The sequence below is a fragment of the Microtus oregoni genome, unplaced genomic scaffold (genome assembly GCF_018167655.1).
Source record: "Microtus oregoni isolate MIOR12 unplaced genomic scaffold, Mior012 000032F_ref0000030, whole genome shotgun sequence".
NCBI lineage: Eukaryota > Metazoa > Chordata > Mammalia > Rodentia > Cricetidae > Microtus > Microtus oregoni.
Genome location: NW_024543091.1, coordinates 28,769,962 through 28,841,226, shown reverse-complemented (window position 1 = coordinate 28,841,226; position 71,265 = coordinate 28,769,962). Strand labels below are relative to the sequence as shown.

Below are 71,265 nucleotides of genomic sequence, written 5' to 3'. Positions count from 1 at the left end.
AGCTCATCTGGGTTCAGATCCTAACCTCACCATCTATTCTGTGGTCCAGGTGACCCTGGACTTTGGGTTGTTTGACTTCCCTGAGCCTTGGTTGTTTTAAATAAAATCAGCCATGCACACACCCTGGATCAGAGCCTGGCTTCCCATTGAATCCTCAGGAAATGTGAGCAGCTCTCTTGGCCTGTAGGTTTTGATTGGCAGCCTCATACCTGTGAAGGTATGACGCCCTCTCATCCAGATACTCCTCCTCCTGCTTTCTCCACCGATACATTTCACCACTACACAGACTATCCTCCAGCCCCATTTAACTGCTCAACACCCCATAAGAGGAAATGTACCTGCCCGTTTGGTTCACAGGCCTAGGGCTGATTTTCCACTGGCAAGTCTTGTCTCCAGAGCACTGTGGCTGACGTCTAGGCACACTGGGACATGCCTGACTCCTTCCTTGGCAAGACAGACAGGTCAGTGGAAAGAGGACACTGTCTCTGATGTTGAGGAACGGAACTGGTGGGAGTCACTGAAGCTAAGCAAGCACAGCCCTTTTTCCATGCTCGTCCCTGGACCTGTGACATCCCACATTCACCCCCCAGAAATAATCTGCACATTCAGCCACTCACAGCCTGTCCCATGAGATGACAGGGGGTGAGTGCCAATCAGCATCTGTCGGCTAAGTGATACCCTGCCTTCCGACCCTGAGCAGGGGACATGCTCAACCATCTGCAGAGGTTTGAAACTGGGAGGGACGGGAAAGGCAGGATGACAGACACATAGGCAGAGTCCAGATTCCCCAAATTTAATTCTAGACTCGTGTCTAATATATCATCTCCCTCTGGCCCTGGGACTGAGTCCCTAGGCCTGTCCCTGCCTAATATCCTCTTTTCTTGAATCTGTCTTAGCTAAGGTAGTGCCCAAGGCTGAGGTGACTGTGCAGGCAGGAGCGAGAGCTAGAAGAGTTTGAATAAGACAAACACAGATTAGTCAAGGTCTGTCAGACCCAATTACATCTCCATGGAGCCCACTGAGAAATTATTCAGTTCCCAGGTCCCTCCGACTGAAGCATGCCAGCCGCTACTTCTCTTGGCTTCTGGCCACAGAGGGAAACAAGAGTGCCCCTCCCAGTCATTGAGTCAGTCTAGGATCAGAGGTGGTACTTACAGTTCTTTGGGCACTGTAAAGGAGCACGGATAAAAGGGCTGTTACATTTTCCTCTTAACCTAGGATGGAGGAGCAAAAGGGGGCAAAGAGTAGGCTGGGGTCATTCATGCTCCTTGGCCCCAAATCTGACTTTTTCCAGCAAATGGAAGGTTGGCAGAAGCAGAGTAATGGTCTGGGAAAACATCAGAACTGTTGTGTAGTGTACGTGCGTGTGCGTGTGTGTGTGCAGTGGAGAAGATTCCTGGAGAGGATACAGTGAAGGAGCCTCCTTGCATACACACTCCTGAGCTAACCCTCCTCATCCTTCTATCTTGAGAACTCCTATCTATCCTAGCGAAGAGTGAGGCCAGATAATTCCAAACACCAAGTCTATTTAACTTGGGGCCTCATTACAGAATTATTTTTTCCATCAGAAAATTTGCTGAGGCAAAATGGTGTTTGGTGTTAGCAAATATTGAGCCAATCGGCTTCCTCAGGGTTCCCACTGGAGGGAGGGTGCTGGGGAACTATGGGCCTTGCTCTGCTGTACTGCCCATCTGAGAAGACCCTATACCTCTCTGCTTTGGCCTAAGCTAAGTCCTCTGCCTGGAATGTTCTAGAATGTTCTTCTGCCCCTTGTCAACCTGGCAAAGACCTACACCTTCCATTTTTGATCTTATCACTCCTGGGCACTGGACTTTATATGCAGCAATGATCCTGTTCCTTCCATATGAAGTAGGTGTCTCCCACACAGAGGTTTGCTCAATCCTCCAGCCCCAGGATCTACACCCCCAAAGTTTTCTTGTTGTTGCCTGTTTAATTCATGTGCTTTCACCGCCTACTATGTGCCAGACCACTTATGAGGAGTCCTTTTCACTGATTAAGCTGGCTTGCAGGATCAATTCCAAATTAAACCTTTGGTTTCTGAGACAGTGCTTCCTGTAATCCCTTGCTGTCCTCAAACTTATTTAGTTAAAATTGACCTTGAACTTCCTGTCCCCCAGCTTTCACTTCCTGAGTGATAGGATTACAAGCAATGCCACAACTCCCAGTTTGTGTAGTGCTGGGTACCCAATGCAGGGCCTCGTGCATGCCAGGGAGGCATTCTACAGAATGAGCTGCATTCTCGAGAGGCCTTCTGAACTTTTAGAGACTGTAACTCACACTGCCCAGGAAGTGAGGTGGACAATGGACTCTTGTCTGACACCAGAGCCCAAGGTGAAGCTCGGTTATGCTGTCTGAGTCTAGAATCTAGACACTCAGGAGGCCTGAGTCCCTACATTGTGTTCTGGCCCAATGCCTCTGTTCTCCATCCATGAAACTGGAAGGCAGGCAGAGCTGAAATTAAAAGTCTACAAACAGCAGAGAAGTTGAGCCCCTGCGCACTCCCCAGCAGACCTCCCACTGTGATTTTAGGGCCCTGGCTGAGTCTGGCAGGTAGGAACCCACCAGGCATGCCTATTTGTTCCTGGCTGAGTCTGGCAGGTAGGAACCCACCAGGCATGCCTATTTGTTCCTGGCTGAGTCTGGCAGGTAGGAACCCACCAGGCCTATTTGTTCCCGGCAGTTTGAAGCAAGAGGCTACTCCTGAAACGGAGATCTCAGACACTAGGATTCAGGGCCCTCCTGGACAGGCAGCTCTGCGTGTGCTGTGCCATACCCAAACTGGGGGTCTGATGTCCCTCGTCAATGAGAGCCAGCGGAGGTGGGTAGGAGCAATTGCTGGGTCCCAGGCCTGATGCAGAGGGGCTTCACCATATCTGAAGGTTTGTCACCCCAAGAGTCACCGACACTGGAGCAGAACCCATCAGCTTCCTCCTTGACCTCCAGGGAAACTCAAGCCAAGGGTCTCCTGCTGGGCAGGAGGATCATAAGGTAAGCCACGCCCTGGATGCTGACTGCCTGAGTGCCCAGCTGTACCCACACCACACACACACACACCCGGACATTCCCAGAGAGGCTTACCTACACTATCCAGACTCAGAACAAAACAGCCCTGTAGGAATGAATCAATAGCCTTGAGCCACCTCAGCTTGGATGCTGTCTCCCCACTGCCTTCCCTCCCCTGGATTCCTAGCTCCTCTTCTTGATGCCGCTCCCTTTCTCTCCCTCCCTCGCTTACTCTTCTCTCTCTTTTTCTCTCTCTCCCACACAGCTGCCTCTTAAGAATGCCAGATGATGGTGCCTCACTGCTCTGTAGTCCCAAAGCCCCAGAAGGCCATAGGGTTGCGGTTTTTCTGTTTTCTTTTCTCCATTAGTGAAAATTCTTACTGGAAGTGGACAGCCCTATTCAGGGTCCCCCCAACCTCCTTCTACAAAGACTGCGCCCTTCTCTCCTCCTTTCACCTCCACTGAAGGTTTAAATGCATACACATGCATCAGGCATACATGCACGAATGTCTACATCACCTCTCCCTACCTGATTAGAACAGATGGCTTAGGGATGTGTTCAGGAGGTGGGAAGGTGGGCGGCCCTTTAGCAGAAAAGGTGGGTAGCTCAGCAAAGGAAGTATGGTAAGCTGGAGATGAATGGAAAGGGAAGATGGAAGTGTCTTACACTGTCAGTGTGTAAGGGTACCCTTGTGTACCAGTGCAGGCTGAGCTGATGACATCACAAGAGGTGCATGCATTTAAATCTAGAGGTCACCACACATCCATCTCTGGTTAAATTTGGGAAGCACCCATGATCTGGGTGATAGCCTTGAAGCTTGGGGGTAGCACCATTCCCTAAAGACATAAATGCCACAGAAGACGAGGCATTATCTGGACGAGAATCAACAAAATTGTATAAAGGCCAGGGAAGTAAGGATTTTAGGTGTCCCAAGCTAAAGAATATGTTGCAATGACTCAATTCTGCAATTGCTTCATCAATCTTCCAGAGATGATATGAGATGGGTGAGTGTGCCTATATACCATAAAACTTTATTTGGGGGCACTGAAATTTGAATGCCATAAAATTATCTTATGTCATGAAATATTATTTTTCTTTTGACTTTTCCTTCAATCATTTAAAAATATAAAAACCATTCTTCATTCACAGGCTGTATAAAAATGGGCAGTGGGGGCCTCTGCTTTCTGGTCCCTGAGCCAGTGGGGATCCGAGGCAGAACTGGGCCTCCGCATGATATATAAGCTGTCAGCATAACCCTAGTCCTCTGCTTCAAGTCCCGCAAGGCGCGTTTTCTCTCTAGGGAGAGAAGCCAGAGTTAGGCGCACACCACATCCAGGGCCCTCAGAAGTTCTAGTTCTTGCGAAACACTAGCCCAGCATTTTGATGGTAATTCACTTCCCATGTAGCCTGCCTACTGGGAGAGATGCTGTTCTGCCAAGACAAACATCCGCTGCACTTGAGTAGCATCTTATTATAAATTAATAAATTGGCATCGGGCGCGTATATAAATATCAGTCCCCGTGAGCTCGGTACATGCGTCTGCCACAGGAAGATGAATCTGCTTAGCACCCAGCTCACACTGCAGCTTCCCAAGCCTCCAAGTCTAGCAGGCAGGCTCTCTGCACTTTCTCTAGGCCGAGGCTGTCTTTAAAGGACTCCAGGCTGCCTGCTGACTGCTGGGGGTGAATCTCTCTCTGCCTCCACTGCCCAACTTGCTGTTTTGTAGGGGTGGACTTGGTGCTTGGGTGTGAACAGAAGTATCGGGTGGATAGGTGGATAAACAAAGGGGTAGATCCAACTAAGGGAGATGGGTGGGTGGCAGGGATGGGTGACTATAATCAGTATGTCTGTGCACACGGGGAAGAGTAGCTTTGGTGGACACAGCAGGTGACAAGATAGGCACGTATGTCCTGAGGAGGAAAGAGATAAGAGCTAGCTTGTGTTAAGTGCCCAGTACATGGCAGCTTTAAGGCATGGTGCCAGCTCTGACTCAGTTTCCCCCCTTTCTTCATGCTCTCATGAGCTTGACCCTTACAGGCCTGACTCAGGCCCTCCCTGACTCAGTTATTAATTAAAAGACAACCCTCCTTGTCTTGGCCTTTCAGGAGCAGCTGGGCATGCCCACCCAAGTGTGGAAGCCTCCAGTCTTTATTTATGATGGGTGCTGAGTGTTCTGCCCCGAATCCCACTTGCAGGGCCAGAACTCTGCACAGGAGAGAGTTCCCTGTGGCTTAGGCTTCCAGAATGGAGTCCCAGCCTACTGCTAACCTTCACCCCTCCCTTCGGCTTTCCTAACAGTGCTTCTGACCTAGTACGAGTCGGGATGACTGCTCCTGCAGCCCTCCCTGATTGCCACCAACGGGGACCACATAACTACGTGATGGTATGGCTATGCATGTGTGGGTCATCTTTTCATACAGAGATGTGGAAGGTGGAGTGTGTGTGTGTGTGTGCGTGTGTGGTGTTGGGGGCTGAGGCCTCCCCACCTCCCTTCCGTCTCCCCTTGGAGCTGAGCCAAACTGAGCCTCTATAGGTGCTGAGCAGCGACTAGCGGGGCTGATTGCTCCATCTTAAATGAGGAACTCGCTTAATTTTCCCAGCACAGCTTCCACGGGCGGATGCGCTGAGGGAACGCGGCAGGCCCGTTGGAGGAGGCGAACGGCTGGAAAATAAACACCCAGCCCAGCTATTATTACTTTTTGTTGTTGTTCATTTATCCCCTGCTTGGCTTCTGATAGGCTCCAGGATGGCTAAATAAAGCCAGGAATTGACTCTCCTCTCTTCAGCACGCCATCTTCAGCGAGGGAGAGCTCGGTCTGCGGCATAAATTAGCGGAAGCCGGAGTGTAAAAATATGATTCTGCGAACAAACAAAAGCCTCCAGTCATGAGACCCACGGTGGCTGAGCCGTTCCCACTGCCGTCAGCTCTGTTTCCAAGCAATTAAAAGGCAGAGTGGGGGAGAGAGATCAGCAGGCCTCTGGTGGGCAGGAGGGAGGTGGGTAGCAGCCTGTACATCCCCCTTCAGCCCCTCTAAGGTAGTGCTGGTGTCTGCTCCCAAGGTGCTGGAGCACCTCCAGGCTCGCCTCTGCTATTTTGCCTCACGTTCTTCATCTTTAGCAGAAGCATAATAGCAGGGTGCTGTGGTTCATGCCTGTCACCCCAACATCGAGAGAAGCAGAGGTAAGAGGACTACTTCATTATTGGGGCCAGCCTGGCCTACATAGTGAGTACCAGACTAGCTTGAACAGTACAGAGAGACCCTGTTTCAAAAAAACAAAAACAGAACAAAACACAATAACTCCTGGTAATTTCTTTATGAATCTATCAAAAAGTTTAAAGGGGGAAGGGAGAGATAAGTTAAGGGCAATTACTCAGACTTTTAACAAGGCAGAGCTGGCTAGAAAGTGTGTCCTAATTGAGACTCCCAAGCCTTCATGTCTAAATCTCTATACACACCCATCCTGCAGGTGCCAAAACTGAGTCTTGAGACCTGAAGAGATAGTTCAGCAGTTAAGAACAATTGCTGCTCCTACAGAGGACCCAGGTGTGGTTCCCAACACTCACATGGCAGCTCACAACTATCTATTACTCCAATTCCAGAGGATCAGATCTCTCTTCTGACCTACAAAAGCACCAGGCACACACACGGCACACATATGCATGCAGGTAAACATATATATACATTAAAAATAAATAAAGAGAGTCTCAAGGCAGCTAGCCCTATCCCAAGGTCACGGCAATAATTAAGCGCATGCACAGACTAAGAAAGAAGCACAGCCACCCTTATATTCGGAGAGCTACTCAGTGAATGGGACCAGATGACTGAGATTCACTGAGCCTTGGGCTGAGCAGGTAGGTGGGCCAGTGTACTGCTGACCTGGGCCTGGTTTGGCCAACTCATCTCTGTAACAGAGGCTCCCAGCCCAGCACCTGACATCACAGTTTGGGTTAACCTGGCTCTCATCAGCTCTTTGGACTTTTAAACAAAGGATTTAGGGCCCAAGATGAATGCCCCTTGCTAGACACTGGGGACTCTGGCGATAGATGGCAAGACATGATCTCTGACTCCAAAGTCTGGCGCTGGCAACCTTCAGGATTTAGGTTTGGCTAACAGTATTTCTTTAGCCTGGAATCCCAAATGAGAGAGAACAGAGCTGGCCCTGACCATGCATCAGCCTGGCGGACCATGCCCATTCTATGCTGCCAGTCCAGCTGGCTCTGAGGAGCCTCCTATCTGTGCCAGCAGACTGCAACAGAAGAAACAGGCTCCAGGTCCTCCTGCAGTGCACCAAGCCAGACGCTGTGTTAGTAACACAGCGCCTGTTGGGAAAGGCTATGGAGAAGAAAGCATGGGAGGGGACAGGATTCTGGTGTTAAATCAAATGGTCTAGTTTTATATTCAAATGCCCTTCTTGTGACAGTCAGGGGCACCAAGATTCAAAAAGGTTAATCAACTTGTCCAGGGTCACACAATGAGGAAGAGAGGAGTAAAAATTTAAGCCAAGTTATTTTCATGGGGGTGAAAGTGACTGCCATATCCACCAGGCTACCATTGCTCCACGTTATAGTTCAAGAGACCAACATCCATTCAGGCAGGAGTCCCACGGGGAGGCCAAGTGAGGGAGGGACCACCTTTACCATGGCAGTTAGGAAGACTTTGTATTGGAGGCAGCAATCCTGGGGCCTGCTAAGGGCAATGAGATTGACCCTGCCTCCTGCTTCCTCTCCACAGCCTGGAGGGAACATGCCATGTTCTCTTAGCCAATCCCTGCCTTCTGGCTGACATCTTGGAAACCATAGAAAAATCACAAGGCCCTTCCTGTGTCAGTCTATGCCAGGCCCATAGCCAGCCTGAAGCTGGGGCCATTCCCACCTACCTAGGAGTCTCTGGCCCTAAGTTCTGGGTATCAGCGTTTTGGCCCAGATGAAAGACTCCATGGGTCAGGGGAAGAGTCTGACTGAAGAAAATGGAAAAAGAGAGAATCGATTTTGTTTTCCAGTTACACAGTTGTAAACATAAACTGAAAGATGGATCTCTTCCTTTATGGGAGACGATCAAATACACAATGCAAGTTTATGGAGGGAATTTGTCTGCTAGAGCAGGATGTTTCCCTGCAACAGAGAGTCTGTAACCCCTTCATTCTACAGAGAAGTGATCGAGTGGGAAAGGAAGGGAGGGCGAGAGACCCCAGGTTTCACTCATTGCAGGCTAGGAGACCAGGAGGAGGCATACCACTCCTCCATGTTTTTTATCCACCCTGGAGATCTAGGGCTGTCTGAGACTAGCCCAGAGCCCCGTATCCAACTTTGGACTGCCAAGATCTGGGCCAGGTGGTCACCACATCCTAAGTGTTTTGGTGCAGTTTCTCTGGGCATCTATGTGCCAACTTCTGCGCGAGAGCCAAGGACACAGATGGATGGCACCTGATTGGCGGTCTTGAGGCGCCAGTCAGTCAGCAGAGAAGGAAGATGTCTGAGCATGTGATGTTGCCCATGAGCCAAATGATGAGAGTGTAGGGGTGTCTTCTCTTCCCTCTGCTGTGTCTTCTGTCCCCACTGGGCTCCAGGGGACCCTGCCAGGATGCTTGCCCACCGGTCGCTAGAGCAGGGCCTCCCATGGCATCAACATGCCCCAAATTGAATTGTAGGAACTATATGCTATGCCTGTTATGGTACAGTCCACCTGTTATCCCAGCACACGGGAGGCTGAGGCAGGAGCTCCAGGACAGCCTGGAGGCCATATCTCACTTGAGGAAGACAGGGAGAAAGGTTACTGGGCTCCCCCTCCTAAGAACTTCCTCTGTGTCCTCCCTAGACTGGCTGAAGAAAACAACAGCAAGGCTTTGTGTACTGATGGTCTTGGGGTAGGGCTCAGCCCGCTGCTACAGACGTGACCCTGGATCGTGACCCTGGATGAGTCAATCTCTCAGAACCTGTTTTCTTCGCTCACGTGGAGGAGCTGTGGAAATTAAATGAGGTCGTGTCTGGAAGGAGATCCAAGAAGAGAAATGGGAACCACTATTTTGTATGATTTTTTTTTCTTCTCTCTCTCTCAACAGACTGATGATTCCTTGAAGGCGAGGCCCTTCTTTATTTTTTCCTGTCTCCCCCACAACTCCAGCATGTAGCTGGGGACAGAGGAAGCTCTCCCTGGATGATATCTTGGGAATTGGCCTGGTCTTGGATCAAAAGAGCTTTGAGTGGCCTGGGGATGGGTGATTTCTCTGAGGGTACCGTGGACTACAGTGAGCTGACCTGGTACCGTGCCTCCTGGCAGGAGGACAAGCTTCCAAAGCTCAGAGGGCATTTAGGCCAGAACCTGGAAGATGGAGACCATTATCTATGAAGCTATGCCCACCTTCCTGAAAAATGCAGGGAAGGCAGCCTTAGGGGCTTCCACTAGCCCAGGGCTCTGTTTAAATAATGGGAAAAATTTCGGTTTCCTCTCTGAGCCCAACTGCATCTGGCATCTGGCAGCTCAAAGTGGAGTGACTCACGAGATCCTTAGATTCAAGGAAGTGGGGAAGAAGGAGAAGCCTTCCAGAGGAAAGAGGGGGAGCAAGCAAGCGGGGGTGCAGTCACTTGCTCAGACAAAAGAATCACCGAGTGGGGAGGTGGAGTGGCCTATGTCCAAGGGCCAAGTCAATGAGTTACCCAGGCATCGGCCTCAGTGACAGGACTAAGTTAACTAGAGAGACTTGGACTCCAGCAGCCCTGCAGTAGCTGAAGTGAGCCCCTTAACAGTGTCTGCCCAGTCCACTTAAGGCTGCTCTCCTGGACGGGATTAGAATTCAGACCTCTGGGGTTACCATAGAGCTGCCTGGTGATAGTTAGGGAGTCTTCCAGAGAGGAGGCAAGGAGGGGAGCAGTTTCCATGTCCCTGGAGTGATGGCAGCATCTAGGGAAGGGAGGGGTGTTCAGCTGTGGTGTGTTCCTCAGAGCCCTCTAAGCCCAGAATGGTGGCTGTGCCTGGTAGCCTACAAAATTCTGCTTAGTGCCCCAACTCTGGCCTCTGTTCACTCACAAAATCCTTCACTCTCCCAGTCCTTCAACAGAGGTTTAGCCATGATGTGCTCCCCTGCTCCCCAGGAAAACCCATCCTCCCCAAGTCCTCCTGCTTCTCTAGTCCCTGACCCTGGCCAGGCCCCTGTCCTGACTGCTCAGCAGTCACAGCCTTTGCCTCACTCTGGTCCCAGCTCCTCCTCCACCCGCACTGCAACGCCAGCAGACTTTCAAGCTGTTCTGCACAGGTCTCTATTGTCGCTAGCTGTCAAGTCTCAGGTACTAGCGCCTATGGTGAACCAGCTGTCTTAACCAAAAGTTTGCAAATGCTTGTCTGGAGGAGGCAGACAAACGGAGGGCTACAGCGGGCCTTGCTCTCGGCAATTTGTGTGGTGCCTCACACCTGCCAGTGACGAGGCTAGGTCTTACCACCTCTGAACAGGCTAATTATCCATCCCTAGGCCCTTCTGGATTCAAATAGCTCCTAGTCCTGGCCACATCATTATGCTACCCAGGCTAGCACTGGGCTAGAGGAAGGGGAAACTGAGGCCCAGATCAAGTCTTAGACCATGTGGGATAAGGGGTTATCTATGCAACTGGGAGTAGAACTCATGTCTACTGCCTGCAGCAAGTAGCTGGCATGTGGAGCGTTAGGCAGAGCACAGCACGTGTAGTTGGGGAGACCAGGGCTGGGAGCCCTGTGGACAAGAACAGCGGCCTCTCCTATGGTCAGATAGCCAGCCTGGCTGCAGAACCTCAGGGCATGGCAGATCCTCATTCTCCCAAACAGATGCTGTGTCGGGGGCAGGAGATCATACCTAGAGTAACCAGGTTGGCTTATTGGGCCCCTCCTAGACTTAGCACCAGAAGTCCCACGACCCAGGAAAGGCTTCAATCCCTGGAAGACTGGGCAGTTGCTCATCCTTCTTCCAACCATACATACCATCACCTCAAGGCTTCGCCAGGAGTCTGAGCTTCCCAGGTAGGGCTGAGGTTATGTGGGAACTGCTCTGATCACCTAGAAGGGTTCCCAGGAAGCTCCACTGCTGTAATGCGACACTGATGGATGGAGCTACTGCTGCCATCCTGCCCAGGGAACAGGCTGGAACCCAGGCCTCTGCCCCGCCCTCCACAGAGGCAGAGGTGAGGCTCTAGGGGCTTCTAGGGTCACCAACCAGGCTGCCTTCTGGCCCTCCCCTACTGGCTCAGCACCTCTAACTGGGTCACCCCCACCTTACCCCTACCCCAGGCCTCCATCAGAGATAGGGTTTCAGCTGCAATTAAGAATTTCAAGCGGCAATTAAAAATTAATTGGAAACTGTGGGTTGTTTATGTCTCCCTGACCTCTGTCACTGTGGGGGACAGGCGAGGGAAGGAGGACAGGTGACAAGAGGAAGAGGAGGAGTTTCAGAGCGGTTAGCCATGGGAGGAGGGGCCCTTGGCAGCATCAGAGCAACTTCTCCTTGAGGCAGGAGGAGACAGTACCAATCCTCAGTCTTCCGGAGCCTCAATCTCAATCCCTGACAACTCTAACAGCCACAGAGCCTGGGGATCTGGGGAGGGGGTTAGGGAGGGTGGCAGAAGGCACACAGCCAGGGATACTCCTGGCAGAGTGAGGCCTGAAGGCTGAGTTCAAGGCCACCTGCTCTTCAGAGAGGCAGGGCAGCAAATGGCCAACGTCCACAGCCTAACAGACACACACCCATAAAGAAGCTTGTGTGTAGACCACTGGCATCCTGGCCCCGAGTGTGATCCTGAGCTCTCTGGCCTCAGATCCTGCTGGGTGTGACACACACCCATAAAGAGGCGTGTGTGCAGACCACTGGTGACCCTGAGCTCTCTGGCCTCAGATCCTGCAGGGTAGATGAGGCTCCTCTGCTGTTCTTAAGGGGAAAGACTTTGAATTCATACTCTATCTCCTATTAGGGTTTGGTGTGCTATGATCCCTTTGTCGTCATATGAGGCTGGACTCCTGTTCCGCCCCCTCTAGGAAACAGTCTCATCACCAACCCAGCCTCCAGGTGCCCTTCTGGTCCATACCTTCTCTCAAGGGTAGCTGCACAAAGTGGGCACCTCTGGACTATGACTCTTCCCTCCTCCAGGGAGTCCTCTCCATCCTGCTGTCCATCTTCTCTCTTCTCATCTGGACTCTGCCCAGCCCTTCCTAAAGCCCAGAGAGGTGTCATCCATATTGATGACAAGCCAGTCTGTGGGAATCCAGTGTCCCCCAGGACTTGGCAAGGACACAGTCTACTATCTTTTCTATTATGCAATGCAGAATTTTAATTTAACAGTAATAAAAGCAAAAGGGCTGTCAATAAAATAGACACCTCCTGTCAGGTCATGAGTTTGCTCCCAGAGGCCCCAAAGCAGTAAGCAACAGTGACCCAGGCCATGGGCTACAGACTAAGGCAATGGTGTTATCTTTTACTCAGAGATGGCCAGCCTTCTCCACACTAAATCAGATGAAATATAGTGTGCATATGTAGTGTATACATAGGGGATCCAGACCCCATACATTGGTTCCCAAACAATCTTTTACATCCTCAAAAGGTCAAAGCACTTTCTAAGATTTGAGTTCATTGGCCAGTGACAAAACCCAGCTGCAGTGACTTAATAATAATATATATATATATATATATATATATATATATATATATTAAAAAAAGACAGATAGAAAGAAATCCAGCTGGGCAGTGGTGGCGCATGCCTTTAATCCCAGCACTTGGGAGACAGAGGCAGGCAGATCTCTGAGTTCTAGGCTAGCCTGGTTTGCAGAGTTCCAAGACAGCTAAAACTAAACAGAGAAACTCTCTTGTTTCCAAAATAAAAACCAACAAAATGTATCTAGGGATAAATAGTTCACAGTAATATAACAGCTCCACTTATCAGGAATCCAGGCTCCTTCTAGAGAGATATCTAGAATGATAGTACCCCCATTTCTAGTAGACAACATTCAACCTCAAGACCCCAAGATGTTAAGTTCCGACCATCCTAGTCATATCAGGATGAGATGCAAGAATAAAGTAATGAAATATGTATATATTTCACTTAAAAGACCCCCGCCCCGTCCTCCCTACAACATCTGTTTAAAAATCCACCCTGCAATGTCTTTGGTGACCTCTAGCTGGAAGGGATCCTGGGAAATGTAGTCTTTTAACTGACCGTTTTGCAATCTGGAAAACTAAGGGGGAAAGGGAGACATGGATACAGAGGATGTGGTGTGAATTCTGTCAACATGCCCAGTAAACCCTAAGACCCTGAGTTTGGGTGCATGAACCAAGATGCTCTCTTCCAGGAAGGAGAGGAGGGTCTCTTGCTCTCTGTGGACAGGAGGAGTGGCCCCGATGTGGAACCTTCTCCTTCCCAGATGAGGTCATCGCCCATCAGCAGTTTCATTGTGCATCTAAATTGCAGGTCTTCAAATAACACATCTAGAGTCAGTAGGCACCGTGACCACCCCATCCCCCAACTCTTTTCTAATAAAACACCTTTGCCTGCCTCTGGCTCCTGCTAGGAGAGGCAAAGGATGCTTGCCTAGAGCCTGCAATCCACCCCGCTGTTTCAATTAGGAGGGATGCATCTTCGGAGGATGTCCACGGTGAAGCTGGTAATTAGGGAGCAAATTAACTGTCTGCTCCTTCCACGTGGTCTTGGGTATCATGGACGGTGCTGCCTGATCAGCTACCAGGCCCTCCTGCCTCTCTCTTCGCCAGCCCCATTTGGATCCTTCATTCTGCAGACTTGCTTTGAGGTCAGGAAAGGCTGAGAACAGGAAGGCAAGCTCCCTCCCAAGAAGTCATCATAAGGCCAGGTGGCAGGGACCGGCCATTAAACTGGTAAGATGGAAGAGAAAGAAGATGAGGGAAAAGGGGGTGAAAACAGAGAGGAGGAAAAGGACGAAAAGAGGTAGAAAAGAAGAGGAGGAAGAAGAAGAAAGAGGAAGAAAGGGAGGGAGGAGAAAGAGGAATAGGGGGATATGGAGAAGGGGATGGAGGAGGGTCCTAGGCTCTGGAGTGGGACAGTAGATACAGCAAAGGCCTAGCCTGTGGGGTGTCCTAGCAAGATGGCCAGTGAATGGTAACAGGAACCAGTTGTTCTCAATCCGTGGGTAGCGAGCGACTCCTTTGGGGTCAAATGACCTTTCACAGGGGTCTCGGATATCCTGCATATCAGATATTTACATTACAATTTGTAACAGCAGCAAAATTACAATTATGAAGTATCAACAAAAATAATTTTATGGTTGGGGGTTACCAACTGTATTAAAGGGTCACAGCGTTTATAAGGTTGAGAACCATGGAGTTAAAACCAAGTATTAAACTACAGGAGTGGAATGATGTGGGTATAAGAAATGCCATCCTTGGGCCAGTGGGCAAATTCGCTTACTGGTGTGATAGAGCCATGGTGGAGAGAGCCTGAGAGTTACTTAGGCTCAGGGGCTAGATGAGCAGAAAGGACAGCGAGGGCAAAGGCTTGGTGGCAGGAGTGCTCAGCTGTCGCCGAGAAGCAGCAAGGAGGTTGGTGTAGCTCGAAGGAGGAATGAGGGAAGTGGAGAATAACAGTCTGGGGTCAAGCTGGTAAGGCAGGGCAGGTCATGGGGCCCTAAGAAGCCACGTTGTCAAGGTCCCTATGTCAAGCTGAGGACTGGCTAGCTGAGACAGTATGGAGGGGTGAGCTCGATAGGAGCAGCTCACGGGGGAAGAACATTATAATCACAGGAGGATGAGGTTGTTTTGGCCAAAACAGGTGCATGTGGTTACAGAAAAACAACTAAACATCTCAGAACTGGGTAGGGGAACTGAATGGCCTCACAAACAGGACTGAGTCTCAGGGTAGCTGAATCAAGTGTTCAACTGGTATTGTCAGGATCTCTGTGCCTTCTTCTGTGGCCTACTTACCTGGGTCCACAGCAGCCCTCAGCACACACTCCTGCCCATTCTTGCAGTCATAAGGTAAGATAAGATCTACTCCATCCAGACCTATTGGGCTGACAGGAGAGATGAAGACAGAAGTAGCTTCCAAAGAGGATGGAGGGGGGGAGGGGGGAGAGAGAGAGAGAGAGAGAGAGAGAGAGAGAGAGCTGATCCCAGAAAGTAAAACACGGCAGGCATGCTTTAGGAGGCATGGACAGAAGGGAGGCAGGTTAGTGCATAGCCATTGACTGCTTGGACTGGGGTGGGAGACAGTGAGATGACTCAGCAGGTGAAGGCCCTTACTATTGGACCTGAAAACCTGAGTTCAATACTCAGAAACCACTGATTTCTGAAAACTGTCCTCTGAGCATCACACACGCACTTCTCACATACACTCCACACATACATGTCACACATGCGAGTCACACATACATGTCACAATGCACGTCACGATGCACTTTGCACATAAACATCACACATGCAAATCACACATGCACTTCACACATACATGTCACATATCCATGTCATGCGTGCAAGTCACATATGCACTTCATACATAGACTTCACAAATGCACGTCACACATGCACATCACACATGTACTTCACACGTGTATACTCCCTTCCCACACACTAATAAATAAAGGTTAAAAAGAGAAGATTTTTAAAAAAGATTTTCAAGAACTTGTTCCTGGGGGAGATGGAGGAGAAAAGAGCCATCGGCGAGAACTTCCTGCAAGGAGAGAAACTGACTCAGAGACAGAGGCCCCTGGAAGGAGCAGCTCTGATCATTGTGCTGGGTGCTGCAAGGCCTGATGGGTTACCTGGGCAGGAGGAAGTAATTCAGGTCCCACCCCATGCCCTTGGAGTATGTGCTTCCAGCTGCGTCCCTGGCCACCTTTCTATTTGTGGAGCCGTCATCACGCCCCGTATTAGATGCCGCTGCTGTTCCAAATGGATTATTGCAAATGATTTAATCACCTACATTAGCACACCCTGGCTCCCACGTGTCCTTTCATCCACCGCGCCACTGCCCCCAGCTTCTCCTCTCCCATCCACCCTGGCAGAATTTCTACAATTTATCAAAGCTGCTTACTAGTCCATGGAGAAGGAGGGACCTCTCGGGGTGGGGACAACACTAGAACTTCTGTTTGTATTTTATTCTTTTGCTATAAAGGTTTTATAGACATGGTTTCATGCATACAGTTTACGAACTCATATCAACATGCTGATGTGCTTACATTTGAAATTGTATTAAATCACTATTTTATTAATGAAAGTGAGAAATCAGAAATCCTGGAGATAAGAATAGTTAACAAAACTGGGCGGTGGTGGTGCACGCCTTTAATCCCAGCACTTGGGAGGCAGAGGCAGGCGGATCTCTGTGAGTTCGAGACCAGCCTGGTCTACAAAAGCTAGTTCCAGGACAGGCTCCAAAACCACAGAGAAACCCTGTCTCGAAAAATAAAAACAAAAACAAAACAAAAAAAAAGAATAGTTAACAAATATGTGGTCATGTAGACACACACACATACACACACATACACACACATACACACAGCAACCCATTTTGCTGAGAAACAAACTGAGGCACAGACAGGTTAAGGAACTTGCCTGCAGCCACTCAGATGGAATGGGCCTTCCATGATCTGGCTAGGAATCCAAGACACTTCTCTGCTAATTGGGTCTGCTGCAATCACCCAGCTCATCCTTGGTCTCTGACAGGATAACCTCTATGCCACTCAATATTAACGGCCTTGCCCCCCATCCCCAGCCTCTCCCTGACACCCACAGCCCTCCCTTGATGATCGGACCCTCCCCATCCTTATCATGACCACTGCGATGTCAGGTATTTGTTTTCAGTTCTCCCCGCAAAGGTAGAGAACAGGTGCTCATCTTGTTGGACGGGGCAGGGAGGCCAGGTTGGTGCTTGGAATTCCACGCTCTTGAAAAGCATGTAAATTAGGAAGAGCAGCTGGCTGGAGGATACCAAAGTCAATTACAGAATCCCAAAGCCGAGGGATTGGAAGGACCTCTGGGAAAGCCTGACACCTGCCTCTGTGGAGTCAGGGCCACGGAGCTGCAAAAGACACTTAAATCTGGGTATTCGCGTCTACTCCTAGCCCTCCTGCCTCCAGCTAAAGTCTCTCAGGACCTGCCAGCACGCAGAGGAAGTGGCCCTCTGGCCATTACTGCAGTGAGCAAGGGCAGCCTTGAGGCTGCGTGGCAAGTGGTCAGGCCCAGGGTCTTCGGCATCTCCTGGACTCCTGCTAGGTATGCACTGGAGCTGGGGTTGAACCCCAACTTTTCACCTTCACATGCCCTTCCAACCTTCAGGCGCTGCTGTGGTTTACACGTGCATCTACAGAAGCCCTTGTCAGAAGCTTAATCCCCAAGCAGCAATGCTAAGAATGAGGCCTAATGAGAATGGTGGGGAGGTGGAAAATCCCGTGTTCACGTAGAAATCAGGCTCTGTCCCCGCAGCAGGACTTCCAAGAGGATGGGTTCCTTTTAGTACTCTTTTTTTTCTTTCTCCATTTTCGTGTGTGTGTGTGTGTGTGTGTGATGTGTATGTTTGTATGTGTGTGTGTGTATGTTTAATATGTGTGAGTACGCATGTGTGCAAGTGCATGCTAATGTTGACCATGAATCTTCCATAACTCTCCCTTTTTATTCACGGAGGCAGAGTCTCTCTACCTAGAGCTCACTGACATGGCTAGTTTTACTACCAGCTTGTCCTGGGCTTTCTCCACCTCCACCTTCCAAAGCTGACATAACCAGCAGGCAGACCCCCATACCACATGACAATTATGTGTATTTCAGGAGAACCCAGTCCTCACTTGCATGGCCAGGGCTTTAACTGCTGAGCCATCTCTCCAGCTCCTACTGGGTTCCTTTTAAAAGGATAAAATGGGGGCTAGAGTGATGGCTAAGTGGTTAAGAGCAGTGGATGCCATTACGAGGACCTAGGTTCTACTCTCAGCACTCAAACGGTGGCTTAAAATAGTCTGTAGCTCTAATAACGGGATCAGTCTCTTCTTTCAGCCTTTCAGGGTACCTGGAATGCATGTACGCAGACATGCATGCAAGTAAAACACCCATACACATAAAATAAAAGAGCAAAATAGATCTTTCTGTCCTCTCCCTCCCTCTCACTTACTGAAATGGGCTATTAACGTAGCTGGAAAAGTCTTGGAGATATCAGACCCTCGCTTTTGGATATCACAGCCTTCCAAACTGTTCAAAATTAGTCTCAGAGCAGCACAAAGTGGACCAAGGAAATACATCATCTTCACTTACAGGGAAGCAACTCAAGGTGTGGACTAAGGCTCAGGACACTGCTTATGGTGAAGGCTGGCAAGTGTGAGCCAGGGTCAATACCCAGTGTGGGTTGCTCCACAGCCCGTGCCCTTGGTCAGTGGTTCTCAACCTTCCCGACATTGCAGCCCTTTAATACAGCTCCTCATGTTGTAGTAACTTCCAACCATAGAGTTATTTTGTTGCTACTTCATAGCTGTAATTTTGCCAATCTTCTGAACACAATGTAAGAGTCTGATACTCATAGGTTGAGAACCACTGTTCTTGAGGACTACTTCCCCATGCGCCAGCAGGCCGTGCTCAAAGCCCTGTAATCTGGCTTTAAGGAAAGTCAGCTCCCTGAAAATGTCAGCTGCTGGTGGCAGCTGTGAGCTGAACTAGGATGATGACAACATACTGACCCCTTACTCTGGGCACACACGGAGCCCTGACAATGGTCTCACAGCAAGCCCTGAACCTGATCACTCACTAAGCCCTGATACTAGTCATACGCTGAGTCCTGATCCTAGTTATATACTGAGCCCTGGTCTCTTACTGAGCCCTAGTTGCCCACTGAACCTGATCCTAACCACATATCAAGCAAATATGGTTACCCACTGAGACCTGACCCTGGTCAGTCAGCTGCTGAACCCTGACCCTGGTTACACACTGAGCCCTGACTCTAGCCACACACGGAGCCCTGATCTTGACCACATCCTAAGCCTTGGCATTGGTCACAGAGTGAGTCCCAACAGACTCCCATACAGAGTCTGAGTCCTGATGAAGTCTACATTCAAAACCAAGGCATTTCAATCCCACCATTTGTTGACCAAATAGTTGTCATTAGCCTTCTGAGACAGGCTTAGACCATGACTTCTCCAGTAAAGACTTGGAAAGTTTAGATTACTGTGAGATGCTGAGCAGGGGCCATTCAGAGTTTGGATGGAGGCCCAGAATCCATAGGTGCCTCTTCAAGCAGCCAAGCTGTTATTGAGAATACAGGCCCTGGGAACCAAGATGGCATAGCCAGGTTTAGGCTTCTAGCGAGGCTTTTGGCACAGCACAGGAATAGGCAGGGAAAACTGTGTCTACCTGCCATTCTGCCGCCCACCAACTGGACACCCCATTGCACTGGCAGAAAGGCAGTGCTGACCCCACGGTTTCTTTCCTGGGAGTAAAAAACAGAGGTGGGGAGGGGAGGACTATTATACTGAATGCAAGACTCAACCCCTTTCCCTGGAGACTTAGTCACCATTATAGTTGTTTGTTTTCTTCAGCCATGGCCTCCTTTGTCATCCCAAGGTGGGACCAGCTCTTGGTGGCAGAGGTGACATCATGGTTCTCGAGAGGGCAAGAGGCCTAGTCGGGGGTCCCAACATACTTCTCCAGGAAGAATCTCTTGTTCCTCTGGTCCTCTGAGAGCCCTATCTGGTGAATAGGACTCTGGACTTCTCCTTGAACTGGGTTACATTCTGTCTATTCAGTCAGGCAAATGGATGCAGGGAAGTGATGGGACCCATGAACCAGCCACACATTTACTCCTGGGTGGCTGGCTAACAGCATGGATGGGGCTTACATCAGTGTATCAGGGCTACCTAAAAGGCTTTTCCATCATCCCTAGTGGCCTGGCCTCAGCTGTCCTCTCCATATTCACTGCAGAAGTCAGGCTCAACTCTCTGGACTATGTTCAGCTGTTAAATCACTGCGTGTCCTTGGGAACGGCGTGTCCATTTCTGTACAGGTCTCTCATGGGAAACTGGAGTAGCTATAGTGTCCACCTCGACGATTTGCTTCAAGGTTTCCAAAGACTATCGTGCACATGAGGAGGTCCAGCTGAAGACCTGCCACAATGCCTGACACGTAATAGACTCTGCAGAGACCTGGCTCTTCATCCTAACTACCACCTTCCCTAGGCCCAACTGGCAAGAGTTGGGTGGAGAGGCCAGTTCGGTGGATAAAGCACTGACTTGAGTTCTAATTCCTGTATCCATATAAATGCTGGGCCGGAACGTTAGCCTACCTATTTAAGCCCAGTTCTCTACTGGGTGTTGGGAAGCAGACAGAGGCTCCCCAGAGCAAGATGGAAAGCTAGACTAACCAAATCCTAACTAAGAAGCTCTGGGTACAAATGAGAGAGACCTTGCCTCAATACATGAGGTAGAGAATAACCAAGATACCTAACACCAACCTCTAACTTCAACACACCCACACCTGAACATACATTCACTCACATGCAAACATGCGTGCACACATACATACACACCACATATACACGCAAAAATGAAATCTTAAATATGAAAGAGTTGGGTAGAGACATCCTCGCCTGGCCCAGAGGTCCTTAAAGCCCAACCCCTCATCCCAAATGAGTCTGGGACACCTCCCCACCCCAGCTCCTCCCCTGCAAACTCCTTCCAGCACTTTCTCGACTCTGCCTTCACTCTCATAGTTTCTGGTTTAATGTGCACAATACAATTAAGGCAAAATGAGTTTCCCATCAAACGCCAATGACTTTCTTCTCCTCATCCTACCCCAGCACCACCAGCCAGGCTGTGAGCCCTCCTTCTCCTGGGCTATGAAGATGAATTTCAGAACATGACTTCCTGCAAAAGTCTCCTCCCCTAGAGCCCCTCTCATAACCCAGAGACCCCTCAGAAGCCAGGAATGGGGTGGAAATTTCAGGAAAGGGCTGAGAGAGTATGCATTCTAGCAACTGGCCAAGGTGGAGTGGGAAATGCATTCAGAAGCCCTCCGAGGAGCGTTAGGTTTCGGGCAGGAAGAGAAGAAAAGGAGGAGAAGGGAGGCGCTGACCCAAACTGTCCTACAGGTTAGAAGTTTATTAATGCTGCAGGTGGCAGTGGGGACAGGGTCTGAAGAATCTCAGTCCTATCAGCCAAGCAGCAGGACTCCTTTTAAAGGTTGCTGGGGGAATGGAAGGTCTCAAGGAAGCAGGCTCGGTTAACACCTCTGTGTTATGTGACAGAGGTAGGGGAGAGCAGGGTGTTTGTGACTGAGGCTACAGTGAGGAGAGTCACTCTTTCTCTAGGGAGAGGCATGATGCCTGGCTAATGCGTGACTCACAGTGAAGTGACAATAGTCAGGCTGCCACCAGGATGCTGGATGTGCCGCTGCTTAGAGCCCGATTTGCTACAGGGCTGGAGCTCTCTGACAGGAAGGACACACGCTCTGCTCTGTCCCATCCCACCCCACCCCCAAAGGCAGGAGGCTGCAATGATGCCTGCAGTCCTGTTCTCTACTCCTCCCCTAGAAGGGAGGGGAGGGCAGTCAAATGCAATGCTGGTGCCCTGCACAGCCAGGGTGCAATTACTTTTGAGTCAGTGCTTCCCTGGCCTTAGACAAGGCCCTGAGGCCTGACGTGACCTGTCTTAAGGTGTGCTTGAGGAGACACTGCCAGCACAGATGGGGCAGTGAAGTCAGGTACGGAGCTTTGTGCTGCTGAGAGCTCACAATGACACGTATACTTCAGTGTCTCCCCACTTTGTTGAAGTGGAGATCACAGCCTTCTCCATTGGGACTGTCCTCCTCAGTCAGCGGCTCATCCTTCAAACATTTCCTGAAGCAGGCTGAGTGCTAGGCCCTATGCCGGCCATTGGCCTTGTGAATCAGGCAGGGACTGCTCCTCAAGCACTGTCCAGCCTAGGGAAGAAGGCAGAGCCACAACTGAGGGATAGAGTATAGATTTGGACAAGAAGAGAGAATGGAGTTTGGGAGGTTGGGGACAGCTTTATGTAGCAGAGATACAAGCAATATAAGCCTGGGAGAGTGGGTAGGAGTTCACTGAACTAAAACAGGGGTTGTTCAGGTCGGGTGAAAGGTCAGGCATTAATAAAATAGGTCTTCAGTAGGGCATTTTCATAAGCCCAGAAATGTCCAACTCCTGGTCACAGGGTGATGTAAACTGGTGCCCCAGAGTTTAAAGGCCTATGTGGCACAGCTGTAGTCCTGAGTACACACATCTGTATTTGGAGCCCGGCATCACAGTGGCATGGCCTGGGCAATTTGCTGTCCTTTCTGGCTCGTGTTTCTGCAGACTGAACGATGAGAGTTGCAGGAAATAACTATGGTGCTCGGTGCACACTTTCAAACACCAGGGCTGGGGAGGGCTATGTGAATAGCAGCTATCACTGTCCAATGAATTGTTGTTTCCATTCAAAAGGAACTGTTCAGTTCATCGACCCCGAACAATGCAGGTCACCCAGGCAGGGAACGCACAGAACTACAGGGGCGCTGGGGGTAGAACTGGAGCTGGGCAAGAGGAGGTTGAGCTGAAAATGACCCTGGAGGTCTCAGCCTTGGCAAAGAGAGAATCGGGACATGCTGGGCTGGGTTCCTACGTTGGCAATTTCCCCTTCAAATTCAAAACCTCCCAAACTCCGACTCCGTTCATTAGCATGAGAATAGCGCGCCGGCTGGGAGCTGAGGGTCCAAAGGTATTTGTATTCGGTAGCGCTCCCTCCGTTCTGGCTCAAAGTCACCGCTTCTCCTAGCTGGAAGGCTGGGCAGGGATCCAACAGATGCTGCAGGCAGCAGAGAAGAGGGGAGCCCGATCCAAGTGACCGCTCCGTGCCGAGGGGACCACACTCAGAAATGCTGCTAGAATACCTTCCTCAACCCAGCCCACTGTGAGCTATGGTTATGGGCGGGAGGCTTTCTCCAATAAGTTCTTAGATTCCTCCCCAGCCCCCTACAACCCTTGGTTTCTTTGACGTTTCCAATCCTGAACGGTAGAAGACAGGAGTCTGAGGCTTGTGGGCTTCTCGCAAAGGAACCTGGAATTTTCAAAGGTGGAAAAACGCTGCCCAATAGGATTAATAATAATAACCATCATTATAGCTAGCAGTTGGGAGTGCTGCCCCTTGCCAGGCATTATGGTAGGCATTTTACATACATTATCTTTCTCTCTGTCTCTCCTTTTTAAATTCACGCCACAATCTTGAGACACTGTTTCAAGCCTCACTTTATAGATCAAGAAACTATGACTTGGAAGATAAGAGTTAACTTGTCTAGAAATAAGAAAAATAAACAATTCCCTCCTGGCAGTATGGGCTGCAGGGTTAAGTGTCTCATCACCTGATTACCCCCCCCCCCTCCCACAGCTGCCCCTTTGGAAAGGAGCAGCATGCTGAAAATGAATGGATAGTTTGGGGAAGTGTGAAGAGGGCCGGGTGTGTGAAGAGAACCACCATCAGGCCCTTCTCCACCGTCCTTCTCCAGGGTGCTCAGGCTTACCCATCCCCTTGGGAATCTGGCGTATAGCCGTGGAACCCAGTACGCCAGCATTTCTAAGGGAAAGGTAGAAAAGTCAGGGAGCAGAAAGACACCCTGTGTCACCCTCAAGGAAGAACGCAGAATCCAGGATGGGCCCCACAAGAATGTTCTTCATCTGTCTTCACAAACTTTCCCCCAGCCTCTTCATTGTCAAGCGGACACCTTCTTCTGTCCCCCCAGCTCCCCTCTTCCTCTTCATCCTTACCAATAAGAATCTAAGAACACCCCAGTGCCTAACCACTCTGTGAAGTTCCCAAGTCTAGTGATAACATACTGGAAACTTTGGGGAGCCTCAGTGGGTCTACCAGGGAAATTGGTCCTCTCTCAGGATTCCTAGTCTTATTAATATAAGAACTTAGGAGCAGACTCAGAGCGAAGCTCCAGGGCAATTCCATAAGAGCCTAAAAGAACGCACTGAGTTGAGCAAGCTGGGACTCTGCAACCGCTTGTCCAAGGCAGAGATGCCCTCTGAGTGAGAGTGGCAAGCCTCACCACAACCCCTGCAGCATCTCCTCCACAATCTCTGTTCTTAACTTCCCATTCCATCCGTATTTTCAGGTCTCATACAATCCAGAAGGCCTGCTGTCTGCATCTGTCTCTTCGCTTCCCATCTGTCCCAGGACTCCAAGCTGCTGCAGAAGACTGTGACCATCCCTCTACCTTGGGTGAAATTACTCTATGCCAACTCAGTCTCAGACGTGGCAGCATCACACAAGGGCCACAGCTGCCTGGGAGTCCAGAGTCTTGCTCACCCTAAATCCCCAGAGGCTGGATGTAGGGGTGGGAAGGCCAAGTGCTTAGGGCCACAGGGAGAACTGCCTTGCCAAGCTTTCCATTGGCTCCTCATTATCCTCGCCCTCTGCCTGAGAAAGTAATTAAATCTGTCTCCCATCAAAAGCCGGGACTGGCGTTACCCCAAGGCCTGGCTGGCTAGGCAGGGAGATAATGAGCACTCTCGCCAGGCCTGGAGAGGGGGCGGGGCCTATTTGGCTCCACCCTCTGGGAGCTAACGTTCAGTTTCCCTGGGCTGAAGGGAGATTCCGAGCCTTCCAGGGTGTGCAGGTGGTGCAGAATAGGGCCCTGGGGTCCTGGCCCTAGGGCTCAGGGCGTCAGGATCCACAACAGGGAAGCTCAAAGAAAGAGTATGGGCCACGAGCTCCTCTTTCAATTAACAGAACACAGGACTGAAATCAGGCTTGCTTTGGGAGCTGGAAAGAAGGTTCCCTTTCTTCTTTCCTTTATTTCGACAAAAGGATGTGAAGATGAAGATGAGAGTTAAGAAGCCGGTGCAGCTCTCTGCGACATGCCCCACTTACAAAATGAACACAGGAAGGCTTCGTGCAAAGGGAACTGTAAAGGACCGGAGAGTGGCAGGAAGTCGCAGAAGAGGAGAGGCAAGGGTATGGTGGGAAAACAGGGAAGGTGAGGCTGGGGAAGTGGAAGGAGGGCAGCAGGGAGACCTGCAGTGGGTCCCGGAGGTAGTGCGAGCTATTGAAAGCTTAGGAGCCCTGTTGTAGGGCTAGAGAGATGACGGCTCAGTGGCTAAGAAAGCTCGCTGTTGCTACAGAGGACCTGTGTTAGTAGCACCCACACTGGGCGGTTCACAACCTCCTGAAACTCCAGCTCCAGATCCAGCGCCCTCTTCAGGCCTCTGCAGGTACCTGCAAGAATAGTAGACTAGGATAGAGAAAAAAAGGGGGGGGGGGCTGATATGCAGCCTGGCCTGAACCTTCAAGCCTGTATTCCTGGCTCTGTTTGATTCAAACAAGGAAGGTGATTCCTAGAGCCAAGCAAGGGGAACTCTGCCCAGAGTCATTTGGCTATGGCACTTGACCTCAATAGGCTGCCCTGACTCAGGGATTCAGGAGGACCTCTGTGAGCCTCCACTTTCTTCCCCTGTGAGATGGCAAAGGTGATGATAGTGATGGTGAAGGGTCCTCCACAGACTGGTGAGCATCAAGAGTCATAGCTGTGCCAGAAGAGACCTGCTCTGGTCGCCACAGGTCTCCCCCAACCGCAGGATGCCTGGATGCTCTCCTGTCTTTTGATGGGAACTCTCACAACCCTGGCATGAGCTCACTTTAGTAGGCAGGTTTTGGGCCAACCTCCAACTTTCAAGTCGCCTGTGAGAGCCCTACTCAATTACCCTTAATCTTCTTGATGAGGTGGAGTCCAGCCAGCCATTGCAAGCCCCAAAACAAGTCCCCAAGCCCTGGTCACAGATTACTTTTCCCTAGCCCTCCGTGTGGCCATCCGTCTAGATGGCTAGGTAGTGGCATGGACAGCCCAGGAAGATGTGTCCTTCCTACCCCACTGCCTCCTGGGGTGATGGTGGTGATCAAATCCAAAGTGTGGGAGAGATATTCTGAATCTCAGAGACCTGGCTTGAAATTCCACCATTAGCATTTGGAGAGTGGCCTGAAAGGCCCTTCTTAATCTGCATGTGTCTTCTAGGTGCCCCTGCGAGTCAAGAACTACTTTCTGGAAGAGGGGGTTCCTTAGATCCAAGGGAGCCAGCAGATCTCTGGATGGAGCAGATCTGCACAGCAGGATTGTGAGGCGGAGGGCACAGAGTGCTGCCAACTAAGCAGGCCAGGCCGTCATCCCAAAGTCAGTGGAGGGTGCTCCTCCCAGCTGCAGCCAGGGTTGAAGCTCTCACTATAGGAACACCAAGAAGAGGTTCCCTATGAGAAGTCACACACATGGGCACACAGGATGGCACACACCAAAGCAAACAGGGAACCCTTCCTGGGTAGCCGCAATGTCACAGAAATAGACAGACCAGGCCAGGCCTTGCTTGAGTGTACACTCTCTCTTTCTTCATATTTTCTGATGTCGCACGGTCACATATGTCCTCCATGTCCTGGTAAGAGGACCAAGTAGGATTAAGCCCTAAGACTGGAAGGCAGATGTGTAATCCTGGCCTTGGGGTGATCTCTTACCACCTACAATAACTAGTACTGTAAAGTCAGTGGACAGGAAGGCTGTCTTTTGTAACATGAGGGCCTGCTTGTTGGGGTCCCACACCAGTCTTTTGTGTTGCAGGGAGATAGGTGTGGGCATGGCGGAAGGGAAGCTGTATTTGTGTGTGTATGTGTGTGTGTGTGTGTATGTGTGTGTGTGTGTGTAATCTGAGCACTTTGGTTTCAAGCAGTTACTGCCACAAGGTGTCACTAAAGGCCCAGAGAGGTTGACTGACTTGCCCAAGGTCACACTGACTTTCTAAAGTTCCATTCTTGAGCATTTCCCCCTGGACATAGAAAGGATCTGCTATGCTTCTGAAATTGGATGGGAGAGTCACAGGCAAGTTCAGAAGAACCTTAACAGCCTTGCTCAGTGACAGGATGGGAAGATAATCACTGGGACCCAAGCCTGGAAGTGGAAGGATGTGTCCAATGACATCAGTGAAGAGAAAGAGGAGGGCTTAGAGGGGACAAGAGGGACAGGCCCAGTTCTCAGACACTGTGAGGCTAACACAGTTCAGTTCAGCCCATGTGCCTAAGGCCTTCCCGAGTGGCTGCCCACAAACATCTACACACCTCCCTCCAGCCCCTAGATACTGGCCTCACAAAGTGGCCTGACCCCCAGTGGCCCTAGTTACAGTCCTTTTCCACCAAGGTATGAGCAGCACTTGACACAGCCAGGCCTCTCAGCTGTGTCTACCCAAGGGTCTCTCTGCTCTGGTCTCACTGTCCTCTGCCCGTATCCAGGGCCCAGTTCATTAATATCTGTTTCATGCCAGATGGAGAGAGGCCTTGGCAGCATGGTAGCCCAGGATTGCCCACCCTGAAGTCAGAGTTATCCTGTTTACTCATGCACGGTGGGGGACTTTTCTAACACAGACTGAACTCAGGGACCATGTGGTCCCCTCCTCCTCTTCAGAAGTGCCTAACTCTGTGGACCCTTCAAGACCCAACCCAGAAAGTCACTTCTACCTTTCACCCCATGGCCAGATGGGTTAGATACTTTCCTTTTGTGCACCATTGGCTGACCAGTTACAGCACTGCTGATGACCAAAGACACAGTGCCACCTGTGTGTCTACCTCTGCCACAAGATGAGCCTCTACCGTATACACTGGAGGGTCAGCATGCTGTCATTGGTCCCCACGCCTTTCTCTGGGGTGTGTGAGGGGTTTCCTAGACTTCCCAGTTCGAGGTAGGGTGGCGGGCCTACCTTGACTACCTTGACTCATGGGTCTTCAGAAACAGTCCCCAAAAGCTGATCTCAGGGTTGAGTTCTATAGCCACATGTCTAGCATGAGGCAGCTTCATGGAGCAGGGGTGAGGATGCGAGCCCCGAGGTTCTCATCTTTACAGTCTGTCTCCTCCCTGTACCTGGCTTGGCCAGTGGCCCATGGCTAGATGGAGTTGATGAAGGTTCCAAGGAGCCAAGGCTTAGCAGCTGCAGAAGTGATCATGGAATTCATGGAGATCTCCTCCAAGACTCAGATATGGGAGCTGTAGACTAAGGGAGAGGCAAGACTAGAGGACGTCCCTCTAGTTGTACCCGGTCAGAGGGCTACTGACCAGAGATTAACCTTCATTGCCAACTTGTCTGGATGTGAAATCACTTAGGAGACACCCCTCTGAGTGTGTGAGTGAAGGCATTTCCAAAGAGGTTTAAGTGACTGGGAAGACCCACCCTGAATGCGGGTGGCACCAACCCGTGGATGGGGGTCCCAGACTGAATAGAGAACATCAATATCCATCCTTTTGCTGCTGCTGCCTACAGATGCCCTGTGGCCTGCTGCCTCATGTGCCTGTGACCCAAACAGAGCCCCTTTTGCAACACTCCTGCCACTATGAAACAAGACAAGTTCTTCCTTCCTTAAGTTGATTCTGCCAGAGTTGCTGAGCCCAGGAATGTGATTTGGCTTGTCTTACCTACTTTCTGGCTCTCAGAGGTTATATGAGCATGCCCCACCCCCTTATCACAGCATATGGATAGCGATCTGCAGATTTCATTCAGATCTTCTAGGGGCTTTAGAAAGTTTAGGCCTTAAATTCATTAGCATTTTAGTCAGTCCAGGTTGATATAGCAAAAATGCCATGGATCAAGTTTCCTAAACAAAGACCTTAAGTATCTCCCAGTTTGGGGGCAGGGGCAGGAGTTCCTGGTTCATGTAATAGATGCCTTCATTTGTGGTCACATGACAAAAGTGTCAGGAGAAGGCTCTAGGGTTTCTTTTTCTAACACTCAGTGTGTGTGTGTTTGGGCATTTGAACACATACGTGACACAGCACATGAAATCCAAAGACAAAGGGCAGGAGATGGTTCTCATTTTCCACCATGAGGGACCCAGGAGGAATCGGGTCCTCAGGCTCTGTGATAAGTACCTTTACCCACTGAGCCATCTTGTCATCTCTGGGATTTGAAGTAGGCACTGATCACATTCATTGAGGCCCATGTGTAGAGCTCCCAAAACCCAATCACCTTCCAAACGCCCCACCTTCTGACACCATCACAATAGGGTTTAGCAATTCTTAAATTTTTATTTTTAATCATATGTATATGTATGTCTGCCTATGGGTTTATGCATGTGAGTGTGTGTTCCTCCAGAGGTGAAATTATAAGCAGTGGTGAACCACCTGATGGATAGAACTTAGGTCCTCTGGAAGAACAGGTCAGCCCTTAATCACTAAGTTACCTCTCCAGCCCCAGGATGAGGATTTTAAAATGTGAATTTTGTAGGGGACACAGACTTCTAGTCTACAACAAATGAGGCTCCAGCTTGCATCCTGGTCCTTTTCAGCTCCAAGGGAGAGAAGTGGTCCTAGGCACCCATGGTGTTCCAGGCACAGAGCAGCTGACCTATCAACACACAGAGTAAGTACGAATGGTGCCCCCAGTGTCTCTACCCAATGACCCTGCTGGGTAGGAATTCTTCTCACCTTCATGAGAGAAGGAACTTACCAAACAGAAAGAAGAAATAGAAAACAGGACCCCAAAACATGTGAACAGATTGATTTGGGGATTTTTTCATTATTATTATTATTATTATTGGTATTATTAGTGGTGGTGTTGGCTTGGTTTTGTTTTGCATTGCTTTGCTTTGAGAAAGGGTTTCTTTGTGTAGTCTTGGCTGTCCTGGAACTCACACTGCAGAACAGACTGGCCCCAAACTTAGAGCATTCCCTGCTTCTGCCTCCAGGGCACTGGGATTAAAGATGTGTGCCACCACACCCAACTTCAGATTGAATTAATAAAAAGTCTGCTATTAGGAAATTCTCCAGACTTAGAGGCTTTATCTGACCAATTTTAATTTACAGAAAAAGGAAAGAAAGAAGAAGAAAAAGAAAAGGAAGAAAGACATTTTTTCTAGGAAAGGGGGGAAACTCTAAGTCACCTTGTGAGGCCCGTGAAACATTAATCTCCACTTCTCACATCTACACAGTGGGGAAAATAATAGGGTGGCATTGGAGCCTTGAGTATATGGCATTTAACATGACTCCTGTGTGTTCCACAGGTGACGTTGTTTTTACACAGCCAAGCCAGGATTCGGGCTGAAGCCTCTGGCTCACTGAACCACGCATCTAGAATGGCATGCCTAGGACAAAGAAGAGGAAGAAAGAAAAAGTGAACTGTGGTGCTTGAATAGGAGTCCCCAACTCCCAGGGGCCACCAGGCAAACTGGATCTCACTGGACCCTCACGAAGACCCTTCAAGGCAGCTGAGCCCATGCAGTTTGCAGGCAGGAAAACCGAAGCTCCGAGAGCCTGGGACTGACTGTGGTAAGTCACAACCAGGACCAGCAGAAGACGAAGCTCAAGGGTCTCTGCATTTGCTTATTAGGCAGGCGTGTGAACCAACTAAGCCACAGCCGTGGATAACCTCAGACCCAAGCTGTGTTTTTTTTTCCTTTCCTTTTTTTTTAAAAAAAAATTATTTATTTATTTTACATCCTGACCACAGCCTCCCCTCCCTCTTCTCCTCCCTCTCCCTACCCTCTCCTCTCTGCCCCTCCAATTCACCCCTCCTCCATATTAGCTCAGAAAGGGGCAGGCCTCCCATGGCAATCAGCAAAGCAGAGCATATCAAACCAAGCACCTCCCCTTGTATTCAGCCTGAGCAAGGCAATCCAGCATGAGGAATAGGTTCGCAAGAGCCAGCCAAAGCACCGGGTACAGTCCTGCTCCCATTACTAGGAGTCCCACAAACAGAGCAAGAGACACAACTGCCACATATATGCAAAGGGCTAGGTTCGTCTCATGCAGGCTCCCTGGTTGTTGCTTCAGACTCGGCAAGTTCCCGTGAGCCAGGCTAGCTGTTTCTGTGGGGTTTCCTCCAATGTCCCTGACACCCCCCAGCCCCTCCCTCCCACTTACCCTCCCACCCCGGCTCCTACAATCCCTCCTCTCTCTCTCAGCAGGACTCCCCAAGCTCGGCCCACTGTTTGGCCCTGGGTCTCTGAATCTGCCTCTGTCTGAATCTGCCAGTCAATCACTGGATGAAGGCTCTCCAATGACAGCCAGAGTAGTCATCAATCTGAGCACAGGGATGGCCCGTTCAGGCTATGTATCCACTGTCACCAGGAGTCTTAGCTGGGGCCAGGCTGTCTGTAGATGTAAGAGTTCCCATCTTTAAAACGGGTAGGGAAGCTGCTCTGTGGCTCATTGAAGGACAGAGGAAGTACTTGAAGTGACCTGGCCCATAACAGTAACATCTGTCTGAAGAATTTCCCCCTCCGAAGATCACTACCTACCAAGCCCTACCTGGTACTCATGGAGCCTGGAATCCACCGCCTGTGTATGTTGCTTTCACTGTTTAAGTAAAACACAGATACAGTTTTTGTGATTGACAAGTTCCCCAAACCCACCTGGGGTAAATCTGCACCCTGATCACCATATCAGCATCATCTTGAGTTGTTTTGAATGCATGTTCTCCTGCAGATATGGCCCTTACAGGCTGCTTACAGTTAACAATCACATACATACTATTCTCTGTGCGTGACATGGTGTGATTCATGTAGGTGTGCTCATATGTGTAGCGGTCAGAGGTCATTGCCAAGTACCTTCCTCAATCACTCTTCTCTTTGTTTTTTGAGACAGGGTCTCTCACTGAATCAGAAGTTTACCGATTAGGTTAGGCTTACTGGGTGGAAACCCCTGGGATCTTCTGTCTTTGCCTCCCCACGGTCAGGATTACAGGCGTAGGCTGTCATGCCTGGTTTTTATGGGGATTCCGGGGTTCCAAACTCAGGTCCCCATGCTTGTGCAGCCATCACTGTTCATCACGGTGTCAGGGTGCTGCAGAGTGGCATAAAGGGTCACCGATGACCTGACTGAAGTCCTGACCCTGGCCTTGTATCTGTGTGACCTGGGACCAGATTCTCAGCCCTCTGAGTCTTAGATTCCCCATCTGGAAATAGCAATGGAAATTCCACATCAGCTTGGCGCAGTGGTACTCAACCTTCCTAACGCTGTGACCCTTTAAGACAATTCCTCACGTAGTGGTGACCCCAACTATAAAATTATTTCTGTTGTTACTTCGTAACTGTAATTTTGCTACTGTTATAAACTGCAGTGTAAATACCTGTATTTCCTGACAGTCTTAGGCGACTCCTGTAAAAGGCTCATGAGAACTACTGGCTTAATTAGCTGCATGTCCCTATGAGCTAGCAAAGAGATACTCAGTGGTGTCAGGAATCTGAGAACTGGGATTTAAGTGGCCTGGAGACTAGGAGTTAACCAGATAGTCCTCACATCTCTGCGCTTACATGTTTCTCCCCTCTTGAGGCAGAAGAGTAGGAAGGAGGACAGCACAGTGTGGCTGCTGGCTTTGAGGCTGTTCAGTCTCTGGAGGAGCTCCAGGGAAAGGATGATATCCTCAGAGGTGACAGCTGGGGTCCGGCCCCTGCTTTTCCTAAAGCTGGAAGAAAAACGTTGCTTCCAACAACGGTGGCTATTGACAGTGTGAGTCCAGCTCCCTGAACTTTTCCCTCCTGTTAGAAGCTGCTTCTTACTATTTTAACATGGGGAAACTGCGGGCAGAGAAAGCATCTACATACCATCCAGTCCTGCTCCCTCTTTGACCTGAAGGCAAGAAAGCAGGGGACATAAAGACAGTCCTGACCTCTCTTTACAATAATAACCGTGTCCTTGGGAGCAGAGACCCACCAGGTAGGTGTCATCGTCCCCTTTCACAAGTCAGAAAACTAGGCAGCTTCCTCAAGGCCGGCCCCGGCTAGAGGCAGATTAGAACTTCAGGTGTCTCTCACTCATCCGCCCCATACTCAATACTGCATCCCCCCAACCTGGTGAACCCCATCCTCCAGACATACGCCAGGGGCTTCAGGCCCCCGGAAGTCACCCTCTCATGCCCACTGCTCTGCTCTACTCGCATCTCCAGGACTCCCAAGAATCATTCAAGAAACTGCCTTGTCGACAAGCCAGTGGTCCCCAAGGAGGAATGACCCAGTGTCCCTGGGAGCACGTACCCAGCACAGCACCAGGCACAAACACAGTTGAGTGTGAATGAGGCATTCATGGAGGAATGATGGAACCCAAAAGGGAGGGAGGGGTGGGAAAGAGGAAAGATTAGAAGCCCATACTCTCTTCCATAGCTTCTCTCAACAGAGAAACAAGGCTCCAAGTGTCTACCCCACACTAATGAACCTCAACTTTCACCACCACTGCTACACCTGATCCCCAGCTCCCCTGCCACAGGGCCCACAACATTCATGAGCTTCCCTGCCACCCTCAATTCCATTAGGGTACAGAACACTCGTCTTAGGCAAGTGACCAGGCCTTGACCACAGACCAGAAAATGAAGGACTTGGAGGCCAGGCTGGAACCTACAAAACCCTGGAGCAAATGTCACTCTTCATCAGTCCCATCCCTTGTTAACCAGGAACTGGTGAGGTGCATGCTCCTTCCTTGAGGTGGGGAGGGGGCTGGGGGGACTCCCAGTGTTTGTCAGCAGAGTATGGTATTGGGGAGGACTGTGTTTCCATGGTTACTAGCCATGGGAGCTGCAGGGAGATGGGGCCATGGTGTACACAGACACAGATCCACACGGACCTGCAAGAAAAATAGCAACAGATTTGCTGAGTCATTGGCCCCACATATTTATAGTCTCTGGCGAAGGCAGACCTGCCTATCAGAGGCTAATAATACTGCAGCAGTGTGTTAATTGCAAAGACGGAGTCTTCAAGCATCCATTCAGACACCCGAGACTGCTCCTTGAATAAAGAGTAAGGCCTTACAATGAGCCAGGCTTCCTTCTGCTTGGTAGTGTGTATAGTTAGGTATAGTTAGGAGAGAGAGAGAGAGAGAGAGAGAGAGAGAGAGAGAGAGAGAGAAAGCGAAAGAGCAGGTATAAGAAACTGATTCTGGCTTGGCAAAAAAAAAAAAAAGCCAGTGTTACATCAAGCAGACTGAAACCAGCCCACGGCATGGTGTGACAGCACACTCTTCAACCCCTCCCCCCCCCCACCCCCCCCCCAAGGGTGTCTAGGATTCACCCACTCTACAGATGGCCAGGGCATGGAAGGGTCCAAAACAGAAGAGATGAGGCTGCCTGGCTACATCCCAGGGATGAGAGGAGAGGCAGGATGTTAACAACCCTTTCCCTGGGGACAGCTATTGTCCTCTAGCTCTATAGCGGGGCAAGTCAAAAGAGAGAGTGAAGGACCTTTATCTTCCAGCAGGACAACTAGCAGGCCAGCTGGCATAGCCAAGATCACACTAGAGCTAGAATATGGCAGGCTGCTGCGAGTCAGGTTCAAATTGTATGAGAGCTGGTATGCCACCTTAATGAGTATGAATTAGCCAAGCTCAGCCCTGAAGAATCTCTTGCTTGGCCCTATGCAGACATAGTGACTCTGCCTCAACACTGCCCTATGGTGGCAGCAACTGTGTTTTGCCTCCAAGGAGCTCCGCATGCTCTCAGCACCTGCACACTGAATGGAGCTGAGTAAGCGGTGCTGTAAGTGAAATGGACAAACCCCCCCACTCTCTGGTGGCATTAGTCTCAGTGTCCCTGAGTCTTCCGACTGCTGGGCCAAGTATTTGCCTGTCTTGGGATCAGTTCTAAAGACCCTGTCCCACTCTGGACACATTCTTTCTTATACTAGGCCCCACGAGGCCCCACAGGACAGTTTGGGAACTCATTTAGAGTGTGAGTTCCCAAAAGAACCCCAGCCACTTTGATCCTCCACCTGCCTGTGGCCTCTGAGCACATACCAACTCTCAGCCTCAGGAGGGCAAGGGTGGCTAACAGCAGCCTTCTCTCATCTTCAGCTGTAGAATCACTTCCAGATCAGACGGTGACCTTCCTGCTCAGCCTACAAGACAGACATGCCCCCCTCAGCTAACACATCTGACCACAGAAAGGCGATGGCCTCCAAAGAAACCAGAGAAAGCAACAGAGCAAGTTCTACAGGAGGAGGGAAGCTGGGCTGGCTGTGTTAGCTGGGCCTCCATCTCACCCACACCAGCCCCCCAAACAGCTCATGCTCTCGTGACTGAGTCCACAGTACTCCATGAAAAGAAGGGAGGAGGCGCAGGAAGGGAGGGACATCTCTCCCCTTCTCACATCTTAAGAGAAGGTTGACCGGAGAGCTGTTATTAATAGTAAATTAAATAGTGCGGCTATTCTGAATAATAAAGGACTCTTCTGCTCCAAGTTTCCACAGTCTTCTCTCCAGGGAAACACTTGTGATGGCCTGAGATGTGGCCTCCGTGATTGGCATTTGTAGGGCGAAGCCGGGATGGAACTGTAGCTCAGAAGAGAGTTTTCTTAATTCACTGAAGTCCCGAGTTTGACCCACAGTACCACGTAAACCAGGACAGTGAGTCCTGTCAGTCATGCCTGTCATTGCAGCATCTGGAATGTGGAGGCAGGAGGATCAGAAGTTCAAGGCCGTCTTCAGCTATACAGCAAGTTTAAGGGCAGCCTGGGCCATACAAGACCCTTAAAAAAAAAAAGATGAAGTTGATGTTCCACTCTTCCCAGTCCCAGGCTATCAAGAAATCCCAAGAATGTCTCCAGTGACTCACGTTACCATTGGAAGGTTTGGGTGCTTGTCACTTGCTATGATCCCATCACAGAGCCTGATTTGGGCATATCCAAAAGTACCGCATCAGTGAGGTAACTACCCACAGGGACCCTCATACTCACTCACTGTGTGACCTTGGGAAAACTATGGAGCTACTCCAGTTCCTCATCTCTAAGACAGAATAATGATTGCATCTTCCCTGTGCGTTTGTCAGAAGAGTTGAAATTAATACATACTGAATGTTATTGATCATATAAAGCTATTATAATGCAAAGGGCATGTAACTGTGATGGACACTCGCAGGGCACAGAGTAAAGGTTTGTTAGACAAATTATCCATGGCTAGCATGTGCAGAAGAAGCCAAAGACCCAAGGTCTTACGGAGCCGAGGTTTTGAGTCCAATGCTCTTACTCCCAGTGGATGCTCTCTCTGACTTAGGGCCTCACATGGAGGAAAGAACACAGCAACTTGTGCTCCTGCCTCTCCCTAGGCCTCAGTTTCTTCCGTGGAAAGGAGTATGTGTGAGAAAGCCTGCCTCCCATGACCTATATTACAGACCAATAACTAAAGTTAACTGAGCTCCTACTATGTGTCAGACCCTGTAGGAGGTGCTTTACAGTCACCCAGGCACTTCATGAAACCCTCACCTTAGAGGTGGACACCCTGTTCTATAGACGAAGAGACAAGTTCAGGGAGGTGGAAGAAAAGACAAAAATCCTGCCCAACGTCACATAATGAGGGGTGGGGCTAGAACTGTAACTAAGGTCTAAGTCCATGACCAAAGCTGGTGCCCTTGATGCCATCAAACTTGAGGGTGGGGTCAACAAAGAAGAGGGAGCTGGCCTGAGCTGTGCCTACCCACTCCAGGTTTAGCCACCCAACAGTCCTCCGCTGGTTATCAGCTTGTCCCAAGAACTGAACATGCTCCTGCTAGCTGCTGAATGATGGCAAAGACAGAAAAGTCATTGTCAAGGTGAGAAGACCTTGGAAAGGAGGTGGCAGGCCGCTAGCCTGAGGCTGGATGGAGAAGAAGAAAGGAAACGGGGTGGGCCAGACACCAGTCCCTAGAATGTACTGCAAACCTAAAAATTCAGACACAGCCATTATACCCCTTCCTGCTCCTTCCGACATGATCCAGAATCATCTGGTTCCTCCTGGGCCCACTGCCCCCCCCCCCCGCATTTCCAATGGCAGCAGCTTTGGGGGAACAGTCTCCCCTGGGGCCTGATGCTGTGCTCAGTCTCTGTTTATGAGGAGGAAACAAGGCCGGCTGCGTTTTCTAAAGAGGCTCTAGGGAGCTGCAGCTGCCTGCCAGGGTTTCAGGCCTCCCAGGATCCTCTGCTGCTAGAGCCAAGATAGAGAGCGTGGCCAGTCACTGCCCTGTGTACGGGAGGCGAGCCGGATGTGAACACGATTGGAAACAGTGTGTTCCACTTGGGGCTGGTTGAGCATTTGTCCTGGAGCTGGTTCTGAGCTCAGCGACAGAATTGAGGGATTAGGATAATCCTCAGCTCCCTGGGGTTCCTGAAATACAGGGCCCACCCTACCCAGGGAAGCACCAAAGAGGCCTGTGGCACAGGGACTTCGATCCTCTAGGTTGTCCCCTCCTTGCAGTGACAGGAAGGAGGGAGGGAAGATATTTCAGCAGGGAAGCTTCTCCATAAGAGGGTCAGAGCCTTGGGAGGAGGCTCAGATTTGCCACCTGCCTGGAGGTACTTGGGGGGTAGACGCTGCGGTGAGATGAGTGAAAAGGCTGTGTGTAAAGGGCCTAGGTAGTGACCAAGAGCTTGGGTCTTCTGTTCAAGGAAGCAAAGAGCCTCTGAAGGAAGTTGCCTGGCCTGGTGAGACTTTAGAAAGATCACTCTGGGACTAACTCTCCCAATCCTGCCCCCGAGCCCCAGGTCAACGCCATGGGCATCGCAATGTGCTTTCCCGAGATTCCACTCTGGAACCAGGGACAATGCAGCCCCAGGGACTCAGGCATAGCACAGATCCCACCTGAATTCCCTGCCCTGACCCCAGGTCGATGGCTCTCCTCTCCACTGCACAGACATGTGCCAGAAACAATGAGAAAGACATATCAGAAAACAGAGCCATGTAATTAGTCACATCAATTATCAGAAAGGGAAAGATTATGTGATCATCTTAACAGACACTAGAAATGAATTTAATAGAACTGGCCATCCACTTGGCTAAAACTCAGTAAATACAAATAAAAATTTCCTTGACACAATAAAAAAAATACAACTGCAGCCAACATCAGCATCATTCTTAGTAATAAAACACTATTGGGGGGCCTCATATTTAAGTCACAGTGGGACAAGGAAACCTGCTATTACCATAATTATGTTACATTGTTCTGGAAGTTTAAGCCAATACATTATTGCATTAAAAGAGAAAAAGAAGCGTAACATTTGAAAAGGAAGAGAAATTGCTATCATTATTTGTACATGATAGGATTGTTTATTCAGAAAACTCAAGAGAATCAACCGAAAAACTAATAACAGAGTAGAGAGGAGGTCAGGAAGATGGCCAGTGTCAAAATAATACACCAGCAAAACCCAGTTGGAAAATGTTAAGAAACGAGAAGAAAGAAGTTCCAGAATGAATAGAGATGTGACTCAAGGGGCATTCAAGGCTCAAGAATAAGCCCTCAGGGCGGGGGTATGGCTCGATGGTGCAGGCTGGAGTACTGCTCAGTGGTGAGGGCTGGGGTACAGCTTGCTGGTGGAGGCTGGGGTACGGCTCAGTGGTGGAGGCTGGGGTACAGCTCAGTGTCAGAGTCCAGCCTTAGCATAAGCAAGGCCTTGTATTCATCCCAGCACCAAGAGAAAAACAGGAAGAATAAGGATATCCCTCAGTAAGTAAGGTACCTGCCTAGCATCCTGAAGCCCTGAATTTGAATCCCAACACCCTGTTAAACTGGCCTGTTGGCTGAGGAGATAGTTTAGTCAGTGAGGTGCTTGCCTTTTAAGTATGATGACATGAATTTGATCCCTACACCCAATACTGAGAGAGAGAGAGAGAGAGAGAGAGAGAGAGAGAGAGAGAGAGAGAGAATGCTGTGATGGCCCATGTGCTTCTAATCCAGCAGTGAAGAATAGCTAGGTCCCTGGGTCTCGCTACCTAGCCTACTCAGTGAGTTCCACGTAATGAAAAGACACTGTTTCAAAAAAGATAAATGTAGATGGTACCTGGGGAACATCACAGGTAAGTGCACACAGAAACATGTAGACACACAATGGGCATAGGGACACAAACTTGTAATCCCACTGCTCAGAGGATACAGGCAGGAGAGGCAGAAATTCAGGGTCATTCTCAGTTACACTGTGAGTTGGGGCCAGCCTGAGCTACATATGATTTTGCCTAAAATTCGAAAAGAAAGAAAAAGGAAGAGAAGAAAGGTGTCTTGGACCATCTTCCCTGGTCTGACCTGGATCTATCCTGAGGGGAGGACCTGGGCCTGGTTCCTAGCAGCCCTGACAAACAGCATCTCGGTCCTTGAGACATGGGCAGCAGTTCCAGAAGGTACATTGAGCCTGGAATCACTGAGGGACAGTTTATGCCTACTTGGGGGCTCTGGTCTATAGGCTGTGATGGCGACCTGTCATCCCCTGCTTGGCTCAGACCCCCAATAACTGAGGTTCCAGGAAAAAAAAAAAAAAGCTGCTTAGAACATTCAGGTGTCCGCCATGAATCCAGGACTTGCTCCCTGGATTCATTGAAGCAGATTTTCCCAAGAGGTCTTTTCCTCTGTAAAGACACATTCAACCAACATTCAGGCTTCTCTGATGGCAGACACTCACGCCAGGTCCTCTGCCTCCAGGTCTTGGCGGAGGACCCTGATTGGGCAGCATGCCTCTCCCACCATCAGGGCTGCAAAGAAGCAGCTGCCCAGTTCTTAGGGCCCTACTTAGAAAATGAAGTTTGCAAACCTTAACTCACACACAGCATGCGGAGTGTGACCTGACATGAGCACAATGCTCTCGCAAGCTGACTGATCCTGGTTCCTATCACTTACCCTCAGAGAGAGCCCGCAACCTAAACCATTTCAGTCTGAAAGCTACAAAACACTGAGGAGCAGAAGGGGGCTTCAGAAGCCATCAGGAGGTCATGGCCACTGAGTGGTGTAGAGAGGAGAGAAGGAAAGAAGGGAGGGGTATATTACATCAAGCACTGCCAATGTCCTTATCATGTCCTTACCATTGTCCTTGCTGATCATGTCCCAGGTAACCCACAACCTCAGGGTGCAGGCAATGTGCACATCTGGATCAAACCTGGTCACAGGGATCCCACTGCTCATGTTCCCAAGATGTTCTTTAGAAAACCCAGCCTGTGATAGCCAGTCCCGACCCAACCAGAGGCCACCCTCCTTGGCTTTCACACCCCTTCTCTGCTGTTTCCTGCTATCCTTGCCTTCTCATCTAAGAACCAGCCACTCGTGTTTCTTCCTCTTGGGAGTTGCCCTCTGTAGGTGTCCTGTGGCAGTCAGCTGTTCCTAGGAGGGACCGCACTCAGCTCCATGACACCACCACAGGGAGCCTTCTGAGAGCATCAGATGGGCACAGTAACAAAGGTGGGCAAGGACTCTTCTGCAGGCCTTTCTCTGAGCCCCAGCCTAGCATGCTCTTATCCCTCTCCTTTTCCCTCAGGCTCCATGATTACAGAGTTCTCCCCAATCCCAGTGTGTAGGATAATACTCCAAAGGCGGTTATTTGACCTATTTCACCAAGTCCCCCTGGATTCTTGGTCTTGTCACCATGGAAACCTTCTGAGGTCACTAGCATCATTAAATGGGAGGGAAAAGACTCTCCCCACCCCAAAATGAACCCCCACTTGGCTCCAGTGGCTTCTGCTTGGGAGCAGGGGTGTCTGAGAGGAGCTCCTGAGCTCCATCGCTGGGCACAGAGTAACCCCTTGGTGCCTAGGATGCCGGCCACTCAGACACGTGCCTTCCACATCCTAAAGTTTTCCAGACGTCCTTGCCCGAGGAGAGAGTCCTAGAGCTTTGTGCACACGTACAGCACACAGCAGGCTTCCTGCTGTACCTGGGGATTCAGAGAAAGAGCTCTTACCAGGCAACGCCATTAAGTGAAGAGACTCAGGGAACTGCTGAGAGGCAGGAGCAGGAGAAGAGAGAGGAAGCCAGAGTCTGGAACATGTGCAAACCCTGGTTCATAGCCACTTTTATACTTCCACAAGATCCCAACACTACCCTCAGGAAGTCTCCCGAGCACCACTGTGCAATGCCTGTTTCCCCACCCCTTTCTCTCTGCTATGGTGACCAGGCAGGCACCATGATTTCTACCTCTTGCTTCTCACTGCATCTCACACCATGACTAATGGTCCACAGTTGTATCAACACCTCCATCTCTTGTTCCACCTGGTCCACCAGCACTGTCACCACTAACAACCTCAACATCTCCATAATTTACCCTCACCAGCATGGCTACATCATAACTGCTAGCTTACCAAGACCACACCTCCTCTCCTTTGGCAATGCCACATTCACCCTTACCATGTCACCATTCAGACTCCATGACCTTGAACATGGTTAGCAACACCACCACCATCACTATCAATGACAACATTCTTGAGCACTCCACCATGGTTACCTGCTCCTATCTGCCACAGTTAACACCACTATCACCATCATAAATGTCACAACATCAAGATCATATGTCACCACCATCACTACCCCTTACTCATCCCTGCCCCCCCACATGTGAAGGAGAACAGTCTTTCTTCTTAAAGTTGGCCAGCCCAGTTCCAACCCTCTCATGGACACCATGCAAGAACCTGGTCTAGGAAGAGAAGTTGGGGCTTATGGCTCCCCTTCCTGCTTCACGAGACCCTGCATCCTTAGGGAATCTCTTACCACTCGCCACTGTTCTATCACAATGGTCATAATGTTCTTCCTTAAAACCTCAGAGACTGGGCTGAGGCATAGCTAGAGTACATATGTTAGAAGCTGCTCATAAGGGTATAAGTTGCCATGGACTTTCTGGGGAAAAAAAAAAAACAATATGGCTAAGCCTCCAGAAAGTGCATTCTTAGAACCTGTACTTCTAAGAACCAAGGAAATAATTAGATAAATGTGCAAAGATGATATGTGGGTGTTACAATAGCAATAATTGGAAACAGCCTAAATGTACAGCAACAAAAGTTTAAAGAAACCACGTGGATTAATAAGCAGCCATTAAAACAGAAAACATAGGTCTATGTACTGACACAGAAGCAAGCTGACTCGATAGTACTAATGAATACAGGTACATTTCCCGTGCAGAACATCTATTCTGAAAAATATATACACTCACAAAATAAGGTTAAAATATCTTATCTTAAGAGCTGGCATTAAAATTTCTGCTCCATCTGGAAACTCTTTGGGGGAAAAATAATTCTTGAGTCAACTGTTTAGACCTATGCTAGTATCAGAACTCTAAGCTTACAAGAGATAAGAGGGACTTCTCTTTGCTCCCGATGAAGGTAGCAAAGAGAGGCAACACCATTGGAGAAGAGAGAAGAGAAACCAAGGTGGATGTCAGAAAACTCCCGGTGGGCTGGGGAGTACAGAGAAGCTTCCAATCCACAGACACCTTCTCGTTCTCAAAAGTTGATTATGGCCCAGCAGTGGTGGCACACACCTTTAATCCCAGCACTTGGGAGGCAGAGGCAGGCAGATCTCTGTGAGTTCAATGCCAGCCTGATCTACATAGCAAGCTCCATCAAGGCCAGTCTGGGCTACACAGTGAGACCCTGTCTTTAATAAAGAAAAGTTAATTGTGTATCTGAGTATGGCCCATCTCTTGCCCCACACCAAGTTTTAGGTCTATTGAATGCTGAGGGTTTTTTTCTTTCCCTCCTTTGAGACAGGGTATAGCTGACCTTCTCTTGCTGTAGCTGAGAATGATCTTGAATTTCTAATCCTCCTACCTTCATACATACATAAGTATGTACCATCAGGCTCTGGACTTCAAACATGCTAAGTAAGCAACTCTACCAACTAAGCTAAATCCCCAGCCCCAAGTAACTGAATGAATGATTTTCCCATGAGAACTGAAGCATGGGTAGAGTTTCAGATTTAACCCTAAAGCTGGCTCCATTAAAACCCAATGGAGAAAATTATGGGATATATATATATATATATATATATATATATATATATTAGTTTTATATATTTATAATATATATTAGTTTTATTTATATTTTCTTATTTTCTAAAATAATCATAATACAAGAAGCAAAATCCAGGGCCTACTAATTGGACCTTGGTTACAGCATCAGAATACAGAATCTGAATCACAAAGTATGTCTTTTCCTCCCCCACAGCCCCCGAAGTCTGCATATTGTGGGTGCCTGCTTTGTTCCCACCACCCAGAAGCACCCAGATAGGTGTCTTAGTCCCCGAAGCCTGAATCCTGAGAAGAATGTTTTGGAAAGACAAGGGACTGTCCCTGCTCTGAGACTTAATCATGGACCTCTCTTCTTGACACGGCAGCTCCATGCCTCTTGGTGTGGATGACTCTAGGAGAGATGCCCCTTTGAGGTCTTGCCACTCAGAACTTCCACTTGTGAGTTCCCACCAGAGAATCATAAGCTAACACTGAAGTGATTGGATCATCATCATAAAAAAGAGGTCTGAGGTCAAAGTGGTGGTCATTGATGGGACACATCATCACCCCGGGTCCTCCACTCCAGGTTACCTTCAGATGTTCCCAAAAGGATACAAAGAACAGGAAAGCAGGAGGGGACTGTTTGGGTCCCCTCTCCTGTCACATCCCCCATCTCACAACCCCTGCCTGCTTCATTCACTTGATATTCAATTGAATAATATAGTCAGTAATGAATTTGTTTTGCATTCAGTGGGATAACACTGTTAGTTATGAATTTATAATTTGCAGAGGGATAAGCTTTTTTTTTCTTCAAGGCGTCAGAGAAGCTGTTGCTTACAAACTCGTATTTTACCGCTGCAAATCCATCTGTAAATGACACTATTGCAAGCTAGAAAATCTCCCAGGCACAAGGACTACAGCCTCAGAATTAAATTGTGTGTTTGACAAGAACCTGCTGTTCCATCCGGAGGCTCCTGCCCTTATTCCCAGAGTTCATCTTCAGTCTCACACCTTCCCCCTTTCGATTCATTCACCAAAACCCTGGCTCCCCAGCAAGCTGGCCCGAAGCCCCTGCTCTTCCTCTTCTTGACCAGAAGGTATAAAGGGCCAGGTGGTTGAGCCCTCCGAGTAAGTGCAAAAGCACAGCCAGGCTCTGACAGCCCCGGAATAAGCAGACCTCAGTTATCATTTTGAACTTTCACTTGCCCTTTGTTTCCCTTCACAGCTAAGACTTCAGCCCCCTTGGGACTGTTTCCTAGATACGCAACTATGATTTGAGTGAGAACTCTGTTTTTGTGGAGGCAGAGTCTCACATAGCCCTGCTTGGCCTAAAACCCGCCGTGCAGCAGGGGCTGATCTGGACCGTCTGCCCCTCTGGCCTCTACCTTTCCGGAGCTGGGATTGCTGGTGCTCGCCTCTCCCTTGGTCTATGCAGTGCTGGACAGTCCATCCCAGCTTCCCCACACCAGGGAGGCACTCTACCAACCGAGGGAGAGCTCCACCTCCACAAAGGAGGCTTTCTAAGGAGTAGGGTGGGGGTGCCCCAGTCAGGATCCCACAGTGGGAGAGTGGCCAGAGCAAGAGTGACTGAAGGGACCAAAGGGCAAAATTGGCTAGGAGCAGTAGCCACGGTGACAAAGCCAATCATCTTTGCCTCAATTATTTCTAGCCTCTTAGGGTTTTTTGTTGTTGTTTATTTATTTTGACTTTTCAAGACAGGATTTCTCTGTGAAGCCTTGGCTGTCCTAGAACTCGACCTATAGGCCAGGCTGGACTTGAACTCAGAGAGCTGTCTGCTTCTGCCTACCAAGTGCTGGTATTAAAGGTGTGTGCCACCAAAGCCAAGCTTATTTTTTATTAGTATGATTCTTCCTAAGACTTAAGGTGAAATGAAAATTAAAGGAGACATAATTCATAGCTGAGCTAAGGAATTTTATTGGTGTTTGGTAAGAAATTAGATATGGAAAAGAAGTTGATAGCCTTGTTAACTAAAAGTCAATCAGCACACACCCATGATCCTCCTTCCCCATTCAGTGCTGAATTCCAAAATGGTAACAAAAGAATGAATAAGACAGCCCTTGCCTTAACAGAGTGTGGCTTAGCAGGGAAGATGCATCATTGGACAGGCAGCTACAATAAGGAGTAATTACTGTTAATAAAGATACATGCATCTGTGTTAAGAGAGGTACCAAAACTAAAGGTATTTGAAATGAGCCTGCTACAGATGGGCTGTGTGACCTCAAGCAAGTTGCTTAACCATCCTAAACTTTATCAGTCAGGATCTGTCAGTTCAGCAGGGAAGGTGGTGTCCTTCATTACAACAGCTAAGACACATGAAGCTGAGAAGAACCAAGGCTGGAGATGTGGATTTGAAAGGAGCCACAGTGCTATCACCAGAGAAGAGGGTGTGGAGGGGAAAAAGAAAGGCGAAGAGAAAAAATGCAGAGCTGAGCCCTAAACAACCCTAGAGTTCAAAGATGCGCAGGCAGAGAGCCAATTAGCTGTGCGCCTGTAGCCAGGGAAACCCAGTAGGTCCAGATGTCCTCCAGCAGATGAAAAGATGATGGATGGCAAGAGCTGTGTGGCCGATTGTCCAAATGCAGCAGGAAGAAAAGTCAAGTGTGGACTCAAATGTGTCCTGTGGATGGAGCGCCTTGGAGGTCAAGGTAACCTTAACTTTTCACGTGATGGAGGTGAGTGGGGACTGCAGAAGGAAGAGGAGCCAGGATAGCAGGGGGGAAGGAGAGGCAGAGCAGCAGTGACTCCTGGGCAAGTCTGACTACACAGGAAGCCAAGAACCCCTGGAGAGGTGGTGAGGCCACCGCTCTAAGATAGAAGAGTCTGGAGAGCAGGTTCAAATGCAGATGGAACAGAGGCAGGGCCGAGAGACAGACAGACAGAGCGGGAGGTTTAAGTGACAGAAGAGTGGAGACAGGAAATAAAGCAGGGGCGAGGGCCGCCAAGGGAGCAAGGATGACAACTCCCCAGCTCCTGGGGCTGCCGGCAGACCGATGGAGCGATGTGTGTGGCTGTGATCCACAGAATAACTTTCCCTTGGAACATCTGAACATCCCATCTGCAGATGAAGCTGGGGCACAGCAATGTGGAAGAGTTCAGCTCCGGGCTCCTCTAGGACAGGATCCGAACTACAGGATAGGGAAGAGGGGGTCCTCTGAGCTATGCACCATGCTCCTGCCTTCCAGGTTTTTCCATCTTAGTTCATCTCAAAAATATATTGTTTAATAAAGATTTAAAACAAACAAATGGGTTAGTGGTTCATTCAGTAGTCACAAAACATACCTTGAAACTGACAATAGCCAGCTCAGATCAATTGAGCAATTTATCTCTCAGATATATTGGATGGAAAAAAAGTTGTCTCTAGATATTTGTACATAAACATATTAAAATCAAAAGTCAAAATGTTGTCACAGTTAACAGGAAACTGTGAAAGAGAATGAAAGCGTAGACTTCCCAGGTCCTCATGTCATGTAACTCAGCCAAACAGCCGAGTCCCACGCAAGACCGTGAACTCTGAGAAAAAGTCCTCCAGGAGCATTTGAGGCTTGGGCACAAACATCAATGGGTGACATGAAAAAGAGGTTGGGATCACTATAGCTAATCTGTGGGTTTGGAGAAAGTGGCAGAACCTGGCTGAACTATTCATAAAAGCAGGCAGCAAAGCTAGGGTGAAACATTTATCAAATGCTCCCTAGCTGGTTGGTAGGTATCAACCATGATACCCAACCCTTGTATTTCCCTCTCTGGGGAATGAAGGCTAAAACAAGACTCACATGTAGGCAACAGCCTGGACCTACTTGACCAAGAAACAGTAGGTGGCACACACCTTTAATCCCAGCATTCAGGAGGCAGAGGCAGGAGAATCTCTGTGAGACTGGAGTCAACCTGATCTATATATCAAGTTCCAGACCAGTCAGGGCTACATAGCACCCTGTCTCAAACAAGCAAACAAACAAAAAGTGAAAAAGAAAATAAGAAAGACAACCAGGTCACACACCATGTACTAAGAAGCTAAACTTCTAGGCACTACAGAGGTCCCTCTCTCTGTGACTTTTCATAAATCAGAAGATAAAACCGCATTTCCAGGAAAATTCTGATTTTTTTTTTCTAACAAAGATTTGACTTACAGCAGCAGAATGTTCAATTGAAGACTGAACTAAAGGCCTTGGCTCATGGGGCAAATTGGTCAATGCATCTGCCAACACTGCTGGCCTTTAGGGGAATGGGTGAACACAATCCAGTACCTGCTCACAGCAGCTTATGGTCTTGTGGACAGAGTGGATTTGCTGTGCCAGTACGTAACCAACACTGAACTTGTAGCTCCAGGAGGGCCTGGTGTATGACCTGGAGAAGAGGGCTGAATTTCAGACAGAGAGTGAGCAGGGAGAGGCTGCAGGTAGCTCAGTCCTCAGCAGCATTGAGCAAAGGGTGACAGAGGACTGCTAGACTGGACAGCCAGTCGAGGGGAAGCTCCTGTAGGGCACAGTAGCACACACCTTAATCCCCGCACCCAGGAGGCAAGTCTCTGTGAGTTTGATGTCAGCCTGGTCCACATAGTAAGTAAGGTCCAGGCCAGGGGTACACATGAAATCTTGTCTTCTTAAAAAAAAAAAAAATCAAACTCCTGAAAAGACGTCGATGCTACACTAAGGAGATGAACTTACCTTGGATGGACAGGAGAGCCCTGACATAACAATAAAAGGGCAGGTCAGAAAGCTGACACCAGGAGAATGTAACTCAGCTAATGCTTGCCTAACATGCATGAGTCCTGGGTCCAAGTCCCTATATTACAGACAACAGAGATGGTGGCACACACCTATACACCTATGATCCCAGGACTAAGGAAGTAAAAGCAGAAGGATCATACATTTAAGGTCATCGTTGGCTACATGGGAAGTTTGAGGATAGCCTGGGATATATGAGAGCCTAGCCTGGGATATATGAGAGCCTCAGGGGAGGAAAGAAGGAAGGAAAAGGAAAGTTATTATGTAAGAAAGCTAGCTGACTTCAGCATGAGGGTTGGGGGTCTTGATGAGGGAGCCTCCCCAGGATGAATCTGAGAAGTAGGAAGATCCAGTAGGAGGTCATGGGCTCACGCAGGGGCTAACAGACACAAGACCTGGTCTGCCATCCACAGAGAGATGATGAAAGCAGCTCCAACGCCAAGTAGTTGTAATAACTACCATTACTAGAGTAGCAGCAACAGGACTCCATAGATAGGAGAAATTGAAGAATAGAAACATCTTAAGTTTGTGGTGTTCATGGAGCAAGAGTCATTCTCTGAGATGGTAAGACAGAGAAGGACACATCTAAGAGAGAACTAATGGTTTCAGACACGGGCACACTGAGTTGGAAGCAGCCACAAGTCATCACTAGGGCAGAGACAGCCTCATTGAAAATGCAATCAAAATCCTGGCTTGGTGGTACACGCCCTTAATCCCAGCACTCTTGAGGCAGAGGCAGGAAGATCTCTGTGAGTTCAAGGCCAGCCTAGTCTATGTAGAGAGATCCAGGACAGCCAGGACTATATAGAGAAACCATGTCTCAAGAAACAAAAAAAAGAAAGAAGAAAAGGAAGAAAAGAAAAGAAAATGCAGTTAAGAGCTTAAGTAGCAGCCAGGCAGTGGTGGCACATGCCTTTAACCCCAGCATTCAGGAGGCAGAGGCAGGCAGATCTCTGTGAGTTCAAGGCCAGCCTGGTCTACAAGAGCTACTTCCAGGACAGCTAGGGCTGTTGCATAGAGAAACCCTGTCTAGAAACAAACAAACAAACAAGAACTTAGGCTGCCTGGATGATTCAGCCCTGAAAAAAAAAATGAGTGGCATGAGAAGAGGACTCAGGGAGAATGCAAAAACCATTGACCTTTGGAGAAGCAGGATGAATGAACAGTAGAGAGGCAGGATGGGAATCAGGAAGGCAGAGCCATGCCTCTTCCACGGAAGACAAGGCTCAGGAAGCAAGCAGAATCTCCAGGCTCAGGAACCACAATGCCATCACTTTGAACAAAAGAAGAAAAATACCTGCTGGTCTTGGCAAGAACAAGATTCTGCTGGGTACGGTTGACTCCAATTTTGCAATGCTACAGATGGGTCAGAAGGCTCAGGAGCAAGCGGGGTCTGCAGAGCCAGGGTAGTGGGCTGGGAACTCTTGAGAAGCTTGTTGGGGAAATTATGACGGACAGTAAATGGCGGGAATGTCTTGGGCTGTGCATTTCCCAAAATGAGCCTCACTGTTGTCTAGCCAACGAGGGCTAGATGGAACCCTGTCAGTCTGAAGACTCATACATGCCCCTCTCTAAACATTTACCGTAAGTTTGGCGTGGATCCTTTCACTCCCAACATTGTTTTCAGGAAAATTTCCAGATCCCAGTACCAACACCACTAATATGTACTGACTGCCCGCTAAGGGCTGTGCTGAGTACTATCCGTGGATTGTCTTACTTATTCTCAGAGAGGTTATCAGGAAACTATTGACAAAGAAGGAAACTGGGGCTTGGGAACTGTGATTTGGTGTCACAGTTAATAGAAAGTGGACATTTGGAATGTCATCCCCCTACTTAGAGACGGGGTGCCCACTGGCCTGGCAACCACCGGTTATACTAGGCTGGCTGCCCAGTGGGCAAATCTCTGCCACCGCAGCATTGGGATTACACATACGAGCCACCATGCCTGGCTTTCAGGTCCTCATGCTCGCATTACAAGCATTTTCAGTACTCTGAGCCATCTCCCCATCCCTACTTTGCCCATTTTATAGACAAAGAAAACCCAGGTCACACAGCTAGCAAATGGAATACCTGGACCCAAACCCAAGGTGGCCTGATACAGTAACTTCCCAAGTCCTCATGCTTCCAGCCATGGCCATAGGCAGCTGTTCCTCATCCTTTGACCTCAGGAACTTTGGGCGATCCACTAGGTGAGATGAATAATAAAGGTGTTATAGGAGGGTAAGATGTAGCTTGCAGGAATAAAGAAGAGGGACAAAAGCCAAGGTCATGAGGACCATAGCTTGGAGTCAAGGCTGCCAACACCCTCTCTACAGTCCTCTCTCTCGCTCTGCCTGGCTTTCTACAGTGGGTAGGAAAGATGCCCACAGCATCTAGCATGCATCTAAACAGGAAGAAACACTCTTCCTCCTATCATTAACACATATGTGGGAAGGAGTCTGGTTGGTACTATGCCCACACCTTGGAGCAATCACTGTGGCTGGAGGATGGAGGTCTATGGTTGGTGTCATCTGAGTCACATGTCTGCCTGATGGCAGTAGAGCAGGGATGGATAAAATTTTAACTGACAACCTACCACGAATATGTGACAATAGAGAGACATTTCCCAAAGGAAGAGGATGTCAGAAGTGAGGTGATGGAAATCAGGGAAGAGCAGAAGGAGCCACTAGCTGTCACTGTCCATGTGAGAGCCAGGAAGGACACACACAAACATCCCCACATGGAGTTCGCAGCCTCCAAGAGAAACACAGTTACAGACATGATAACATTAATAAGAGCTGATATTATCTACCATCTCTGGGCATCTACAGGGGCCTGGTGCTATCCTGGAAAGTGGGTACTGCTGTTACCCCACTTTTGTCTAAGAGACAGTAAAATAAACAACAATCTCCCCACCCCTCTGCCCTATACTAGCCAATTCAGAAAAATATAAAAATTTTATGGGTCCCTTATCCCCACTCACAAAGGATAAATGACTTGCTTGGGGTCACACAGCTAGCACACAAAAACATACTGGGAAGTATTTGGTTAAGGGCAAAACAAAGCTTCCTGTAGACTAAGGATTAGAGAAGACTACCTAGAAGTGGAGGAGGTAGTGGGGGGAGCAAAGCTGAGCCTGGAGGATGGAACATCTGGCTGAGTGTACAGGGAAGTGAGAGCGGTAATCCCCCCAAACTCAGGGAAGCAAGTCTGAACACTCGCACATCTGTCTGGTCCCTCCGTTCTATGGCAGATCTTTCAAGATTTCTACTCAGAAACACCTTCTCTGAGTATGCTCTTCTCAGTTGACTCCAGTCAGCCCAACCATCTTCACGGGATTTGTACACTGGCCCCTGCATATTCTGTCTTGGCGCCTCCTGTAGAGTCCGGCTATGGAAGGGTGCTAGGCATAGTTTGAGCCACAGCAAAGACAAAAGAAATATCACCTCCCCTTTCCCATACACTGAATTTTCTAATGAGAGCCAAGATCAGTTAGTAGGTATTAATCTGAAACCTCACAGGCTCTCGACACTCCCAAGTCCAGTGCATCACCCCAATTGTGGCCAACAGCAGATAGTTCCAAGCCTAAGATGAGACTCAGTTCACTGTTTCGGGGTTAGTTCATGCTTGGTACTGGCTGTCCCCCAGCATCATAGCTTCTGCAGACGCAGGGTTGGGACTGTGTGACTTCCATGCCATGGCCTTGATGTATTGACTCTGGACTCTATGAACTCTAGATAAAATGTCCTTGGCTACTGAGTGCAGTTTGTCACAAATTTAAACTTACCTCTCAAGTGAACCTGTCCCCAGTCCAGACAGCTAGGTACCATCAAAAGGCAATAGAGGAGGAACTTCCTGGTGCTTTTTTATATGGGAACATAATATAATCTCTGAGAGGACTCAGAGGCCAAGTTAAACTATTAATACCTATACCACCATAACTGTACTGAAACCTGGATCCCTTGAACCACCTTAAAATTTCATCCAGTTCCCAGCCCTCCCTGCCTCTCTGATTCAGGGTCTCGACTTCCTGTCTGTCCACCTTTTGAAATGTCTTCCTCACCAGCCATTCAGTCTTAAATCCCAACAATTTGGATCTTGTCATTTCCTACTCACCCACCTACACACAGAGCAAATTGTCCCTGCCAGTCACCAATTGCCTCCTAACTGTGAAGGCCAAACAACACTTTCCTTCCTTCTCATCTTTGACACTGTTGTGTCCAGCCTTTCTGTGCTGGGGAGCTCAGAGCCTCTCTATGAAGGGTCCACAACTCCATTCCCTGGGCTCTGTTCCTACCTCCCTGATTGCTACTTCCCTTTCTCACTCCTGGGCTCTTCCAAGCCGCCAGCCTGGTTCTGAAGCTGCTAACATTTCTTCTGCACAGCTAACCTTCTCTGAGGATGAGCCAAACCCACGACCACAAGCCCAGCACTGTTAAGCCCCAGCCCTTCTAAGAACAGAGATCTATTTTCCTTCTCTGCATGGCCTAAACTTCTGCTCTTCATGCCAGACCACGCAGATACACACAACCATTGTCTCAGCCTCTCCTGAGCCCTTTTTTCCACCCACCTTCCCCCTTGGGTAGCTGATGCCCTTTTCTCCCAGGTCACAGTCACCCAGACTCCTACTTCTCTGTTAAGATTCAGCTCAAGGATTGCTTTCCTGGGAAAACCCTTTAGGGGTGGGGGACGAGTGGCTGGCCTGTGCTTCTTCCTCAGCACCCCATACCTGCCACGTTACCAAAGCTTCTAGAACTTGCCTGTGTTCTGCATGCACCACCCTTCGGTTTGCTCAAGAATGCCCTCTTGGGTTACTTTTCTTCCTTAGCAGAGCTAGTAGGGATCAAGGCCCGCTGAAGGCCCTGAAAGAAACAACAACAAAACCAACGAAACAAAACAAACAAACAAAAAACTGTTGAGAACTTGGATGAAGAACAAGAGGAACCGAACCACCAAAAACAAACAACAAACAAAAAAACACTATTCACCAACCCCTTCCTCTCAACCAGAGTGTGGCACACAAATAGACGTTCAGTAAAGGTTGGTTGGATTCTATTTACTGAACTGACACAAGATTTGGGACAGTTTGCGGTGAGGAATGATGGCAGAGGAGGAAAAGAGACTGAAGGGGAAGCCCGGGACGCACCGCAGTGGGCGAAGGAGGGTCAAGAAATTGTGTGAAAGGGGGGAGAGGGAACTTGGAGTCAAGTCCCGGGCTCCGTGCGCCCCAGGCAGCGGGCGGCAGCCAGGCTATCCCTCCTCCAGCCCCGCCAGCGCCCAGTCCTTCCGGCACCCTGGGGTGGCGAGACCCCCCGGCTCGAGCGCTCGGCTCCCGGCGCTGGGAGGCGTGTGTGTCGCTTTAAAAGCTCCCTCCCGGCGCGCGGGGCCGGCCCCTTCCCTGCCAGCGCCGAAGCGAGCGGAGCCGCGCGAGCCCGGCGGCCTTTGAGGGAGCCAGCGCCCGCCCGGGCGGCCAGTCCGGCGGGGCGCGGCGGCGCTCGGGGGAAACCGGCCAGGCCCGCGGAGCCGGGAGGGTAGCGCAGGGTAGGGCGAAGGCGAGGCAGCCCGGGAGAGAGGCCCGAGCCGCCCCGGTGCCTTCTTTGCCCCATTGGCAGCCACCGGGCGCTCGGGGCCGCGAGGCGCGGAGCCGTGAGCGAGCGCGCAGGAGGCGGTGGAGCCTAGCGGAGGCTGCGCGCCCCGTGTGCCCGGCCGGGCCCGCCGCGCCTCCTCCATCGCCTCCCTGGTGCCTCGCTCACCCCCTCTGCTTTCCTTTGCTTCTTCTGCTCAGCCCCGCCGTGCCGAGATCCCTAGACCTCGTGCGTTCATCTCGGCAGTGCTGGACACCGGTCCCCCAGACCACCGCCGCCTCCCCTCCCCCGGGACTCGAAGGAATCCGGACTTTCCTCATCGTGGATCGAGCCGACTGCCGGCTAGGCTGAGCGGATTCTCCGGCCGCTCCGGACGCCGCCCGGGCCGGAGCACGGACATTCTGGGTCCTGACTGAGTGCACCCCGGACGCCTGTCAGTGCCTGCTCGGAAAGGGCAAGGCAAGCCAGGGGCAGGACAGACCCCGGAGGGGCCCCAGACCCGCCGAACTGGACTGGACAGAGAGAATCGAGAACCCTGCGGAGCCCGGGGAATGCCGGGCGTGGGCTGAGGGGATCCCGGCGCCCTCCCCAGCCCTCCGACTTTGGCTCAGTCGCCCGGACCGGACCGGCGTCGCCTCGGCCCGGGTCACCTGTGGCCTCGGGGCCCCTGAGCCCACCGGACCCTTGCAACCCGTAGCCTGGCGGGCGTGGTGGGAGATTTTTCCTGCCCCCTTCCCCGGAGTGCAGAGGCCCCGCCCCCTCCCACCGCCCAGATGTCTCCGGTCACAGCTCGGAGGACCTTCCTGAGGCCAGGAGCCGAAGGGTCCAGAGAGAGAAGTCCGCCCTAGGGGAGCCTTGGGGGCCCCCCAACCTCGTCTTGGGGCTCGGCCCCCGACGCTGCTTGGAGGAAAGACCGGTGCCCCCATCCTCTGTAAGTCGGGGAGTCCAGCTTCCGAGGGAAGGCGGGGCTGGGGGAGGAAGACCGCTGGGAAGGAGGGCACCCTGTGGGCATTGAAAGAGGATGGAGGACTGGAGAGGGCCTGTGCTGAACCAGTCTGGCCAAGCTTGGTTGGTGGCTTGGGGGGGGGGGGGTTGGGGGTAGAAACGATCATAGCTAGAGTGCCCCAGAGGAGGCTGAAGACTTATGCCTCTAAACCAGGGGCTCCTCCGCTCTTCCTATAGAAAAGGGGTGCGCTAAAAACCATCTGCCTCCACCATCCCTCCCCACAAACAAAAATAAATAAATAAATCTCCAGCGAGGAAGGAGGGTGCAGGCAAGGGAGAAGAGGGAGGCAGCAGCAGCAGGCTGGTGCAGCAGCCTGGGAGGGCTGACGCCAGGCTCGCTCTTTCTGCAGGGGGCTGCCCTCCTCCAATCCAGGTCCCTCTCCTGCGCTGTTCACATCTGGAGCCCCCTCCACATCTGGAAGACCCTGACAATCGTCCCTCTGCAGGTTCAGCTGCGTCTAGAGACCTCTGCCTTTGTAACTGCCTAGGAGTTGCGAGGGGATTGCTGCCTTCCCCCATCCCAAGGGCATCTCTTACCCTAGTCCTTGCAGAATCATCCCCCTGCCTCCACACCCAGATTCAGGCAAAGATCAGCTTTGTACACCACAGGCTCTTCAAGTCCTGGAAGCTGTTCTTGGGCCCTAAGGTCCCTCCCCTTGCCCTCTTGTGTCCTCACCTTGACCCCCCCCCCCCCGACTCTGTCTCCCTCTGGGTGCTCCATCCCCCACCCAGAGGCAGAGTAGGTCGAGTGGCAGGCTGCAGGGGTTGGGTGAGGGCCGCCCAAGGCCAGGGTAGGCTGGGGGGCCGTTAAGATGTGGAGCTCTGCCCGGCCGAGGGAGGCTCCGTGGAGGCAGGCAAAGCGTGTGCCCCGCTGGGGCGAGTATGGGCAGGCTTGCGGCCACGTGGTGAAGGATGAACATTCGGGGTGCCCCAGACCTCGGGCAGCCCAGTGACAACCCCAACAGTGGTGGAGAGAGAGAGCGGATTCGACAGCGCATGAAGATGGTCATCGGGCAACTTGAAGGCATCCTGAAGGAACTCAAAGAAGTGGCTAAGGAGCTGAGGGAGGTGAGTGAGAGGCGGGGGGGTGGGGAGGGATGGGGGCACACAGACCTTAGCCCTGCCTGGCTGGGCTCAGCATCAAAGCATGTATGTGTGTTTGAGTGTGCAATGCTATGTGCACATGGCATGTTCCACAGAGGCCCACCCTTCTCATTCTTTCTTCAAGTCTGTTTTGCTAAAAAATCACTGTCCCCAGAGCTGGTGGGGCCTTCGTGTGGTGGTGACTGTTTGAGCAGGTGCCAGTGGGCCCAGCTCCATAGTTAGCACTCAGGGTGCCCAATGAGGACTAAATCTGCCCCTCGCTACTCTTAGTGGGACACATTCTTCTAAAACCCAAACTGTCCTTTGACCCCACTACTTACCTCCCAGACTCTAAGCAAAGGCTCTAGGAGCATGTGGATGGCTCACCTTAACCGATCCCCACTGCTTGAGGCCCAGCTCAAAAAGTATTACTTCCAGGACCACACAGATACTCCAAACCTTAATTTCCAAAAGGGGAGAGGGGTTACAAGCAGTTGTGGCCTCCCTGTCTTAGGGTGAGGATGTGGCTGGAAAATGTGGGGGGGATCAGAGGTCCTGTACACTGAAGAAGAGCTCTTTTATGCATATGTGACCCCCCCCCCCCCAGGCATGCTTCTGGATGGTTTTTGCAAAGACCAGAAAGTCACCGAGAAGCCCTCTCTGGCTTTCTAATCGGAGCCCAGTTTAATTACTGCTTCCCACATTGCTGGAGTAATGAGGTACACATGTCTTCCACCCTGCCCCCTGGGCAGTGTTCAAGTCCAAAATGCATGACCAGCGTTCTGAGCCGCTGGCCTGAATTTGCCCGCTGGGTCCCATTTCAACAGCCAGGTGGGCTTTAGGCAACTTTCAACTCCTTGTAACCAGGGCCCCTGCAGAGACAGAAGCAGAATGGATCATTCTGAGTTATGAGCCCCAGCTTCCCCCCCAGCTGCATATCCAGGGAGAGGGCTGTAGAAGGCTGTGGAGATAGGGCAGGCTGTGAGCAGTGTGGCTTTCCACCCTGGCCTGAATTCAAGGCACGGAGAGGGGTTCCTTCTTTGAAGGGAGCTGTGACTTGGAGAGTGACAGAGATGCCAGGGCTGTTAGAGTAGACCTTGAGGGTCCAAGGTCTGCCTCATGAGACCAGCCAGGAGGTCCTGTCTCCAGATGTGGGGATGGCGGGCGCTTCAGGCAGGCAGAGGTGGTGGTGCTCCTGCCCGTATGCTGGGCTGGTATGGTCTGGACTCCATAATACAATCTGGAAACCAAAGGCCACAGGTCCCTGAACAACCCTTCCTCTGACCTCATGAGTCCAAAGTATTAGGTTGTCCTCTCCTACCCTGTCTTATTCTGGATCCTCTGTGGTTTAATAGGGGCCTTGAGAACTATCCAAAGTCTTGGCCTCAGGCAGGATCATGGGACCCAACCAGAGCTGGTATTGTGCATAATCCTGGAAGTCAGCCTTGGTACAACTCCCAGTGGGGCAGGCCTTTGCCTCTTCTCCCTTGGCATAATCATCCAGAACTTAAAGGGATCTCACAGGTAGTCCACGCAAACCCTGTCCACTTCCTATGGAAGAAACTGGGGTCCGGAGAGGAATAGGGGCTTACCCAAGGCTACACAACCCACCCATGACAGAATTGAGTCTGGAACTCAAGATTCCCAGTGCCTATTTGAAGCTTCAGCAGGTGGGCTATTGTGTAATCTCAGCATTTTGACAGGAGCTACCAAAGATGCTTGATGCTTGTGATTTGACGCCCAAGTGCCAGGGTTAATTTGTAGAGCTTTTAATTGCCCCCATCTTCCCTTTCATACTCACTGATTCCCGCGCCTCTCACCCCAGAGCTCCAGGTGACAGTCTGCACACACCAGAGGTCTGAACCAGGATAAAGTGATGAGTCCCCTCCCCCACATCTGTAGGCCATGTGTCTCCACCCAAGACTTTGGCAGGTTGCTATGGAAACCAGAGTCTACCCCGTATGCCACTGCCTGCCCGCTGCCAATGGTACCCAGCTGGGTGGGGGGTTGAGCCTCAGAGCTCCCTAGTCCCCCAGAAAGGGGATGTGTACATAGGGTGATAGACAGAGAGGAAGGGAGACCCAAGCAGAAGAGCTGTCATAACCAACTTTTTCTGGGCTGGGGTTTGTTGGGGACAGGAATATCTGTGGATATCAGGTCCTCGCTTCAAACTTGTGATGTAGCTCTAGGTCCTTCAGGAGGACATAAAGCTGATCTGTCTCTCTCCATTCAGGCCCTTTGTGGTGTTTCGCCATCAGGGCTATGGGGAGGCCCATGGTAAAGTGAACAAGCCCCTATTCCCTCATCATACCCGACTTCCTGGGCAGCACCTGCTTGGTCCCGCCAACTCAGACCAAATTCTTGAGTATGGAGACTAGAGTTACACACAGGGTTGGCAGGGATGCTGTTCAGGAACCTTGTTGAAGGAGCTAGGCAGCAAAGAGCAGGCTCTGCCATTCTCTGTCCTCCCTTCACCATCCTCCCCCTGCCTGACACCTCTGATCCCGGAAGACACCCCAAACACACACACACACACTCCTGAGCTCAAAGCCTAAAACTAACCAGAAGATGAAAACCACCAAAGCCTAGGGCTCCTGAGTCTCCCTTTGCTCCTCTCTGAATGGGGCTACGGATGGGGAGGATGAGGAGGAGTCGTCCCTTCCAGTGATGCTGCAATGTTTTTGGAGGCTTCGCATGAAGGAGGAGGGCCGATACTTTCTCACACTTCCAGAGGATTTGGAGTTCCCTCTCCCCATCCTCCCAGCCCACACTGCAACTCCCTGGGTCGGGGGTGGGGACAAAGGGAGGTAAGGATTGCAAACATACTGTGAAAGCTGAAGCTGAGCTGCCCAGGGATGCTACATGACAGTCAGACATTAATTAGCCCTCATTTCTCCCAGGCTCCCCAATACCCCAGGATGCCAGGCCAATCACAGCAGGCTCCCTAAGCTCCCCGGATTCCATGGATCTCAGTTAGAGACATAGACCATCCCAAGGGAAAGGAGCACATGCCAGGCAGCCAGAGATTTCTGGTTCAGTCCTTAGTACAGCTGTCTCCCGAGCTGTGTGAACTTAGGAAAGTTACTTTGCTTCTCTGTGCTTCAGTTGGCTCATCTGTAAGAGGAAGATACCAACTCATTCTATGCTCCCTTATATACACAAAGCCAGCTCCATATCCTTTTTGTTTTGTTTTTGCTTTGCAAACCTAGGTCCTAATACATGTGAGGCAACCGTTCTCCCATAGAGCTCGGGCTCTGCCACCCACGAGGTATTGTTACTGAATGAGTCTAGCACTTCCCTGCACAGCCTTGTTTTCTAGAGTCGCATAAGCTTTTTAGCCAAAAGCAGGGGGATCAGGGCCAGATCCTGGCTGCTTGGTAGAAACCTCTAAAAGTCACCTGCAGAAAGGTAGTCCCATCCCCTGCCCAGAGAGTACTGCAGGGATGGAGGTAGTACTAAGGGGCTCCTCTAGAGTGATTTTAGAGCCCAGATGCATAGAAATGAGGAACGAGGTCAGCACGCATCTGGGGGAAGAGCATTGCAGGCGGTGGGAGCTGTGATACCAGGGTCTTGAGGAGGAACTGTGCCGGATCATCAGGAAGCCAGTAGAAAGTGGAGCAGAGAGGGACAGGGGTCTAGGGGTGGGACAAGGGAGGGTGTCCCATGGAGCCTGTGCATCCGAGTATGGAACTCAAGTTTGCAGTCAGTGAGAAGCCCACACACTATTAATACATCTTGGTTACGTTTCTGGTGAGACTGCCTTCCTACTGCTCCCACTGCTGCCCACAGACTCAGCTCCCACAGGCATGGTGAAGGGTCCTCATCCTTGGCCCATCAGATTTTGAGCTTCCTTTGAACATGTACTTGTTTCTTTCCTGGTTCATAGGGGTTCAGAAGTGATCCTTTATTGACCCCCTGTACCCCCACATCATCAGTGAGTCTCGAGTAGAATCTAACTTAAGGATGCTGTCACCTCTATATGCCAAAAACCTCAGGAGAAAGGGGTAGGCACAGCCTGTTCTCGGTCTGAGGTGGTGGTGGAGGGTCCTGCAACCTGGTTTGCATAGGAAGCAGGCTCTGTGGCAGCCTGTTTTCCAGCTGTCCATCAGCCAGGTTCCATGTGTAAAGGTGGCAGGGAAGGCCACAGACCTTGCTAGTAAGAGCTAAGTAAGTGTGGCCTACCAGGAAGCAGCTGGAGCAGGAAAATCTAGGGACCACAGGGCTGCGTCAAAGTGGGTCAGCTCGGTACCCGCAGCTCAGTACAACTTGGGTGGATTTTTTCTTATTATTTTTTTCATGCCTTCCTTTCCTCGCTTTTCCCTTTGCCTTCTCCTCCTCTGGACAGATTCATAGAGGCTCCCTAGCCAATTAGGCCAAATTGCAGGATGAGAGCCATGAATCATGGTCAGCTCATTCCCCATCTCCCCAATGCCACAGCCCCCCAGGAAGATAATAAACAATGTAATCACAGAATTAAAAAATAATCAGTGGTCATAAATAATGCAGGATCCCCAGTTATGTAACCAGCTGCCCAGGGAGTTGGGAAGGAAGGAAGGAAGGAGTGGGGACACTGGGTCTGGGACTCTGGGTCCCTCAGCACTGGCTGTTGGGCCTCAGGGGATGCGCACCCATTCATGCACATACGCACACATGTGCTCACGTATACACGCACGCACTCGACACAAGCATGTATGCATGCATTCATCGGAGGGGAGTTCAGCCAGTGTTGGTGGTCCAGGCCTGTAACAAAGAGGCCTCCCAGGCTTCTTTCAGGTGATCTGTAGCTGTGTTTATAGAGTGGGCCAGAATCTGGGCCACAATAGGAGGTGAAACAGACCCAACCTTGCCCTCTCTTAGGGTGACTGTCTAGTAGGGAGGCTGACATCAACTGCATCACAACATACATGCATAGAAGTATAGCTGTGACCAACATCGCCCTCAGCTGGGTTCTTCGAGGAAGTGAGGATGGATGGTGGGAGGGAGGGCACACCAGGTGAGCCCAGTGGCAGCTGGAGCTCCAGCTCTGTAAAATGTGCAGAGAGATGAGGGGGAGGCCGCTTGCTGGAGGGGAAAGGGGGTGGCGTTTGGAAGGCTCAGAAGTTTGGGGAACAGGGAAGGGTTGGAGGCAGAGGGGTGATGTGGTCCTGATGCTGATCGGGAAATCTGTTGCAGAGCATGGAGCAGGTGCTGGTGGGGAGTTCCTGTTGGTGGGCAAGGCTGAGATCAAGACAGAGGCCGGCGACACTCTTGGAACAGGAGCTAGGTTCTGTCTCAGCCCTGTCCTCCCTCCCAGGCACTCACTCTTGGCCCCTCTGAAACAGATTAGTCTTGTTTATAAGACGCCAGTCCCAGAAGTCAGGACTCCCCTTCTGGCTTTAACTCAGCTCTTTCCAGGTGCTGGGCCTCAGTTTCCCTGTCTGCAGGCGCAATAGCACAGGTAGTGTCTCTCTAGTCACTTAGAGATTTTCCTGGTTCTTTCTCCTTTCTCCCCCTCTTTTCTTCTGTGTATATAATTATTTCTCTGCACTCCAAGACAATCCCAAATTACATGTAGGCAAAATGATTATTAGATCTCGGAGAGAAATCGCAGATTTCAAGACAGCCAGAGCAGAGAGGCAGGTAGCACGGGCCTGTACCATACTTGCTCTGCACATTGACCTGTGAAACTAGACACCAGGGAAGGATTAGCGGGTTTATGAGCTGATCACGGCCCTACACAGAAGCTGGATACTGTGGGCACATGGCTTCTCTTTCTCGCCCTCACTTCTGTCATTTATCAAGTCACTGGGAAACCAGATCTGCCTGTGAGCCTCACAGCCTTAGGCCTCATGGGCCCCTTCTAGTTCTGTTCTGAATGGACACACCCACACTTCAGGCAAAATGGGCAGTATTGGCACATGGGGCCACGGAAGGCACACCTACCATATCCTGGCATCATTTTGAACAGGTATCGAAAGCTGCCCATCAATGTGGCATTCCTTAGGTGAAAACCTGTCTCCCATCTGCTCTTGGGCCTGGGTGTGTGCTCACGCTCACTGGTGCGAGATAGATGCTGCTCTTCTCCTTTTTCTGCATGCTTTCCCGGGGGCATTATGTTCAGTCCTCACCACGGCTCTCACACAGAGCGAATTCTCTGATGAAGAAGCAGAGGCTAAAGGCAGAGTAACTTGGTTAAGGCTGCACAGCCCATAAGTAGTGAAGTCAGGGTTGGAGTCCAGCATCGGCTTCAGAGCCCAGGTATGGACAGGTTTGGCTGTCCTGACACTGTAGTTTAAAATACGGTGATATCTCATCCATCTTCATCTCCCTGAACAAGGAGAGGGGTGGCAGAGTTAGAGACCACAGCTGGGAAGTGAATTATCACCTGCCTTCAGTTCCACTGCCAGGAGGGGGCAGACGTGAGACCCAGAGACCCGCTCCTTCTCTCTTCCTCCACATCCTGGCAGAACCAAAAGAGGATGCTAATGAAGAAGGGAAGGGACCCAATGAGAAGCCTCTAGAACAGGCTAGCCAGGGCTTCCTCAGTGGAAGGAACACGTCTGGCCTCCCAAGCTTCTAGGCTCCTGTTGGGCATACCTGGGATATCCCTGCTATCTATCCCTTAGGCCTGGGGCCTGACAGTGCTCATTCCTACTGAACTTTCAGAAGCCAGAAAGCTCTGCTCAGCCTGGCCTCTGCTGAGTTTGTGAGATCTCAACTCACTTCCTCCTGGCGCCCCTAGCCTGGGGCCGCAGCAGCTGAGGACAGTTCTCCCCCTTCTTAGGTTGCCCCAGCACCCAGGCCACCAGGCTAGTGCCTCTGAAAACAAGAGGCAGCCACTGGGAACATTATGATCTCATGAGTGTAGAGTAGAAAGCCTGATACGTCGTAGGTCATCCGAGGTATGAAATGTCACTTTGACCCCCGGGCTCCTGAGTCCTCCTACCATCCGTACTGCTGCCTGCAAAGCTCTAATGATTTTGGCCAGGCACTCAGTGACAAATGATTTTGAGTTCCAGCAATCTTATGTGACTTGCCCAATGTCTGTCCCCCGTGTGTCCTGACTCCTCCAGTTTGCTGCAGACCTCAGCAGAGAATTTCTTCGATCCCTGACTTAGGGCAGCCACCACCTAAACACTTTCCCATGCTGACTCTTATAGACACAGATTCCTAGAATCTCCCTTAGAAGTAAACCAATTCACCCACTTAGAAATAAAGAAACAGACCTTAAGAGGGATAGGGACAGGTCACTTGCAACTAGAGCCCAGCTCCCACTGACCCAGAAGCTGCTGCAGGCAGTGTCTTTCTCTTTTACCTCAGGGCACTTGCCACCTACCCTTCCCCATGCATGGAATAACGGCTCATGCTAGCAGTTCCCGGAAATGAGTATCAGGTTAAGGCTTGCTTAGTTACCTTATTGACTGACCGCCCTGAACCCAGGCAGATAATGCCAGCCAGGTGCAGGGAGCTGAATACAGTTCCTGATGTCTTTGTCCCCGAGTCCCTGTGGCTCAGACACTTGTCGTCCCCCCCCCCCCGCTTTTTATTGTTTTATGTTTGAGTCTTGCCCTGACTCTGCTCTCTTCATCCTCATGTCTGTCCTCCACCTAGGCCTCCACCTAGTCTGCCTCCCTCTCTCGCAGCGTTCTACCCTGATATATGTGCAGACAGCCACAGGCAAGTGTATATCTGCGGGCAGAGCCACCTGCTCAGAGGCCAAGGGCTTCCCTTTGGGTCACTGGGAGGCGGGCAGGCAGAGAAGGGTACAGTGACCTCCACAGATAAGCTGCCTGCCCCATGAGTGGTTTTTAACAATCATCCCTGGGCCAGGGCGGATGGTCTCTTTATTGCTTCCCAAAGAATTCCGGCTTTTTTTCCTTTTCCCAACAAGCTGAGATTGCTCTCCATTCATCATCAGTGGGCAGGGAAGGCAAGGCAGGCCGGTGGGGGTTCCAGAGCTTGAGGGTAGCCGGGGAGGGTGACCCAGCCAGTGCTGCACACCTGTTGTTCCAGTCCCCAGGGTTGGAAAGAGATCCCTGAGTGAGTCACTCACTGATGGGTCTGGAAGGCTTTAGTGAGGCTGGGCAGGGTCTTCTTTCTCTCCTGGCTTCAGGTTCAGCTACCACGTTATAGAGTCAGCAGCCGGGAGGCCCCCTGGGCTTGCTGGAGTCCCTCTACCCCTTCTATCCGACCCCTTCTCAATCAGTACACGCGTAAGCCCTGTTCACGACACTGTCCTCCCTCCAAACGGCAGCTATATTGAGAGAGAAGAATGTGTGAATGAACAGGGTGCCTGGGGGGAGGCAGTGCCCCTCCCTCCAGGGGACAGCACAAGCTGTCCATCCTCGTCCAACCTGGCCTTGTGTGTTTGAGACTGAGTCTCTCACAGGCCTGGAACTTGCCAAGTAGGCTTGGCTGGCTGGCCAGAAAGCCCCAGGGATCCTCCTGCCTCCACTTCCCTGGGGCTAGGGTTATAAGCGTGCACCACCATATCCAGCTTTTTTTTTTTTTTTTTTTGATGGGTTCTAGGACTCAAACCCAAGTCCTCATGCTTATACAGCAAGCTCTTTACCAACCGAGCTGTCTTCTCAGCCCTAATTTGGGCTCTTAACAGTGCAAACAAACCTGTGATTTCTGTTCAGCCACCGTCTTCCAGAGTCACCTGCCAGGAGGTCTCCAGGGCAGGGGCAGAGGCACACACGCACCCAGCCCCTCTCACCTCCTCTCCCTTCCCTGGCCAGGTGGTGAGTCAGATCGACAAGCTCACCTCTGACTTTGACTTTGAACTGGAGCCAGACGACTGGACCACGGCCACTGTGAGCAGCACCTCCAGCAGTGACAAGGCGGGTGTGGGCGGCCCCTTTGACACGGGCCACCTGGACTTCATGACAGCCGATATCCTCTCAGACAGCTGGGAGTTCTGTTCCTTCCTGGACGTCTCCACCCCATCGGACTCCGTGGATGGCCCTGAGGCACCACGGCCAGGCGCAGGCCCTGACTACCAGCTCATGAATGGTGGTTTGCCCATCCCCAACGGGCCGCGAGTGGAGACGCCAGATTCCTCCAGCGAAGAGGCCTTCAGTGCTGGCCCTGCGAAGGGTCAGGGACCCCAGCGGACCCCAGGGACGAGGGAAAGGGTGCGGTTCAGTGACAAAGTGCTCTACCACGCTTTGTGCTGTGATGATGAAGAGGGCGATGGGGAGGAGGAGGCAGAGGAGGAGGCAGGCCTGACCCCAGAGCTGCCCCACGTGGAGCCACACACAGGCCCCCTCAAGCCCTCCCCAGCCCCCCAAAAAACCAGGCGCTCTCCGTTGACTACCCGACGCCTGGGCCCCACGTTGGCTCCAGAACAGACCCGGAGGGTCACAAGGAACAGCAGCACCCAGACAGTATCAGACAAGAGCACGCAGACAGTGCTGCCGTATACGGCCACCAAACAGAAAACCAAGGGCAAGAACTAGGGGCTGGGGAGGGGGGAATGCATAGAGCTATAAATATATATATATTTAAACAAACAGTCATAATAAAATTCATAAATACTAAGGATCCGGGCCCACAGGCCCCAAAGCCTTCAAGAAAGCTCATAGTAAAACAATCAGATGTCCAGAGTTTACCCTCTCCTTCAGATGGCAGGGTCCTAAGGGAGCTGAACCCTGCCGTGCCCACTGCAAGCCCCCAGCACCACAGAGGTCTCTGACTGCTGGCCTGGGCCGTGTCCTAGAGACAAGCTAAGGGAAGAGTATCCCAGGGCAGGGATATAAGGACTTAGAACCCCCGGGTTGGCATCACTGTGGCTAGACCCAAAAGGACTCCATCCTCCTGCTCAGAGCTCCGTGGAGAGACAGCCCCACCTCACACCCCTCCCCCACCCCGCATTTTAGGATTGCCCCCAACACTGAGAGGGATACCCCCTGCCCTGGGGGAGGCTGGCAGCCACAGAGCAAATCTGAGAACTCAGTCCTCTCTGATTCAGCTCCCAGTCTCAGCTCTGGAGTTCAGAATTCTCTGAGTGGTTCCAAGGTTTGTGGATTGTGATGGCAGCCACCACAGAGCTGGGAACCAAGATACAGATGTACTTGATCATCCACACTAGGCAGGCGGTGGGGAGGGGGACCCAGTGTCTCCACCTGACTCCTACTTCTTCACACCCAGCCCCTTAGCTCACCTTAATACATCCTGAATAACAACAGAGCTTCCTCTGCAACTGCTCCCCCCAGCAACAGCACCCAAAAGTCCTAAGGGTGATAATGTTAGTCACTGTTCCCTTTATTGCAGACCACTGTGCTGAATACACCATCTAGCATTATCTTACTGCCCCACTTCTCAGATGAGGAGGCTGAGGTTCAGAGACGTGAAATAAGTGGCCCAAGGTCACTGAGCCTCTGCTTTCCTGCCCCCAAGAACAAAAAGTTTCCAGGCTATGCCCGTCCCTGTTATACAGCAGCCATATCACCTTGGGCAAATCCATTTTCCTTTTTGAACCTTTCTACTTCAGCTGTAAAATGGATCTGATAGTGTTTACCACCTCCGTAGCTGACACAGGGATCCAGTAATTGGTGAGTGTACACACTGGAGATAATTTGGAGGCACTACACGCCTACTGTGGTCTGTGGGCCAGCCCACATCTCCGATGACTTCCAGGGTAGAGGGGCTGAGTGGAAGCCATTTCCACGGGGTCAAGAGCCATCCTGAATTAAAAGTATCACATGGTTTTGCCCCTACAAACAACTTGAGGCCAGAAGATGGCCGCATCGTGACTTACCCCACCTGGAGCAGAGGGGTAAGGTTGGTTCACTGCTGAGAGTCTTGGTCCTGAGGCCTTCCTGGGACACAATTCTGTTAATGCAAAACACCAGGAGGGGCCTTAGAATCTGCTAGCACCTGCTGCCCCTGCTTGGGGAGGGGCTGTGTAATCCCAGAGTGAGGACTAACAGGCTAGTTTAGGGGGAATACCAAAGCATGGCTGGAGCTCTGGCAGACCTACAGTATCACAGGATGAAACCTGTCCCACCTGAGGTGAGGTCAGAGCCCTTCCAAGTCAGTGTGGTGCAGCCACCAGCATCGAAGTCCAGTGGTGGCCAGCTGGGGCTAGCTCATGCCAGTGGGCCAGCAAGGTCCTGGCCTCCCTGACTGAACAGTTCCCATACATCCCGTTCTCCCTCTGAGACTGGTTTTTTCCCTCAGCAGTGGTAGGACTGTTTTTCTCATCATTGCAACCACTGTGGAGATGAAACCTACAGAACAGTTCTCATTTCACAGGGGAAGAAACAGGCCCAGGGGCAGGGTCTCTGAGAGCCCCGAGTGAGAGATTTTTTTCCCCTTCTTAAATCCCTCCTCTGACCCACGTTCATATGACTACGTTAGGTCACAGATAACCTCAACTACTTGTGCCCAGGTGGGCGTGTAGAGTGAGTGTGTCCTGGCTTTAGATACAGGTTCACCGTGGCGAAGGTCCAGAAAGCTTTTGGCCTGCTCACCAGATCCGGACCTCACTGACAGAGGGATAGGATTGCCAAGAGCTTAAGACTTGAAACCCTGACCCTGCACACCCAGGGAGAAAAGGCATCCTTAGAGCACACAAAGCCATCCTGGGCCCCTCCTCCACCAGTCAGCTGTGCCTCCTGCTCCTCCCTGCCTCCAGGCCTGGCTGGTGTCTGGCTCTCTCCTGGGGAGAGGTCTGCTCCAGCAAGTAGGATTTTGCCTGGTACCTGCTGTGTGCACTTTCTTGTGCTGTGGGTGCTCTGGACGAAGCGGGAGGGATCCAAGCCAGAGAGGAGGCTAAGCATGATAAATAACTCCATTTAATGAGCACATACTACGCACTGGGATTGTGTAAACGTGTGCCTTTTATCATTCCTTGCTCACAGAAATTCCAAAGTATGTCATTTTAACTTGTGCCTGTTTTCCATACTGGGAAACTGAGGTTCCGAGAAATCAAGTCACCTACTAAAGGACATGCAATTTGAGTTAGGGACCCAGTATTCAACCCCAAACGCGGCTTCTTAGCACTCAGGTATGTGCTGGCATAAGGATAGACATTAGGAGGCCCAAGAACCCTGTGAGTCTTGGAGGGTAAGAGATGTGTTGGAAGGAGGAAGCTGATGAACCTTCTGTTTGGGGAGAACTTGGCTGCTGTCAACCTGTATGTCAGAGGCGCTGTCTCAGCCTGAAACTGAATGGATCATAGATTTGATAAATATTTGTCAAATGTATTAATGAGCCCCCCCCCCTTGCAGCAGGGACATCCACCGTGTATTCATTCAGTCAGCCAACATTGAAAATGTTGCCAGATCTCGTGTTGCTTGTGTGTGCAGGCATGTACAGTCACGCACCTGCAAACACTCCCACGTTAACTCTCTCTGCCCTGTGAGAGTCTCCCCTGTGGGGTGTCTGGAAGTTGGACAGGAATGAAGAATGTGAAGCTTCAGCCTTGACAAGTCACAGGTGTATGCGAGGATGCATAGGGGGAGAAAATGTCAGAAGCCAGGGGAGCCAGTTTGGTGAGGAAACCATTCAGAACCACATCCTCAGGGCTGGAGGCTCCTCCTGCGGACACCACCTTGGTGGATAGGCACACCACCGTGTCCTTGAGTGCCTGTGGATAAGGAAGATCCTTGTCTCTGTTGTCGTGGGAACAGGGAGCCAACTATGGAGCTGGCAAGAGGTGGTTTGAAGAAACCAGGGGCAGAAAGCTGGGCACACCATTCAGAGACAACAACAGACAGAGCCGGGCCATGTTAACACAGGGGAAGGGGCTAGGGGTGGGAATCCAAGAAGCAGCAGGTCTAGCCCTCCACACACCCTTTTGAATCCCCACCTCGGTCCCCCACCTCTCCCACCTCCACCTATTACCCATTTCTCCTTACAGAACCGAGACTTGTGTAAGAAAACGGGCATTTATTGACAACCTGGTGCATACCAGGCACCAGGCCATGTCTGTTAACCAACACTAAATAACAGATCCAGTTGGGCCCTGTACAGAACAGGTTGTTCAATACTTATTTATTGAGCAAATGGATTAACTACAACCATCGTTTTACAGGTCAGGCAGGGAAACGAATGAACAAAGGACCTTTCAGAGCTACAAAGCAGGAACTTGGTGTTACTATAGTTTGTGAAACCTATGAGAACAGTGTTTATGGCCCTTCCTTTGGAATGGGGTACCCCTGGGTACCTAGAAAAGGGGATGACGGTCATTTGGGGCTGCTGGGACTTGAAAACAAAGATGGCTGGAGTGACCACATGCTAGGTAACAGAGTAAGGTCTTACTGAAACAGAGAGTAAATGTTGGAGCAAAAATGGGGCAAAATGCAAAAGCTGAAGGGCACAAAATGGAAAAACTGTTAGGAACTTCAGACCTCCCAAGCTCTCACCGTTCCTCTCCATCCTCTTGGCAAGGGTTCAGGCAGGGAGGGAGAGCATCTGCCTAGTCTGAGATGGAGAGGCCATCTTTAAGACAAGTGTCCAGAAGACTATCGTGATAGTCAGGATTCATTCAATGCATAAATGAAAACGGCACAGTTAGTGCCTTGGAATTGTGGGTATACCAAAGCCCTGGAAAACCACTGCATTCTATCTTTCTGCCCCACAGGCCAGCTAGGCAGGATGCTGAGCTGTGTTCTTTTGATACACATGAGCCAGCTGGGATTTTCATGGGGCCTGACTCCGCCCACCTGCCTGTCCTGCACCTCAGCCACCATTCCATTTACCTCTCCTCCTTCTCTGGTCCCCAGTGAGGAGGTGGTGGGGTCTTGGTTGACCTCAGGCCAACACTGCTTAAGGCCTGGGCCCCATGCTGATCGGATCTGACTCCCTGCCAGGAAAATTTAAGCTCACATACCTGCCTGAAGCTCTGCTGTCACTCCTGGCTCTGCTGGGACCTGCAAGGGTCAGGAGTTCTGTGCTCACCTTGCGACAGGGACTCACCATCGGTCCTTCCTGCAGTCCTCTCAGACGTGTCACAGAAACCCAATCTCAAGGGCTGCTCCGCCACCTTCTGCTTCCCAGAAGACAGGGCAGATGGGGCTCAGGACAAGGTACAACCCATGGAAGAGGTTTGGACGGAGGTCTGGGGCCTGGTGCCTTTTGGTTCTTTCTCATTTCATTTTTTAAAAAAATTTATTGACATGTTAATCATGCATAATAGTGGGTTCCATTATGACATTGTACACATATATAAAGTATTTTTATTAATATATATAATGTATTAACCCCTTGGTACCCTCTATTGGCCCTTCCTCCTACTGATCTCCTTTCTCATCTCAACTAATCCTCTCTCCTAACTGTCATTTTTTTTCTTTCTTTCTTTATCTCGTTTTTCCTTTTTTTCTTCCGTGTGTATGTGTGTATGTGGTGTGTGTGTGTGTGTGTGTGTGTGTGTGTGTGACTCCGTTTAATTAGGTCTGTTTACAGGAGCACGGGAAATTTACCAATGACTACATCACTGAAAAAAAAATGTTTCTTCCTTCCTCACCAACTATTAGCTGCTTTTAGATCCTAGGAAAGGTTGGGGCTCCATGAGCCCCTCTGGGAGCCCCAACCTCCGTGAGGTTTTCTAGACTCGTCCTAGTCAGGAATGTTCCTATGAGAATGGGGAAATTTCCCAGGCAAATGGTAGTAGCAAAGACTGTGCCCACTGCGGAGGCTGATGGCGTCTTTGTGGGTGTGACTGTCACCTCCTGAAACAAACACGTAAGGGAGGGAGGGTTACCCCGGCTCACAGTTTCAGAGGATCCAGTTCATAGTTTCCACCTGAGGCAAACAGACAGGAGAGTGCCATGGAGCAGGGTTGCTTGGGAGCAGAGACAAATGGGAAAGGGCTACTTACAAGGTATACCCTTCAAAAGCAACACACACACACACAGACACACACCACCCAGAGCCTACTTCCTCCAATCAGGTCCCACTTCCTAGTTTCCAGCAGCCTCCAGTAATGTCATCAGAACATATGTCTATCTGTGCCTTAATCCATTGATTAGGTCAGAACCCTCGTGCTTCAGTCACATCTCAATGATTGGATTTACCAGCTGTGGGCCAAGCCTTCTCCACATGAGCTATCTTAGCCATGTGCTGTGGAAGCAAGCACAACACATGAGCCGCTTGAGGGGACATATCATATCCAAACTGTAATGAGAAGGTAACCCAGGGGCTCAAGAAGAGTTCCCAAACCCTGGTGAACCTCTTTCCCAGAGTCAGCAATCTAGGTACGATCTCTGCTCCTTGTCCCCTAAAAACTAACGATGCCTGACATCATAGCTAGAAAAAGGTCCATTTGCCCCAAGCCTCAGGGTTGTAGAGGGAAAGTCACCAGCAAGGATCGGTGAGTCTGCAGAGTGTCACAAAGCGGCCTGCAGGAGCTGATGGATGCCATTGGCCTAAAGTCCCAGAGGCACATGGAGGAACATGGTCAGGAGCAAGGCAGAAGCTCAGCTTGGGAACTCCCATGTGGCTCCAAGACTGTTCCCAGGGGCACTGAGCCTGTACACTAACAAGAGGACCCACTGAGTTGTTCCCAGAGCCTGAGACAACAGCCCCTGGCAATCGATACTTCCCTCCAGGCCTGGAATAAGCCTGGCATAAGAGTAGATTCCCAAACATGGAGTCCTCAGAGTGTGCATCTGCCCTAGGGGCTCAGCTTCGCCAGGAGGCCCTTCCCTCAGGCTTCCTGACACACTTAAGAGCCCCTGGTGCTCAACGGAGCCTGGAAGCAGCCTGAGGATGATGGTCTTCCCCTGCTCCATGACCAGAGGACCCGAGAGCCCCTAGAACTCAGACACTCCATGGCCAAGCTAACCGTGATAACTCTCCTGCCCCCTGAGCACATCTCTGCCCCTCAGTCAGAGTTCACACTCTAGAAGCCTGCATACCTGTTTTACGTCCTGGTGGTTTTTGTTTTTAAGGATAATTTTTTACAACGGTTTGTATTTCCTGGGGTGGGGGCGGGAATTAGTAGATGTGGCAACACTGGTGTGTCATTTTCATACCTAACCAGTCAGCAGTGCACTTCTGGGAACTCGACAGGTTTCTGAGGAGCCCACATGAAACAAGCTCCCAGGTGGCCTTGACTCCGGCCCTCCCTCCAGGCCTGGGATAAGCCTGGCATAAGAGTAGATTCCCAAACATGGAGTCCTCAGTGCAGGGTCATGAGGGCTTTCTGATTCTGGGAGACATCCTGAAAGGAAGGAAATGCCATGCTGAGGCTTGAGGGGAGTGGAGCACATGAGGCCATGTTGCCTGAATCCCTGCCCTGAAAGGTAA

General features: G+C 50.6%; 1 protein-coding gene across 1 annotated transcript; it reads left to right on the top strand.

The window, feature by feature from the left end:
• The first annotated feature begins 52,752 nt into the window (after positions 1-52,752).
• Positions 52,753-69,190, top strand: Insyn1 (inhibitory synaptic factor 1). The gene is made up of 3 exons (XM_041679624.1): positions 52,753-53,872; positions 54,297-55,014; positions 63,750-69,190. Exons 2-3 carry the CDS (start codon positions 54,859-54,861, stop codon positions 64,467-64,469), a joined length of 876 nt encoding a protein of 291 aa, XP_041535558.1. The 5' UTR covers positions 52,753-53,872; positions 54,297-54,858; the 3' UTR covers positions 64,470-69,190.
• Positions 69,191-71,265: the final 2,075 nt, after the last annotated feature.

Bases quoted from the DNA above. Each gene is read 5' to 3' on its own strand.
- Insyn1 (XM_041679624.1), top strand. From the start codon at position 54,859: ATGAACATTCGGGGTGCCCCAGACCTCGGGCAGCCCAGTGACAACCCC. The intron at 55,015-63,749 runs GTGAGTGAGAGG...TTCCCTGGCCAG, and splicing joins TGGCTAAGGAGCTGAGGGAG to GTGGTGAGTCAGATCGACAA.